The 72,089-nt window shown below is 38.7% G+C and overlaps 4 protein-coding genes across 5 annotated transcripts; 1 reads left to right on the forward strand and 3 right to left on the reverse strand.

Annotated features, from left to right (window-relative positions):
* Positions 1-2,404: 2,404 nt before the first annotated feature.
* Positions 2,405-5,960, reverse strand: LOC121974896 (rac-like GTP-binding protein 3). 2 transcript variants are annotated; one of them, XM_042526180.1, is made up of 8 exons: positions 5,608-5,960; positions 5,404-5,491; positions 5,217-5,326; positions 5,075-5,138; positions 3,894-3,958; positions 3,727-3,792; positions 3,426-3,529; positions 2,405-2,819 (listed from the first exon to the last, which is right to left on the reverse strand). In XM_042526180.1, exons 1-8 carry the CDS (start codon positions 5,710-5,712, stop codon positions 2,777-2,779), a joined length of 645 nt encoding a protein of 214 aa, XP_042382114.1. In that variant the 5' UTR covers positions 5,713-5,960; the 3' UTR covers positions 2,405-2,776. The 2 variants fall into 2 exon arrangements, with proteins under 2 accessions (XP_042382114.1, XP_042382109.1); XM_042526175.1 differs by having other exon boundaries at positions 2,405-2,816; positions 5,608-5,857.
* Positions 5,961-9,804: 3,844 nt separating this feature from the next.
* Positions 9,805-14,505, reverse strand: LOC121974909 (RING-H2 finger protein ATL46-like). Its single transcript, XM_042526192.1, has 2 exons — positions 13,219-14,505; positions 9,805-10,001 (listed from the first exon to the last, which is right to left on the reverse strand). The coding sequence occupies exon 1, from the start codon at positions 14,298-14,300 to the stop codon at positions 13,251-13,253; it is 1,050 nt and encodes a 349-aa protein (XP_042382126.1). The 5' UTR covers positions 14,301-14,505; the 3' UTR covers positions 9,805-10,001; positions 13,219-13,250.
* Positions 14,506-18,427: 3,922 nt separating this feature from the next.
* On the forward strand, positions 18,428-24,743 carry LOC121974916 (probable acyl-activating enzyme 17, peroxisomal). The gene is made up of 14 exons (XM_042526205.1): positions 18,428-18,728; positions 19,022-19,151; positions 19,258-19,508; positions 19,606-19,810; positions 20,477-20,517; positions 20,603-20,728; positions 21,249-21,322; positions 21,543-21,763; positions 23,024-23,118; positions 23,198-23,414; positions 23,716-23,841; positions 23,969-24,067; positions 24,147-24,362; positions 24,448-24,743. Exons 1-14 carry the CDS (start codon positions 18,481-18,483, stop codon positions 24,547-24,549), a joined length of 2,151 nt encoding a protein of 716 aa, XP_042382139.1. The 5' UTR covers positions 18,428-18,480; the 3' UTR covers positions 24,550-24,743.
* Positions 24,744-26,590: 1,847 nt separating this feature from the next.
* LOC121989476 (protein RGF1 INDUCIBLE TRANSCRIPTION FACTOR 1-like) lies at positions 26,591-28,153 on the reverse strand. Its single transcript, XM_042543593.1, has 4 exons — positions 27,878-28,153; positions 27,599-27,808; positions 27,284-27,499; positions 26,591-27,194 (listed from the first exon to the last, which is right to left on the reverse strand). Exons 1-4 carry the CDS (start codon positions 27,878-27,880, stop codon positions 26,910-26,912), a joined length of 714 nt encoding a protein of 237 aa, XP_042399527.1. The 5' UTR covers positions 27,881-28,153; the 3' UTR covers positions 26,591-26,909.
* Between the last annotated feature and the right edge of the window lie 43,936 nt (positions 28,154-72,089).

A 72,089-nucleotide genomic window follows, 5' to 3' on the forward strand; every position in this document is an offset into this window, starting at 1 on the left:
ACCAATTTTCCTAGCAGAGTAGAGCATCCGACCCGCTAGTCTTCCTGGCCTAGTCGAGCCAACCAATCTTCCTAATAGAGCAGAACATTCAACCTGCCAATCTTCCGGCCTGGTCGAGTCAACCAGTCTTCCTAGCAAAGTTGGTCAAGCCGACTAGTCTTCTTGGTCGAGTCGACTAGTCTTCCTAGCCGAGTATAGCAGAGCATACCACTAGGCCTATCCCTTTTGTCTCATTTACTAAGACCTATACAGAGGTCGCATGATACTCTGATATCTTTATCTGGACAGGACCCTCTGACACTTAAACAAGGGTATCATGGCCTTCTGACACCTTTTGTCTTGACATGACCCTCCTATAAAAAGTCTTGCCCCGTAAGCCAAAGGGAGGAGGGAGGGGGCTCCTTGCTACATACACTTATCTTTGTTATGCTCTGCACTGTTCATCTTCTTATTCTTAGCATCATCGGAAACTGACTTAAGCGTTAGAGTGGACGACCGGGGTAGCTCGGTCTCCATTCTAACCACTTCTTTGCTCTTTCACTCTCCTCAAGCTCTTCCGGCGACGGGGGACAGCTCACCCACCTCCTCCTGATTTCTATCTCAAAGTCCTTCCGCCGTCAACATCCTTGTCCTCTCATCGACTCGTCTGTCTACTTGGTTCCCCTGGCTCCGCGCTGTCCTCCGGCCCTGTGTCGTCCTCCATCTCTGTACCACCCTTCGACTTTATGTCATCGCCTCCGGCTCCGTTCCACCCTCCGGCTCTACACCATTGTCTCTAGCTCTGTGCCATCCTCTGGCTCTGTGCCACCCTCCGGCTCCATGCCATCGCCTCCTGCTCTGTGCCGCTTCCAATCCGTTCTTGCGGACCTGATATACTTTACATTCAGTCATTTCATTACAGTATTATTTATTTTCTTCATTTCTATCACCGGAGGTTGACTTAAACGTCGGAGGACCGGATTGGGATAGCCCCCAATCTATTTTCTAACAACCTTACAAGCCCCATTGATCGAAGACTTTCGGACACCTTCGATCCTTCCCGTTTTTAGAGGTCTAACGACTTAATCAATATAGAACACAACTCATCATCCCTTTTCCCTCAGGGTCATGATGACTCGGTCAATATTCTAGTCATATTATCGACTTTCTATTTGGCTCAGTTTCCGGACGAGATCCATATACGTTGTTTATGATCTTAGTTTAATTAATTGAAGCAGTGTTTTTTTTTTTTCTTTTCTTTGTTTTATGAGTCCTATAAGTATAATTTTACCTGCCTGTTATGATCGTCATGATGTTTTCTTCTTGTGTATTATTTCATGAGATGAGATCATCCTGATCACTATGCCACTATGATTGACTAAATTAATGAAATAAGAAAATAAGTAAAATGATTCATTTTACTCTTGACATAATTGATAGGTTTCATCTGAGATCCGCTTCTTTGACTCGGTCGTCAATGCACCTAGCTTTGTAGACATAGTTTAGTTCATTGGACGTGCTTGTTGAATCGGAGCTACTCATGTAGATTGAGTCAGTTGACTCGACACAATATTTTTACATTCAATATCAGCCCAGTTAATTCATCCAATTTGCCTTCAAATTCAGCTGATGGATCAGGACAGTCTACCCACTTACTTGGCCTGTACATCCACTTCAACTAGTCTGGTTTAACAATCAAACTCATCCAGTCTACTTGGTCCTTTCAATCCAAAAAGTTAGCTCTATTACCACTTTACCTTATCTAACTCAACCGTCTCAGATGGTCCATTTAGCTTAGTGATCTAATTAGCCCTTCCAAGTCAGTCAACATTCCAACTTAGTTGGTTTGATTAACCCATCAAACCCAGCTTCAGTGGATCTCTAAAGCACTTTACCAATAGTTGAATATATCTGATCCTCTAGACTATCCAGTCTATCTCCACAAAAGAAGACATCTATAGGAGCAAAAATGATATCGCTCCCGCAACAAGACATCGATCCTTAGGACCAGTCTTATCCACCCCATCTCGCAATTCATTTGATTTAAGCTCGACTATTATCTGGGCTAGCGGGATCCATGGGATTCTGGTTCATTGAAGTTACCTCCAACTGTAATCTAGGCTAGCGAGATCCATCGAATTTTGAGTCATTTGAGTGCAATTCAAATTCAAGCGTTGACAAGATAATGAAGTGTCAGATTCAGTGGATCTTTTGACTCATTAGCGTGCACTCCAAATATGCGTTGCCAAGAGTGTGTAGTGAGAAAAAGATATTCATTTGGTAATTCACATTTTCAAAAGGCAGATTCTTAAAATTTCACCACTTGATTCAAGATCTCCAGATCAAGAATATTAAAATATGTTGAACTTTAACAATGAGCACATGTTTCTCATAAATAGTTATTATAGATATACCAGCACCAAAATAATCACAACAATCACATTTCTAGCACGCTTATAGCATGATTTCATTTGGTTTAAACAAATTATCGTTGACACAATAAATTTTGCCTTTACAAACTCAAATTCACTCCTACTACAGCAACTCATTGACACAAACATGTTATTTCAGGTTAAACTTGAAGTTTAAACCAATTATCATTGCAAGGAAGCCTTAATTACAACAAAAGCCAATCCTATAAGTAGAAAAAACATCTACAAACCTTCAAAGTTAACATGCCCATTTTCTAAGATTGAGCAGTTTGCATAGTTCTGTCAAACTTGATCTGATGCATTCTCAAACTTCAGCTCAGGATACAAGCATGAGGGAAAGATTTTATTAACCACTGAGAGTGCTTTCACTTGAAGCATACAAGTTTCCTACCGCATAAAACGTTCCTGCTGTGGCAATAGTAAGTTTATTCTTCAATGCAAAGGAGTAAAGTTATGAGGATGATAACTTATGAGAAAAATATGAATTCGCATAATCCTTGCAAAACCATGGAACCACATGATGCGTCACAAGTGAATTTAAACTTATCGTGTGACAAAATTTATGAGGATGGTAACTTATGAGAAAAATATGAATCCGCATAATCCTTGCAGAACCATGGAACCATATGATGAGTGCCAAGTGAATTTAAACTTATCGTGTAACAAAAAATAATGATTGATTTCTTTCCTAACCAACTTGAGCTTTTGGAATAAGTGTTAATCGATCAACTTTAGTATGGTATCATACAACTTTGTATTAAAGCAAGAGGTATTGGATTCAAGTGTTGCTTGTGAGATGATCACTTTCATATGTCAGATTTGAAACAGTCAAAATGAGGCATACCCAGCCACAGTGAAGGGGAGTTGTTAATCATATAAATATAAAGATTGATGTTTTTGTTGACCACTTTAGCTTTTATATGTGATTAATCAATCAAATATAACAAAATTAAACTTATTACTTATGCAAATACATGTTATACTGGCATGTTTGATTGAAAGGAAAATGCTTACATTAGAAAACACCTATGCCGTGGTTTTTTCTTCTTTTTGTCTTTCTTTCTGGTGGGAGGTTGAATAACTACTTTGATGGCAGCATCGAAAACTGCCTTGACATTCTGCACAAAGGGGAAAAGAAAAGTTAAGGCGATAATGATTTTGAAAACAAACTAAGAACAAAAATGAAAAATCTATAAATCAGAAACCGAAGAAAAGGTGAAAATCCAGGGTATAATTTTTCATCTTTCATAGTGTATTCTGCGGTTAGCAAGTTTTATAGGTTTTATAGATGCATGCAATGATACAAGCAAAATACCTGCTGAGTTTTTGAACTGCATTCTATGTAATATGCAGCCCCAATCTGCTTACGGAGTTCCTCTCCCTAACATCAAGAATCATTGCAAAGAATATATATATATATATATATTGACAAATAGAGAATAGCACAAAGGCTAGTCCAGCACAGCACAAGTGGAAAAGTACCTGTGCAGTAGTAACAGGCACCATACCAGGATGATCTGTCAAATAGTACTTATCTTCACGAAGATCTATAGATAGAGAAATGAATAGCATTAGTGTTGATGGTGAAACAAGCCAACAAAGTTGAAAATTGACTCTATGATGAAGGAAATAACAACTTTATTTCAGTAAAACTATTATTGGCATTACGGAGTGTCTTTTCTTTTTTTGGTCAAAGTTTCATTGTTTATTGATTATTTACTTCAAGACAAGCAAAAACGTCAAATTGTAATGCTCGTCACTTTTATTACTTATTGAGCATTTTTTTTGTTAGGTCCCCCAGACCTGCTACAGCCAGCACTTCCAGGACTAGAAAAGTAGTGCCAAAATTTAGAGCATCAACATTGGGACCAATTTGTTTATAGGAGTTGAAGTCCTTTGTCTCCATCTATTTATTCTTAGCCTTTGTTGTCCATACTTCATTTACCTAATGGACAGACTCCGAGCACTAATCTTTAATTAACCATTACTCTTATACCCGTTTTCAGTATCTGCTCACAGCAGACAGCAATAACTCCAATTTTCTCGGTGTGGATTGCTCAGACAGATAAAAGATACGAATCCTCAGATTTAACTACAGTTTGGCATCTTTTGATTCTACAAGGTGCTAAGATAATCAAGGCAACTTTATGCCTTTCTTCATTCATGGGAAAATGGTTTTTTAAATCTTTCAATTTGGTACCATGGTTAGTTTTGTCAAAGATTTTAGGATAGTTTGCATCAGCATTCTCCAGAACCCCAAAGGATCTGCTCACCACTGATCCATACCTAATTTTACCCTACTTAGATGCAAACCATGCAATAATGTTTTCGTTAGAGATTTTAAGCATTGTTTATAAAACAAAACTATGATTTAGAACTCCTTGCAGAGAAGCAGCGGCAAAAGATATCACAATCTGGTGTGTTCTTCCTTTTCAGCCAAAAGAGAGAGAAAGAGATGGAAGGATTTCAGTAATATTCAGTTCATTTACTAATAGAAGAGAAGCTCCACAAATGATGGAAGATCTATAGTTCACATAAAGCGAGGTTCAATGGCATTTCATAATCCATATCTGAAGATTGAAGGGGCAGAAAATCGTATTTTACAGGTAGCAAGAATTAAGACAATTGTACTAAACTGATCATTGTTCTTGTGGTTAACTTACCCAACTTAGTGCCTACCAAGACCACAGGGACTCCAGGCGCATAATGATTAAGTTCAGGTATCCACTGAAACCGTTAGCAAGAAGAATATTAGATCAAGATAAAGAACACTGAGACTGATTGCAAGTGCTTAGCCCTCATCACCTTCTTCATAACATTTTCATAGCTCGCCCGACTCACCAAGGAGAAAGCGAGCACAAAGACATCCGCCCCTCGATAGCTCAACGGCCTCAATCTGTTGTAATCCTCTTGGCCTGTTAAAAATTCACTCAAATACTCAGGACTTTCACATCCCAAAATCAAAAGAGAGGACGAGATAGAAAAATCTCACCAGCAGTATCCCAAAGCCCTAAATTAACGGTAATTCCTTCCACGACCACGTTAGCGCTGAAGTTATCGAACACCGTCGGTATATAATCCTTCACCGAAAAAAGCAAGATCAAGAAAAAAAAACTCGATAAAAAAGTAGAAAAAGGAAAAAGGAAAAAAAAAAGGCAAACCCTAAAAATTGCAACGAAGAAGAAGGGAGACTAACAGTTGGGAACTTGTTGCTGGTGTAGCAGATGAGCATGCAGGTCTTCCCAACTGCTCCATCCCCGACCGTCACACACTTGATGAATCTCGAAGCTGTCGACGCCATGAGCCTGGCAGGAAACCGAGCAAGAGGGGAAGAGAGAGAGAGAGAGAAGGGGAGAAAAGAGAGGAAAGCTGGTTGCTTTTGGGAGCAGAGCAGATGCAGATGCAGATCACATGAGGCTAATTGGCCAAAAAAACCGCAGCTTTTGGTGGTTTGCGGGCAATTGGGGCTGTTCCTATGGCAGGATGCGGTGCCCCTGCGAGACTGATAGAGATGGTGAAGAGCGTGTTGGTTGCTTGCGGGAGGTGCTATAAAATAAATCCAAAGCGGTGGTTGTTAACTAAATAAGAGGAGGTAGGGTTTTATTTATTTATTTTTTTAAAAAAAAAAATCTTCGGGCTGCAAATAAATTCACACATGTAAATATATAATATTTTTAATATATTCATTAATTTAAACTAACTTTTTTAGATTAATAGTAAATCTTTAAAATTAATATTAATTGCCCTCTAAGGCGAGTGTTGATGTATTCATTTTCTTTTACTTCCTCTCCAAATGACTGTAGGGCATTCACAATGGTTACAACTCTCGAAAAATTATTTCGTTGTCATATTTATACCACATATAAAATCCTACATATCTTTTCATTATAAAAAAAAAAAAATCAACAACTCTTTTTAGACATAGTACATTTTTCATTATATATATTTCTTATCTCTTTTTCATATTTACATTTTATATTATTAAATTTTTATAAAATTTAAATACATAAATTATTAATATGAAATAACATTAATAATAAAAAATACATAAATATTATAGTACATCAAATAAAAGACATAATTTTAATAATATATAAAAATAAATTTAAACACATCTAATTCAACTATTTTTTTTTTATGTAAATGAAGTTGTTCTGGTGTCATCTAACTAATACCCTTAATAAATTTCATAATCCTTACAAAAGATCTCGACTTTGTCAATAAATTTTGAGGACTTTAGAAATTTTAAAAATTTGAAGGATATTATGAAACATATGAATTTTTAAAAATTTGGAGGGTATTATGTATAAGAAAAAAAATGAAGATATTGGACATTTGGAGGAATACGAGTGTTTTGAAAAGATGTATTTTCTTCCATATTTGAAAATTTCAAAAGATTTATAAATAAAATATTAAAATTTGAAAAATAAAAAAAATAGAGAGTAAAGATAACAATAAAATGAATGAAAAAAAATAAAATCGATGATATATTTATAGACTTTCTTAAAAAAATTAAAAAAATAAATTTAACCATTATTCAATGTCAGACAATGACTAATTTTTATTAGCCATTGTCTATTTTTTAATAAATATTAAAAATATATTTTAATATAAAAAATTAAAGAAACGACTCCGTATTCAATTGAAATTGGAAAAGCTCTCTCCCATAGAGCTTTTTACTCACAATGGGGCCTCCAGGGCTATGGTGCATCGGTAGGACATCTAAGTGTCACCCAAGTATTCATGGTTCGAGCCCTTGCTATAACGAATTTATAAGAATTTTTTCTCCAAATAAAACACACAACTAAAGAATGTTGGGCTTCTGGGTTGCTCGTTGCGAGCACTTCCAATTTGCTCTAATGATCGATGAGGATCGGATCAATCATCCCAAGCTCAACGTTACCAATCTAATTAATCATTTTTTTTACTCACAACGGGAGCGCTGAACATTGTGAATGCCCTTATCATTTCTAGAGAAATCTGCACACTTACTCCAGCGGTATGAGTTGATAGGTATTAGGTAAGGAGTAAGGTCTCTATGCCTATTATAACAATCTTAGGGGGCGTTTGGTTCATTTATAGGAATAGGAATCGGAATGGGAATCATTGTATTGTGGAATGGAAATGGGTATGAGCATTCATATCACTCTTAAAAGCAATGTTTGGTTAGTTGCATATTTTCTATCGGAATAAATCAAAATTTCCTTTTTTACCCTTAAAGGAAAATAAGAGAAAAAATTATATATGAGAGAAAGATGAATGTGAGAGAAAACTATGATGAAAGAGAATGATGAGAGAGAAAGTATGATGAGAGAGAAAAGTGTGATGATAATGAATGAAGAGAGAGAAAGTGTGATGAAAAAAATGAGAAAAGAGAGTGTGATAGGAGAGAGCATGATGAGAGAAGATAAGAGAGAAAATATGATGTGAGAGAAAGTATGATGAGTGAGGATGAAGAGAGAGAAAATGTAATGAGAAAAAAATGAGGAGAGAGAGTGTGATGAGAGAGATTGAGGAGAGAGAAAGTACGGTGAGAAAGAAAGTAAGATGAGAGAGAAAGTGTTATGAGAAAAAAAGAGAACAGTGAGTGTGATGGGAGAGATTGAGGAGAGAGAAAGTATGATGAGAGAGAAAGTGTGTTGAGGAAAAAAAGGAGAGAGTGTGACAAGAGAGATTGAGGAGAGAGAAAATGTGATGAGAGTGAAAGTGTGATAAGAAAAAAAAGAGAAAAGAGAGTGTGATGGGAGAGATTGAGGAGTGAGAAAGTATGATGAGAGAGAAAGTATGATGAGAAAAAAAGAAGGAAGAGAGTGTGATGGAAGAGATTGAGGAGAGAGAAAGTATGATGAGAAAAAAAGAAGGAAGAGAGTGTGATGGAAGAGATTGAGGAGAGAGAAAGTATGATGAGAGAGAAAGTGTAATGAGAAAAAAAGAGTGTGATAGGAGAGATTAAGGAGAGAGAAAGTGTGTGATAAAATGACGAGAGAGAAAATATAATGAGAGAGAAAATATGGTGAGAGAGAACAAGGAGAGAGAAGTGATACGAAAGAAAAAATAAATAAATATATTTTGATATTTGATATTAAGGGAGAAAATTTTAATTTTAGGTCTAGGGTATTTTTGGAATAAGGGAATATTTTGATTGATGAAAATGGGGTAATGGCTCATTGAAGGGGAGGTACATGGGAATGAGCTATTACCCAATTTCAAGGATTCATTCCCTTATTTGTATTCCTATTCCCATAATCCAAACATTAACAATGACAATCAATGATTCTCATTCTCATTCCCCACTCCTATTCCCCTAAACCAAACGGCCCCTTAGTTTTTAAATCATATATTAAGGAAATGTGAGAGAGTGTAATTCCTTTGACTTGGAAACTGTTAGTTAATATTAATAATAATAATAATAATAATAATAATAATAATAATAATAATAATAATAATGTAAGAACTTGAGCTTTCATGTCTTTTTCATCTTCTATTCCAATAAAATCCCATTCTTCTTCTCTCTGCTTTTTTCGTGATGGCTTCTCCTCCTCCATTTTCAAATCGGAATCCGTTAAAACAGCTGGTTTAATTTTATTTTTATTCAGCTTATTATTAATAATTTTTTTTAATACAAATAGAAAGAATAATTTTTAAAAAATCTTCAAAAACTTAAATTAAGTTTTATACTGAATAAAACAATTTTCTAAAAAATTCCCTTGGAGTCGATCAAATTTTCTTTTTCTATTTAAATAAAAATCAAGAATTAAATAGAGATTAATTATTTACTCTTCCATGTGAAATTAAAGTAAATGATGTTAGGAACACAGACCATTAGGAGATTCATCAACACTTCAACATGTGGCAGAGTTAAAGAAGCTTTGTGTGAGAACTCTTTGATTTTTGGCACTCTCCTCTCTTATCCTCTCCTCCCCGTAAAGAAATCCTTAGAATTTGGGAGAGAATTGGGTTCATGAACATAACACTTGAGTTTGAAGGCAGAGTTACTAAATTTCTTTATACTTAACCGCAATCATCAACTTTAGCATAAAAGACCAACTTTTAAGCATTAATGGCTTGGAAGATAAGATAACTAATTCGAAAAAAAAGATTAAGGAATCATTGAAGACTTGGAGAAAGCTTAAAGAGCAAGGAAAATGAACTGGAAAAGTTTAAAGTTGGAGATATAAAATGGAAAAGGAGTGTATTAAATAGACTGAAATGACAAGAACAGAGAATTAATAACAATTTGAATTTTACCCTGAAACAACCTGTCAAATCTGAAGCAGCAACAGCCAACAGGTTTTAATTCTCACATCCTGATGGTCCTTTAGTGGTAAAGTGCACAACATTTGAGAGACCAAACTATGTTTCAAGAACTGGACTCAAATTGGGCGAGTACCAGCTTAGGTATGTGAACCACCAGTTTAACTGAGCCTTACTCAGAATAAGCTTACCAATATGTTGAGACGAATATAGGAGCAAAAGCACAGTCATCAAGTGGTTAAGTTAACACCATAGTTGCAACAAAGAACTTGCGTCAGACACCACTTGCTAGATTCCACCATTTCAAAATCATGCTTGTAGTTTCAAATCTAATGCCTAAGATGCAAAATAGGATCCATGAAAAGCCTATCTGATAAAGTTTTGTCTCCTTTGATAGAATAGTATGAAAATAAAAAAGTAAACAGATTCAGCGTAGGCTATGTATATAAAGAGTTATATAATATGAGAGAAGTATACTAAAGACAAACCTATCTTTCCAACACCAGATGAAAATCCTCTCGCCTACTGCTCTCAAACACCAAAATCTTCTTGAAAAGAAAACTTTTCTCTATAAGCCTCTTAGAGACTCTAAATGCATCCCCACAATGAAATCCAAGGATCGTTGGTAAGAAATTCACAACCATCATAAAACTTCAACTGCCAGAATGTTAATCATGAAAAACTAGTGATAAAAACACAAGTTAAGCTTTATTTGATCAACCGGGCAAGACTGGGTCAATTAAGCCTTAAAGCATCTTTATCAGAGTATATAAGTTCTATAGCATAGATTTTCTTTTGAACTTTAATCCCTACTTTATTTCGTAATTCCATATGCTAAAATGTTATCAATGAGTTGCTAACCCAAAAAAAGATAGAGTTATTTCCCAATTAATAGATTAGGCCACAGTGTTCAATGAGGTGCATTTGAGGTTGGAAATGGACTTGATGCGACATATGTTGCCTTCATCTTAAATGAGATCGAGTCCCACAACATAGTTACAGAAAAATAAAATCTATGTTGGGTGGCCTCCATTAAATCTCAACTAAATTGTCAGTGTCAGTGAATGACAATGCTCAAAGTGCAAAACCATCAATTAATTCTCTGCTACAAGCAATACCTTGAAGTTTCCACTACAAGAAAAGACTGAAGGATATCTATCTGTTCATTATGACTTCTTCCTTGGTTTTTATTTAGTTTCATGGCTTAGTGCTATATCTGCTAAATAGAATTATCTACGTCCTTCCTTAAACTCAAAGTCGCCTGATAGAAGTAGGGCATATGTTGCAATTTAATGAATGTGTTGCTAGCATGAGATTCAAGAAAGATATCTGTCAATTGTTAGTTTGAAAGAACAGATTTTAACTGAAGTGCTTCTCGAAGTACATGATGCAAAACAAGTGACAATGTATTTCAATATGTTTGGTGTTTGTTGAAAATATTATTATGAACGATTTATATAGCATTTTGTTGTCATTATATTTGGTGTAGGTTGTGACACATCGAGATTAGCAAGCAATCATCGAATTCATAGAAGTTTTGTAGTATTTTCAGGAATACGATCCTGTACTTTTATACTGGGAGAAAGTGAAGGGATCCTTAACTTTTATACTGGGAGAAAGTGAAGGGATCCTTAACTTTTATACTGGGAGAAAGTGAAGGGATCCTTAACTTTTATACTGGGAGAAAGTGAAGGCAACATGCGTAAGATCATGTAAGGGCAACCACGACCAGCAGACACCAAACAGTGGATGGCAGCGACAAAGGTGATTGCTTGTTGATGGAGAGTTCTCGGGAACCATGTACAACATCTCTGGTGATCAAAATCCAATGAGGCACAAACAGCATCTTCATTGGGTCTGGTGCTTTGGATGAGAGGCAACAAACACCAAGTTTGTCAGGACACTACCAACAAACAGAGGATCTAGAACAGCTCAGAACAGGTCAACAAGAAGAGGGAGTGTACGTACAAGTTGATGTTGTTGATTAGTCTCGTGGTAGGAGAAGGCATCACTTGATTTGGTCCTCGTGTGTACATGGAAGTGGGAGCAGAATGCAGTGTTGCCCTACCCACTTAAATGGAAGAAGAAAACTGAGTTCATGATTCCCGTGTCATCAGTAACAAACGGAGAGGACAGAGGAAAGAGAGATAGTGGTGCTATCTCTGCAGAAATAGGAGTTGGTGTATTTGAACCCTGGGGCTATGAGGGTCTGCTTTGAATGGTGATCAAAGTGCTTATAGACCTAGTTTTGATGAGACTATCATGATAGATGAACATGAATAGCATCCGAATGTTATATTTACATTATGCCTATACCAATTGTATTTATGAATTTCCTGTTACAAGAATACTACATGCATTCCAATTAAAACAATCTTTATTGGCAATATTTATTCAAGTTAAGCTAGTGAAACCATGCTTTTGCTCATCAAAAAGATAGAAATACGATTTAGAACTAAACTAAACATAAAGAACCAAACTAAACATGCTCATAAAATGATTGCTCTTTGTTGTGTATGCATGCACTACATAGGATTTAGAACTAAACTAAACATTCTCATCAAATGATTGTTCTTTGTTGTTTATGCATGCACTACATAGGATTTGGAACTAAACTAAACATGAAGAACCAAACTAAACATTCTCATCTAATGATTGTTCTTAGGTGTGCATGCATGCACTACTAGCTCGGATGCCAACTACAATACTTTGGTTCATCTGGACTGTAGTGGAATTTTTTTAAAAAAACTGAATCCTCACATGTCTCACGAAGCTTAAGAAATTTCCTGTAATAAAGTACTTATGGCAAATATTGCTGCAGTGTTCAATAGGTTTTCTGCTACCGTATAGGAATTTTGTAAATAGAAGACAAAATCTGTGGAACGCCAAAGCCCCAACCCCCAAGAAACTACTATATATATTTGGGACAAACAAAAAGGGCTGATGATGAATACAACGTTGATGCAGAAATCTTGTATGCAAAAAATAACTGAAGTGTAATAGTGTCATGCTCGATGATGAAACTGTAGATATAATGTGACCTTTTTCCGCACCACGGAGCTAAGTGCATTTACTGTTGCTTTTAGTGACTTGATGGGACCTTAAGGGTTAATGGAGACTACACCAGACAAAACAAATAACCACGAAATAAAGTGCTGCAGTGGCAATACCTATCTGATGAGGTGCCGTCATTCACAGAATCCACTGAAATGGATTCCTCATCATCCTATGCACGAATTGCGACAACAGAGGAAATATGGAGGTGGCTTAGTGGTTTTTTTTTATCAAAGAACTACTAGATCTCTCTATCTATCAAAGATCTTTGTAATATCCAAGCAGTTAGAAGCTAAAAGGTTGACAAAAGATGACATGAACTCACAAAATGAACTTGGAAGAACTAGAAGCTCAAGACAAGTAGGCAATTGATGTCGGTTTTTTGCCATTCAAGGAAAGTTCAAGTGTTAAGCTTAAATGAATCAGATGGGCATTCCAAATAACAAATTAAAGAAGAAACCGTCACTAAAGGATGAGATTAATCGCATTATAGACTTACAGCGAAATTTTCATACAACTTCCACTGTTGATTCAGTCCATGGCAAAAAAACCCTCTAAAGATGCAGCATCTGACCAAACTGGTAACTTGCCCTTCTTATCGGACCACTGCCAAATCTTTGACACAGAAAAGCTCTCATCCTTGCTTCCCAATCCCAACCTCCTCCCCTCATTAGTAGCAAGAACCACTTGGAGATTGGAATCAGCAAGCACATACTGGTAGTAGCCCATGGAGAAGCACCTCCTTGCATCCAAATTGCTAATACTAGTTTCCCCTATATGTTTTCTAGAATTACTGCCAACTTCAATATCACTACCATCGCTGAGATTGCTAACATTGTCATCGTTGCTTAAGTTCTTGAACTTCCCAAGCCTCACAGGGAGCATTCTCTTCTCTGAGCCAATCTCCTCTTCCGACTCTCTAGAGTCGTCAAGATCAAACATTGGGTTCGCGACGCTGAGCCCTTGGGAGAATATTGCCCCCCGGCAGAGCGGGCAAGTGGAGTTGGAGAGCAGCCATGTGTCAATGCAGGTGAGGTGGAAGGCGTGGCCGCAGATCGGCAAAAGCCGGAGCTTGTGGTCGGCTTCGAACTCGCAGAGGCAGACGGCGCAGTCGAAGGGCTCCTTGGAGCCGAGGATCTCCCGGTAGAGGAAGAGAGGCAGCGTGTCGATGAAGGTCTGGTCGAGGCCGGAGTCATGGAGGCGGAAAAGCTGGCGCAGCTGTCTCTGGAGCGAGCCGGAGCCGACCGGGTGGAGGTGGGGGGAGGCGGACGCGGTGGTGACGGAAGCAGAAGAGGAGAAAAGGGGCTTTTTGATGAAGCACCTGAGGAGGACATGGACGACGCCCGATACCAGCAAGATAAGAGCGACGACGATGACGGTGAAGAGGACGGCGGGGCTTATCCGGCCGCCAGTGGAGGATGCTGTTGCAGTGAATGGCGGCTGGGGCTGAAATGGGAGTGAGTCCTTGCTCGAGATGCTAAGATGAATAGTAGACTGAGATGATCGGCCATCGCCGGCCATGATCTGGGACAGGAAGGCGCAAATTTGGGGCAACCATCTCTCTCCTTGAGCGCAACTCATTGATGAGAAAACAAAAGACGATCGATAGTGGAAGATGAAATCCCAAGGCAGTTAGGAATTGGATGGATCTCTGTGTTCTAACGCGATCGGAGATTGTCGCAAGTGAAGTGGATCAATTTGAGTGTGGATTGGATGCTACCGGCTTCCGCTTTGCGGTCTGCCTTTTTATTGGGGTTGGAACGATCGATACAAAAAGGACGGGGATGAGTTAATAAGATTCGATATTGATTACAAATATCTAACAAGGGTTCAAATTGATCAGTTATTGTTCATCTTTTATGTTGAGCATGGCTCCAGGGAGCAGAATGTCAGGCACAGGACGAGCCCAAGTATAATTAAGGGTAAAAAAATTCAGTAAAATCAAATTGATTAAATTTTAAAATTTAATTCGATTAATTAGATTTTTAATTTTTTATAAAATTTAGTTCAGAAATTCAGTTTGATTTTAATTTTAAAATTCATAATTCGATTAAATTGAATAAATCAAATAAAGATATTAATTTAATTATTTTTTAATTTAAAATATAATAAATTAAATAAAATATGTAATTAATTTAGATTTAAAATTTTAATTAATTCAGTTAAAAATTAAATTAATTGATATTCAATCGATTGGATTGATTTGAAAAAAAAATTAATTGGTTTGATTTTTAATTTATTCAATTGATTCGATTTTAGTCAAATATTTAGCCGCTGGCTATTCATGCCTTATCGTTTAATAATCATAACAAATTTAATATAATAAACATACTAATGTTATACGGTTCGTAATCTAATCTTTATCTACTCTTACCTTCGAGAAGGGGAAGCTGCGGTTGGCATACCTACCTATGCATAATGCCTCCTTCCTTTCCATGTTATTATGACTTCCTCTACATCTTTCAGGCAAAAATTTAAAAGTGCTTTTTTTTTTTTTAACGAATTGGCATCCTTCTTGATTTATTAAAGAAAAGGCACCCATCTTGTAAAATATAAAATAACAGTTTATTTTCATTATTCTTGATTTTTTTTTTTACTAAAATTGATGCATTATAATAACTATGAACTCATAGTAGTTATGAATATCATAATTGTTACAATGTAATTACTACAATATAAAATATTTTTGTAAGACAAATTATTCAGAGACTCTCAACAAGATTTAAACAATAATTTTTGAACCTGAAATCAACCGTTACAAATTCCGCACTATTAATATCTGAACGAGTTTTGATTTGATATATGATATATAGATTTTATACAATATTAATGTTAAACCTTAAATTTTGAGAGGATATAATTTCTTACTCGAATTAAATCACGGGACGCATAATATAGTAAATTAAATATTTCTGAACGAGCTTCAATTTTAATATATTATGCATTTCATAGTTTAGTTTGAATAAAAAGTTATGGTCTTTCAAAATTTAAAATTAATATTCACATTTTAGTAGCTATGAAATCATAACTGCTACAATATGAATGTTAAATCGTAAACTTTGAGATATTGTAACTTTTAACTTGGCTTGAACTACATGACACACAATATCAAATCAAATCTCGTTTAGATATGTATAACTTTTTATGAGGTGGAACACGTAATGGCAAGGTTTCGGGTTCAAAAATATAGTTTAAATTCTTTTGGAGACTCCGAACAATTTTAATTTTCTTTTTTTCCCATATTATATCAAATATGGAATCGCGTAGCTGTTGCAACTCAGTTGTAGTAGTTATGAGCAAGTTTGTAGTTGTTATAATGGGTCGATTTAGATAAAAAATAATAATAGAGAGATAATAATGAAAGTAAATTATTATTTTATAGTAAAAGATAATTACGATGGTAAAAGATATTTGCTCGCCCCAGCAACTTTGCTAATTCATCCTCATGCCAACACAATAGATAAATACGAAAGAAGAAAAATATGGAAGACTAATAACCTTTGTAATTAAAAAACGTAGAGATCCGATAATTAGTCAGGATTTGACCCAGACCCAGTAATGAAAGGTAATTATGAGGTGGAGTAGCCTTGTGATAATAAACGAGAGAATGGTGCCCTTTGATAATTCTTAAAAAAAAAATACGCTTTAGATTTTGCCTATTTCGTGGGATATTTGTTTATTTTTATCCAACATCGATTTTACATTTCCTGATCCAATGTCAGAGTTACAAAATTATCTATATATTTTATCCATTTATATTCATTATCACTACTAATATATTACTATTTTTTTTATTTTTTTTCTTTTAAAATTCAGATATTTAAGTGCTGATTTTATTACCTTGCAAATTTAATTATATTACCTTTAACTAAACATAGTCTGAATGTCACTGACTTAGTACTATAAAAATTTCCGACTATCTAAATAAATTAAATAAATTTTTTTTATTAACCATCCGGATAAATCCGATAAACATCCCAATAGAAGATCAATATTATTACGTGATTTAAATAATACAGGCATATAGTATATTCAGCCAGAGATTACAACCTTTATTATTGGAGTTCGTCTCATTTATTTTTACCGTCGCATTGTACTTCTATGGCACAATTATTACTATACTATTATATGTAATAAATTGTTCTCCACAACCTATTTTCCGTACTGCAGCATTTATTTTCCTCAATAATTTTTTTTATTAATTCAGAGATTAATATCGAGGACAGTGGTCTTTTTCCTAGTTTGTCCATCGGTAGCTGAAAATTTATGGTAAAATCTGCTTTTGCCCCAATTGTATTTAAATCGTCATATTTTACAAAACCACCAAATGTCTTACATGAACAGAGCCATTATCTTTCTATACCGATTAACTACAGTCTCTTAATTTATATCTTTATAAATCATCATACAACCGATTATATAAGGCTACTGGATGATAGATTTCACTATTACCATGTACATAATCAGTATTCAATAATAATTATCTCTTCAGGTGTTGTCTCATCAGACTTTAGGTTATGGAAAAATTGACAGGTAAATCATCCTTACTATCCCTCTACGTAATCGTATATGAGATTTTCATCTCATATGATTCCTTGTTCAATTCTTTCAAAATAATTAGATTCTTTTCTTCATTCGAGAATCTCCTCCTTTATTTCACCCTCTATCAAAGAATAACTAAGATCAATTCAATCATATTTTCATGTTCCAATCGAACATTTTCCTTTTACGATTAAAGAAAAAGGAAAGATTATTCCTTTTACCAAACATATACGGATCAAATCACGGTCTTATAATCTTATAATAAAATAAGAATAAAAAATCTTTCTCGATCAATCCCTTTGCTCCTTATTTTTCAAAAATCAAAAAAGATCCTTTTCGAATTTGAATTGGTTCATTTAGAATCTGGACTCTTCTATCTTCTACTTAATTTTTTAAATATCTATTTTTTTTTTTTTTACTGAGCATGTCTCCTCCTCATATCTTACCACCTACACTAATGGTTAGTAACCATCTATAATTTTTCTTTTTGTGTTAACGTAGGAATGGATTGACGAGAGTATTGAGACGAACGAATTATCTGGTGCCACATTATTCAACAATAATTAAATCATATTCCACGGATTGATATAGTTTATATGTATGCCAGCTATTCCGATAGGTCAATAAACTTTAAGGTGTACAAAATATGTTGGATTTTAATCAGGAAACAAAGCTACTGCTCATTTTTTTTATTTTCCATTTATAATGATGTCATAAAAATTACTTATTATATATATTTATAAAAATTCATAGAGTGTATTAAAGTATAAATGTTTTTATTCTTCCTTTGTAATGTTATTTTTAAAATTTTAATCAATGGCAGTTTAGTAGCCGATGCTCTGATTCATTTTTTTTTTTTTTTAATCAAAAGAGACCCTATTTAGTTATTTATTTATTAGTTGGGTGGATTAAATCTTATCGTCTATTAAATAGGTAGAATTCAACCAATCCAACTAGTGAATAAGTAGAGAATTATGACTTAAAGATCCTGTACCAGAGGATCCTGCCCTCTTTAAGAGTGTATTATTGTCATAGAAATTCATTTAAAACTATATAAATCTAACTTAGTTATAATTAAATCCATTCATATACTTTCTCCTCAAAAGCACAGGGGGTGCTTTTGAAATAAGGTAAGGCTTAAGAGCTAAAATGAAAAATTCCCTTTTTACACCCGAGACAGGTGTGGCGGGTAGGAGCCTCCATTAGTCCATTGGCGGGCATGGAGGTAGCCGACGTCACGGCGGAGGAGATCGAAGCCACTGGGGTTCCTCCGGTCGTGGCGCAGAGGCTCCATGCCGCCCTACGGCGGATTCTCTCGGAGCGAGGGACCTCCGGTCCGGAGGCTTGGGACGCCATCTCGAAGCAACTGTTAAGCCCTAGACTCCCTTTCCCCCTTCATCAGATGTTGTACTACGGGTGCTACAGGGGATTTCGTCCCGACCCCCCTCCAGCTTGGCTTCCCGACAAGTAATTTCTTCATCTTTTTGCAGTTGGATTGGATCGCGCGATTTTGTTTGGGTTTGTGTTGGATAATTCGTGTTTTTTGATCAATTAAAGTTTGTTAGTTTTCCGACAATTTTGTTAGTTTCCATGGATAATTCGTATTTGGAAGTTCGATTTCTGAACCTTCATTAAAATAGAAATTAGTGAGCACGATAGTCTCGCTAGTGACAAAAGATGACGTCTTCCGAAATATAGAATTGATCTTTTCGTTGTACCATCGTTGTCCCGTGGATGAATTTGAAACGACCCTAAACCAGAGAGAACGCTGCCGCCACAAATATAGGCAGGGTTTTGCAGAAGCGTGGGAAAGAGTTACTTGGAGACAAATACAAAGATCCAGCATCAAGCTTTCCTGATTTGCAGGCATTTTCAGTGGCTAACCCAGAGGTATACCTGGACAAAATTTGGAAATCGTACTATGCGTTGTTAGCTTGTTAATGGATTTTAAATTTGACTTGAATTGGCTTCTTTGATATGTTGTTCGGATTAGTAGGCTTACTGGAAGATGGTTTTTGAAGAGATGGATATTTCATTTCCGGTGCCTCCATCTTGCATTCTACGCTGTACTAATTTATATCCTGGAGGGCAATGGTTGCCAGGGGCTTATTTAAACTCTGCCAGTTTATGCTTGAGTTTGAATGGTAATAGAAACCTTGATGATGTTGCAATTATATGGAGAGATGAAGGATATGATGCTTTACCTGTAAATACCATGACATTCAAGGAACTACGGACTAAAGTCTGGTATAATTTATTTTATATTGTTTCTTGTATTTAGTTAATCTTAGATGAACAGCCAGTTACAATTGTTGTAATTTCATTTGTTTCTTTGATTTTTCAGGTTGGTTTCTAATGCACTTGATACACTGGGTTTACCCAAAGGATCTGCTGTTGCAATAGACATGCCAATGACTGTGACTTCTATTGTCATCTACCTAGCTATTGTATTAGCAGGTTATGTGGTGGTGTCTATAGCGGATAGCTTTGTCCCCAAGGAAATAGTGACAAGGCTCAACATAGCAAATGCAAAAGCAATTTTCACCCAGGTTATTTTTCCTGCTAGCAAGCTTTTCTCGAGCAGAGACACTAATATCATGTTTGGTTTTACTGCACTCGTTGATAAAGGTTGAATGTTGATTGAAACATGAAGTATTTATTGCTAAAGAGATACTAAGAGACAAAGATGCATAAATAGGGTGTAAACGAGATCAACTGAGCTTAGCTGTCTTTAAGATTGCTTATTTACTTGTCGAGCTTGGTTATTAAAAATCTTATCAAGCTTGAGCCGAGCTTGAGCCGAGCTTGAGCTTTTTATCGAGTTCAACTAAGAGTGTCATTGTCCTCTTACAAATTAGGTTAAACCTTTATCCAATACAAGAAACTTATATTAATTTCTTATTTTTAGTATATTATGAATAATTTAACATTATAAAAATTTATAAATTACTATATTTTTATGTACTTGAATAAAAAAAAGAAATAAATTTATAATTAAATTTTAAATAAATTAGTCAATAAGTTTTATTAATAAATTGTTCAAGCTCGATTATTTTATATGTTCCATTACTATTGAGTGAACATAAATGAGCTTTATCTAGCCGAACACTAATCTTACAGCCCTATGCATAATATCAAACTTTCATCATAATCAGGAAAACTTCATACTAACATTCAAATTTTTGTCCTATTCAAATGGTTAACTTTGATTGCAGGATTATATCCTTCGAGGTGAAAAGAAACTACCTCTGTACAGGTGATGTACATAATATCCCTTGGAGTGTTATTGTAAGCATTTGATAGATTCTAGTTTCTAATTGCATAACTTTTGGTTTTTATAGTAAAGTTGTGGAAGCTCATGCTCCTTTAGCAATCGTCGTTTCAGCAAGAGTTTCTACCACAATAACAGGATTACGCGCAGATGATATTTCTTGGCATAATTTTTTGGAAAGAGTAAAACATACCAAGTATGCACCTGTATTCATGCTTCTTTTCTTTTAAAAAAAACTTTGTTTAAATGATTAAACTGTGTTTTCGACGAGAACATTGATCTTACCATACCCATATAGGTAGGAGAGTCATGCATTAAGCTGACCTTTGCTTTAACCTGTGAACTGTTAGGATGATGCACCCAGCAAGATTGGTCTTCGTTATTGATGGATAAATAAGTGAGCAAGTTGATGATTGCTGCTTTATATATATTTCTAAGGGTGATTAACGAATTTTAAATAAGAAAAATAGATTATAAGTTAAGCTACATAATAATGAAACACACTAGTGTTTATTGAGTGTTATTCCTTACATCGTTGACTAGTGAATTTGGTACCATAAAGTTTTTGTATACCAAAAATAGTTAGTGAAATTCTATTTTCTTTTATAGATGCCAAATATGTGCTTAAATTGACATTTGAATCAATGAATTATTGAGTTTTTAATTTCTCTAAATTATCATCTGTATCTATGTTTTTCTTTCTTCTGCAAATGCAGAGACATTCCTTATGAACCAGTGGATAAACCTATTGAGGCCTTTATGAACGTCCTCTTCTCTTCTGGAACTACAGGTAATAGTCTTGATTGTATAGATCTTAACCCTCAACTGCATTTGTCTTAAAATTTCCCGGCGTCCGAGTCACAACTCACAGAACCCTGTTAGATCACTGCTCTAGGAAACATGCACATCATATTTGAACTTGATAATTTCTTTTTCATAGGCATACGTATCGCTAAACAGGTATCTGATTCTGGAGTTTTGAGTATTGTTTGCTTTACTCCTTTTGCAAGGGGAGCCAAAGGCAATTCCATGGACACATGCAACCCCTCTAAAGGCTGCTTCTGATGCATGGTCAATTTTGGACATACGTAAAGGTGATGTTGTTGCATGGCCTACTAATCTTGGTTGGATGATGGGTCCATGGCTTGTTTATGCCTCTTTAATAAATGGAGCTTCTATGGCTTTATACCATGGCATTCCTCTTGGATCTGGATTCACAAAATTTGTACAGGTTATATAGCTTCACTTTATTTATTTATTTTGCGCTAGCAGATTTTAAAAGGATGGATCTTTTTCTTTTTTTTAGTTGTATGTATGCTATGTTAATACAGTAAGAGTTGATACACCTATTTGAAACTATATTGGGGCAAAATGGTGATGTTACTTTTCTGAAACATGCATCTTTTATTGTCACATGCATAGTCATGTGCCTGCATTTGAAATGCAACAGCAAAAGATCTTTGAGAACTAAGAAGTGACTCAGAAAACGACTCTTGTGTTAGACATGCTTGTCTTTCTAGAGCTCTAACAATGGTTGCCTTTTTTAACATAGAAATTGGATTATAGAACAATTTATTCCACTTTTTCTACTTGTTTACCCTGCAGCAACTCACTTCAGGATAACATCTATGGTGATTTTCTCAACACCTTTTGAAGAATCATGAGAATTAATTCTTTGAGTTGTTTATGGTTTAGATTTGAAATAAGGATTTATTTCATGGTCCATCACGTGGGAAAGAGAAAATTGATTCATGGCTCCTTGATTATAGGGCAAGACACCAAAACCACCCCCCCCTAGTTTTGACGTTTTACTTCTTTTTTTTTAAAAAAAAATCAAAGCACGCTTAAAAAACTTTTCGAAGCACCCTCATGTCAGTCTCTCCTCCTAAGCCACAGTGTGTTGGATATTTCTTTACTCTCTTACCTTCTCAGTTTGTTCTACTTAATTATAACTTCATTCCCACTCAAGTAAAATAAACATGAAATATATTAATTAATTTATAAAATAAAAAAAATTTGTAAAAGATAACAAATAAACTATGTCGGGAAGATTAAGATTTTCTTACCAAAAAATATTGATAGGAGTCTCATGTCTACATGTCATTGAAACGTTGCATTTATTTATTTTTGTTGTTTATTTTATGAATGGATCAAAATGTGGCTTAGAAGATTATTTGGTATCATCTAAACCACTAATAAAAATTCTCCAGACACCATGAAAATAGATACGGTTTGTTATACAAATTTAATAACAGCTGTAGGCTGGTTTTGAGAAGCATGCTTCTGGAGTTTCATATTGGTAATTCATGACGTTGATGTTGCTCATTACTAGGAAAATACTTAAAACATGAAATAATTTCAGTGAATGGCTATGTTTGTAGTCTTCAATTTATTTTGTTGTCTCTCAGTGGCTTACTCCAAGGTCTGTGGAGCTTCAAGCAATTTATTCCAGAACAAAAATCGTCAATTAACAGTTTTTGAATCAATGCAGGATGCCAAGGTAACAATGCTTGGTGTTGTTCCAAGTATTGTGCGCGCATGGAAAGATAAAAATTGCACCACCGGCCTTGACTGGTCAAGCATTCGGTAGATAAACTTTGGAAGCTTGATATTCTGGCATGTTTTTGACCCTGAAACTAATGATGTATATATTTCCCATGCATAGTTGCTTTAGCTCGACTGGTGAGGCATCTAGTGTGGATGACTACCTTTGGCTTATGGGCAGAGCTCACTACAAGCCAGTTATTGAATGTTGTGGTGGCACAGAGATCGGAAGTGCATTTGTTTCAGGGACCCTATTGCAGCCGCAAGCATTAGCTGCATTTAGTACATCAGCTCCAGGATGCAAAATCTATATCCTTGATGGCGACGGGAATCCACTTGTCAGTATTTCTTTTTTGAACTTGGCTAATTTTGTTTGGCTGCGCTTAGAAGTTAGAATTGTCAGTAAAGAAACCCATGTAATCAGTGGAAAAGATCAGTTAACAATAAGGAATTTAGACCATACTTTTATTTAGTAGTGCATAGCTTCTCATTGGTCATAGCAACCACATTTTGTTTATGGTTGGTGCATAATAAAGCTTCATATTATCAGGGATATTATTCTTATTTTTTGGCAATTCACTTCAGAAGATATATATTTATCTACCTGGTGAAAGCTAGTTTTTTTGCCATCTATCACAGCCGGACAATGTAGCTGGGATAGGCGAGGTCGCCCTTGATCCAACAATGTTTGGGGCATCAACTACTTTACTGAATGCTGATCATTATGATGTCTACTTTAAGGGCATGCCAATTTACAATGGAAAAGTAAGTCATTTTGATTTCACTACACTTTCTAGTCTTTGTGAAGCAAGTAAGCTTGATCAGGAACCACTTTTCTACATATGATATCATTTTCTCGAGTTAACAAGCTTAATCAAGCTGGAACATGCAGCAACTTCGAAGACATGGGGATATATTTATGCATACTCCTGGAGGATACTATCGGCCATATGGCCGTGCAGATGATGTGATGAACCTAGGCGGTATCAAGGTGCACATTGAGAGCAAAATAATTTCATCCTTCTGAGCAAATATGTTCTAATCAATTGTCAAATCTGCTATTTACTCAGGTGAGTTCTGTCGAGATTGAACAGGTATGTAACAGTGTCAACGACACCATCCTCGAGACTGCTGCAATCGGTGTTCCACCGTCTTCTGGTGGGCCTGAGCAATTATTCATGGCTGTTGTCTTTAAAGATCAATATCAGTTGGAAGAAGAAGATCTGGACAAGTTGAAGCTGGCCTTCAACTCCGCACTGCAAAAGAAACTGAATCCTTTATTTAAGGTTCTTGTTTGTTCATCTCCTGTCACATTCCTAAAGATACCATCATACTATTGTGATGCCTTCTTGCTTGTTGCTCCTGTAAAAGGTTTCATTCATCGTGCCGATGGCTTCTCTGCCACGAACTGCTTCGAACAAGGTTATGCGAAGAATTCTGCGAGAGCAGTTGTCGCAACAATCCAAGATCTGATGTGCTTTGGTGGTCTCTTATAAAGATGTAATTTCATCCTCATAAATGCCTTGGTTCGCATTAGACTTGAGAACTTTTTTCTTTTTGAAGGATTTGTCACATAATCCTTATAAATAAATGTCTTCCTTCAGGATCACCTGAACTTTACTTTTGACAAACAATGGAAAGTCTTGTGGATGATTATTTACCTCTCACATAGTTCATATCATCTTCATAAGAAATATATGCATATATAGGATATTTGTTTCTTCTTTCAGCAAAGGTTCTAGTATGATGGCAGCCCTCCCTTGGGGCAAGACCAAAGTTCATTGGAAAGCTATCATGACAAAGATAAAATCTTAATCAATAGGTCTTTACATATAAAATTCATATTCATCAATTAAGTCCACTATTAAATATAAATTAGATCATTGTATTAAACATAAATCTTTAAAAGTAATGATACGCAAGGAAAAAAATTTTAGAAAAAAGTTCAAGAATAGACACATAAGTTAATGACTCATTATTTTTACTTTTGTGGTCCATCATTTTATATGTCTATTCCTGAAATTTTTTTCTCAACATATTATTTTTCAATCTTTAAATATAATACTTAACATCTTAACTTGTAAGCGCACCTAATAGAATAGAGAAACAAATCTTAACTCATATCAAATGGGTGAGAAATTCTACTGATCGATTGGATAAAATACAACAGAAGGATTGGTTTAATACAACAAAGGAAGAGAAACCAATCGATGTCTGGTGCTCGGTTGTGATTTGGGATTTGGAGTTGCGGGCTTTATATTTGAAATGGACAGCTTAAATGGCTTAGTATTTTCATAGCCAATTAAGAAGCCCAATGAAATCACATTCCATACTATTGCAGCTCAACACCAACTGTTACCAGCCAGTGGGACAATCATATTCCATACTAGTCTACATGTTGGAGAAGGAGAGGCAATCCAATGTAGAGAAGGGCCTATGGACTTTGTCTAAGATTAGTTCCAATTGGATCTTGCAACTTGAAGAAAAGTGTTAGGGACATTGTCCTTTTTGTTTAAAAAAAAAAATAAAAGATGCACGACTTCTTCAGAATTGACTGAATACCTATCTGTATCATGAACTTTAAGATTTAATCTACAATTTACGAAGTACAATCCAGCTACTTACTGCATGCTTCTTATTCTCATCTCCCCTGAATGTTGTTATGTTCCATCCGCACCATCTTCTTTATTCAGTAATCCATAATTTCCATCCTTTCTCTCTCCTACTTTCCTTCTCTTTTCCTTCCCCTTCAGCTGCTTTCCATGCAAGTAAAACATTTTCCAGCAAGAGATTAAATGACCATAATAACAGATAACTGATCCCTTTTAGCTAATTAATTAATGTGGATTTGGTTTATATTACATAGACAAGGATATGCAGATAATTACATAAGAATGTTGTGCCAAGCTCCCTTAAAGATCGATCGATCTCATTCCACACTCCGTCAGGTTGTATATGAGTATGCATCATTCATTCACTTACTTTACTTTTAATTATACAACTAATTCAAAGCTAATTAAGCTAATGATCTTGGTAGAAAGGCATGCAAGTGAATTACTGCCAAACTTAACAGGGATCAGTCACTTCCATTGCATCGATGAAATTCATGCTTCCATATATAGTCCTCTCGTCCGCAAGTTAGTATAAATAGAACACAATAATTAATTAAGAAATAAAATCATTTTTCTGTCTGCATATCATCAACATCTCAAATTCCATGATAATTAATAAGATATGTCACCAAAGTTTCACCAAATAGAACACTAAAGCTTATATCAGTTTATTTAATAATAATTAATCATAATCATCAAAACCAACCAAATTAAATGCGTTGCACTGCGTGGCCTTGGCATTGCATGTGTACCTAATCGACACAGCTCATTGCCTCAAGTACAAAAGGCATGCTGAATTATTAGATTAATGATACCTAAAGCTTCTCCTTTTTGACAGTACGATTGGAAGCACCATAGGACAACGTAAAAAATCACCACCAACAGCAACAGCAACAGCAACAGAAGAAAAAAATATATTTTCTTTTGAAGCACCCAAAAAACAAAAAACTTACTCACATTAATCACCCTTGCACCACTGTATGTACAATATTGTACATTATAAAACTATCAAAGGCTCTGACAAAATTATGTACAATATAAAGGAAAGAAATCAATACTTTTTTCTTCCCTTCCTGTGCTAAACTGATAATGATATGGAGCATATGATCTTTCTACATTATTCACAGTGTGTTCATCATTTTTTCTATATAATTTGATGATTTACTATGAACAATATGATAATTATAGGTAACTATGAATCTGAACCTCGGCCGGAGCTTCTCAGAAAGGAGCTCGATGCGGCACGCCCTTCCGCGGGGAGGTGCGGTAGCTGACGACGATAGGAGGCGTCCCCGGTGAAATGCTGCTGCTTTCGTTGCCGGAGTGGGTGGCGGCGGTGGCCGGGATTTGGATGAAGCTCCGGCCGAACGGCGGCGCCGTCTTCCGCAACTTGCGAGGCGTCAATGGCTCGTCGGAATATTCTGAATCGAGCATCAGCGACGATTCGCGTCCTGATTTGGGGCGGAGTACGAAGCTGAGCTCCGGGTCCGTTCCCATCCCTTCCAGCTGATAGGAATTAATCACAGAGAAGATATTAGATAATTTAATTAATCGATTAAATTATTCTGACGGAAAATTTGATGGAAAGGTGAAACCTTGCAGCCGATGGAGCAGAATCTGAAGGAATCCAAAAGGCTCCGGCAGCAGATTTCGCAGGTGTTGGTGACGCCCTTCCCCTGCCTCAGCTGCGGCCTCTCGTTGAGGAACACGATCTTGGCGCTGTTGATGATGTAAGTCTGGATGCAGGAGATGTCGATGAACTTGGACACCTCCGACACTCGGATCACATTGTGGTACGACGACCTCCGAATCTAAACAAATTCGCAACACGAATCGAATTGTTCAATCAGACTCAGTCGATCGATGAAAAAGAGAGCGTTTGTTTGTGATCGAGAAGAATAATTAACAACCTGAACGACGTGGTGATCCTTGTGTTCGGGGAGGCAATAGGAGCAGAGAGCCTGGCCGGTGCACTCCAGGCAGTACAAGTTGCACTCGTTCTTATTGGATTCGCCATGGACGGCGCAGGGAACGAAGAAGCTGGTCTTCAGCAGCGGCCTCAGCCATAGCGGCGGACCCATCTCCCTGTTCCCTCCGGCTGCTGAAAACATCGGGCTCACCTGGAGGAATCGCAATCCATCAATCAAATCCCTAAATCGCATAGGAAAGGATGTATTCGCGGCCTTTACCATCACTTCCAGATCCTCGCTCGCTCGCTCGCCGCTTAAAAATACGATCTTTGGAGTCGCTGAAACAGGGGATCGAGTTCCAACACGACGGCGACTTAATTTATCGCCGACCGAAAAGTCGAATCCTGGCGCCGTGAATCGGGACTTGGATGTCGTCGAAAGATCCTACTTTGCATCAAAATAGCAACGGGAATCGCCGCGCAAGCGAGGGGAAAAGGGGGTTGACGAAGGAAGAAAGGAGACGAAGTGGGAAGTTCTAGAGAAGAGAAAGGAACAGAATACTTATCTCTATATGGCGGTTTTGCCGAAATGTGACGACCAAATTTCTCAAAATAAAAACAAAAAACAAAAAACAAATGGACGATATTTAATCATACAGACTATTTCTTTGTGAATCGTTAGATTAAATGGAATTGCTCATTTGTGCATATTTATTTATCTTTTCACATGAGAAGAGAGAGACAGAATGCACTGCACCACTTGCCGTGAATTAATCAATGTTCAGAGATAAGATGAAAGCGAAGCATATGCAATGACAGTTGACTGAGACTGCCATTTTGGCTGAAGAAAGATTTGTTTTTTATTCATTTTTCAGGAGAAAATGATCGATTAAGAATGCTCTGTTTAATTTTATTGCTTCATGAATACAAATAGCTAAATGATTACTATTCAATGGCGTAGTTGATCGACTAGGAACGAAACAGTTCGTCTCATATATTATTAAAATATGATTAAACTATCATGATTCTTTTCTTTTTTTTTTTTTAAAAAAAATTAAAACAGAGTTTGGGTGGAGGAAGGAAAAGAGAGCAATCGATAATTGACGGTGATTCTAATTTTAGTTTTGTTAAGGTGTGGGTTTCATGGTTGAGCATTCGGTCGTTGTACTTGGAGATGTAGCTATCAGCTGGAGGATAGGAAGAATTGACACATCGAAAGTTTGGGTCTTATAGTTTATGAAGGTCCCAATTGTTGAATTTTAATATACAAACAAAAAATATACGCACAAATGGAACATGCAATTGTTTTGATTTCATGGAAACGAAAGAAGCCTGGATTCATTATTGGAAGAAAATGCTGAAGCAATTAAGGAGACGAAAGAGTAATAACTGGATGCTGAAATTGCAGCAAGATATATATATATATATATATATATATACCCTCTTTAGGATGTCTCCAAGTGTGGAACATTAATTAGACATCCAGCGGAGTTTGTTTATTGTAGTAGTAGAGGCTCTGTAATTAGAATCAGAGGATTCTTTCTCCAGTATTTGAATGAGTTCCAGCAAGTCTATGGAACAGTGTTTATCGCTAATTCATGTATTGTAATGATCCAAGAAGTGAATTGATATAGCCAATAAAATAGGCTCTAAAATTAAGGTTGAAGACTGTTGATTTAATATCCCTAGGTCAAGATTAATCTGGTTGATTAAGTTTGGATTGACTCCTTGAGTCTTGATATTTGAGTTTCAATATTTGACAATACATGGAGATTGCAGATGTAATCGTCCGTTTGGGGAGATTGTTGATACAATTCCCTTCTGGTCAAGGTTGACCAGTTAGATATGAAGAGGAGTCAAGTAGGTCAAAGGGTTGACTGAATACTTGACTGAGAAAATCCTAACTGAAAGTTGGGCAGTGGAAAAATCCTAGTGAGTGAAGCTAGATGAAAGTCTCGGTGAGTGAAACCAGGTGAAAGTTTCGGTGAGTGAAGCCGGGAAGTGGGAAAATCCTGGTAAATGAAGCCAGGTGAAAACCCTAGTGAGTGGAGCTAGGTGAAAGTCCTGGTGAGTGAAGCCAGACAGATGGGAAGTCCTAGTGAGTGAAGCTAGATAGATGGAAAATCCTGCTGAGTGAAGCCAGGTGAAAACCCTAGTGAGTGAAGCTAGGTGAAAGTCCTGGTCAGTGAAACTAAGCAGATGGAAAATCCTGGTGAGTGAAGCCAGGTGAAAACCCTAATGAGTGAAGCCAGGTGAAAACCCTAGTGAGTGAAGCTAGGCAGATGGGAAGTCCTAGTGAGTGAAGCTAGGCAGATGGAAAGACCTGGTGAGTGAAGCCAGGCAGATGGAAAGTCCTAGTGAGTGAAGCTAGGCAGATGGAAAGACTTGGTGAGTGAAGCCAGACACGTGGAAATCCAGGTGAGTCAACGTTGACTGGACACTTGGTGTTTGGAAGTCCAAGTAGGTCAAAGGATTGACGAGATATTTGACAAAATGAAATCCAGATGGATCAAGGATGACCGGACATCTGGTGGAAGGAAGTTCAAGTGGGTCATGGAGGACTTGACACTTGGCACAAGGAGAAAAGTCCAAGTGGGTCAAAGGGATTAACCGAACACTTGGTGAAGGAGTCCTAGCAGGTCAAGGTTGACCGGATGCTAGGTATGATGTTCCAACAGGTCATGGTTGACCGGATGTTGGAATTGGAGACTTTGGACTTGGTTTAAGCAAGTCAAAGGGAGATTAATCGATCAACTGATCGATTGAACAGGGGTTCAATCGATCAGCCGATCGATTGGGGCTGTGCTGTTACAAGCAGTGGCCTAATTGATCGACCGATCGATTGAGAGCTTATATCGCACGCACAGAAGCGTTCCCAATCGATCAGTCGATCGATTGGGCACCTCCAATCGATTGACCGATCGATTGGGGGATTCGAAATCACGCACAGAAGCTGAATCGATCGGGTGATTGATTCAGGCGATTTCCAGAGAGCATAGATGTTAGGACCAAAAGTAGCTAAAGGGGGGGGGGTGAATAGCTCGTCGCTCGGCGTGGCTTGTTTCTTCAAGGATATGCAGCGGAAAATAACAGAAACAAACACACAACGCTAACAATGTTGGTTTACTTGGTATCCACCTCACAAGAGGTGACTAATCCAAGGATCCACACCACGCACGCACCCTCCACTATGAAAACACTCCTTTTCGGTAACTACCGAGGGCGGAGAAGCCCTACAAGACTCTCAGTACAAGAAGAAAGGAAAGGGAAACAAAATACAAGCGCAAAGCTTACAATGAGTACAGAAAACCCTAACCCTAGCTTCTCTTCTTGCCTTTGATCCGCCTCTTGACTTGGAAAGCTTCCAAGATCCTTCAAGAACTGGCGATCTGATCTTTTAGAGCGCAGTGGAGAAGTTGGCGAAAGATCTGGAGTGAATCGGAGAAGTGATACCGAAGGAATCGTGCGCCTGCGGCCTTTATCGACGCCAACGGTCAGATCCCGATCGATTCGAATGTTCCCAATCGATCGGGGAGGCTTTGGATCGATTCACGGATCGATCCAGAGCGCCTAAGCGCTGGATCGATCCATGGATCGATCCGAGCTCTGATAGTGCTAGTACTGGGACATCTGATCGATCCACGGATCGATCCGGAGGCTCGCTAAGAAAGGCTTGGATCGATCCACCGATCGATTCAGATCTGGATCGATCCATCGATCGATCCGATTTGATTTTTGCCCAAAATCAAGTCCCAAGCCTACCAAACCAACACCGGTCAACCTTGACCCGTTGGTACATCATGCCTAGCATCGGTCACTCCTTTGACCTGCTAGGACTTCCCACCAGTGTCGGTCAATCCTTTGACCCACTTGGACTTTTCTAGTCGTGCCAAGTATCAGGTCACTCCCTTGACCTACTTGGACTTCCACGATGTCGGTCAACCTTGACCCATCTGGATTTCCTCATGCCAAGTATCCAGTCAATCCTTTGACCTACTTGGACTTCCCAACACCAGATGTCCGATCATCCTTGATCCATCTGAATTTTCCCTTGCCTGGCTTCACTCACCAGGACTTTCACCTAGTTTCACTCACTAGGGTTTTCCATCTGCCTAGCTTCACTCACTAGGACTTTCCATCTGCCTAGCTTCACTCACTAGGACTTTCCATCTGCCTAGCTTCACTCACTAGGACTTCCCAGTCAAGTATCCGGTCACTCCCTTGACCTACTTTACTCTTCTTCAATCAATATCTTATTGTCAAACATCTAAACCCAAACCAAGACTCAGCTTGGTTAACCAGGTCAACCTTGACCTGAGGGATATTGCACCAACAATCTCCCCCTTTTTGATGTTTGACAATACCACAATAACACTTACAATACCACATGTAAGTTAAGCTAATCCCATAGCCTCATTCTTCATGCCACTAGGTAATGAACACATAAGTTAGACTCTTCATTCTCCCCCTAAGAGGGCAAAACTCCCTCTAGGTAATGAAAGCCTAACTTACTCCTATTCACAAGTCCTTTCATTCTCCCCCTATTGGCACACATCAAACCCCCTATTGATAAAACACATCAACCCATCTTTGGGCACACATCAACCCATGCCCCAATTTTGGGTATACATCAACAAATCCATTTGTTGACAACTCTCCCCCTGAAGAGTTGCTCATCGTTGTTCACAACATCACTCGTTGTGATCAACACGACAATGAAGGTCTCATACCCTTCATTTTTCCTTAATTTCTCCCTCAATGTAGACAAATACCCAACCTTGAGCATTTTCTAACGACTTGAGTTTCCACTTGAAATAATGAGGATATCCACTCCCCATTTCAAGTTCAAAAGCTCGTCCATGAGCATTTTCTTTAAAGAAGGTTAACCACCTTCCAAGGTTCATGAAAAATAATTTTCATGCCTTTAAAGAGTCCCTCCCCCTAAAGACATGGTGGTAACTTCTGTCATTGCACCAACAATGACTTGGAATCCCTAAACCTTTAGGAAACCCAGATTTAGAAGTTTTGAGGTTCAAATGTTCAAAATTTGAAACAAACCTCAACCTAAACTTCAATAAAGTCTTCCTTAACCATTCCATCCTTGTTTTCAACACGAAAACACCCTTTTTATGTATACAAATGTATTTTAAGGGTTTGGAATGGTCACATAGACTCAACATGGTTCAAAGATACTGAAATCAGGCCTTCCCAGCCAAAATCAGCAACTTGGATCGATTGGAGTTGGGTTCCAATCGATTGAACCTGTCTGAATCGATCCACTGATCGATTCAGGCCTTGTGGATCGATCGGCTGATCGATCCAGCGAGCTACTGCTCGCGAGAGTTGCCTTATGAATCGATCCGATAGTTGCTGAAATTCCATTTCAGTCAACTTCAGAAACCCCTAGAAAATTCTACAAAAATCCAAAAATTATGAAATTTCGTGTAGACATTATTTAGGGTATCTACAATCAAGGAAAAATAATTTTCTATGAAAATACATCATATTTTCAAAGATTGACACAAACTTGAAAACTTGCAAAAACTTTAGCGTTTTCTTCAAGTTTATGTCTAACTATTCAATGGTGATTACTATCAAAAGATAGCCTTCACCAAAGTTTTCCAAAAACATTTTAAAAACATTTTCAAAACCAATATCCCATCATGTTCCTTGGGCATAATGCACATGACTTGTACATTAGCTTTCCCAATGATGGGAAAACACATAACTATGTGTTTTGATGAACTTAAAAACTCAAATGAATGCACTAAATCAACATCTTGAGCTTTGTTCATCATCCTAACATCTCACTTGTATCTAATGTGCACTAAAGCACATACAAGTCACCTTATAGTCTTTGTGAGATGTAGATTTTGGTTTTGCCCTAATCTAGGGATCATGCATATCTATCTAGGCATTTCAAAGATATTAGACATCCACCTAGGATGTCACTTGTTAATAAGTGTTGTTAAATGCCATTTATCCTTAATTACAAGGAATTAAACTAATGCATGATAATGTTATGGCATACATCAAAATAAAATAACTTTCAAAAGAAAGATTCCTATAACTACATGATGTATGAATGTCATGACATGGTATTTTTGGATTTTGCATAATAAAACATGAATGCAAAAATAGACATGATGTCATGGCATATGATAGGCAAACAATCATGGCAAGATTTAGCCTAACTAAAATATACCTAGATTAACTATCTAAGTATCCTTGAAATCTTAGTTAAACTTACAACTAAAACCTAGATTGCCCTAAAGTGCTTCATGAAAATGCCAAAGCCTAAATTGGCATTTCTACTTCCCTTGATTAATTTATGCCAATTGAAATTAAGCATATTCCTCAAATGTTGGCATATTTCATTTTTCCACAAGAGTAGCACAGTTAAATTTAGGGCCGGATTGCCTTAAATTTCCTAAGAGCATACCAAAATCCCAACTTGGTAGTTCTTATGAATTTCCCAATATGTGCCATTTAAGATTAAAATCAATTCTTCCACCATTAGGCACATTTTACTCTTTCAAGGAGTAAATAATAATTTCATTTCATTTTCAAATGTTAACAAAAACCTTGAAAATGCTCCTTGAGTGTCAATTTCCTCAAAGTTGGGTTAACTACCCTTCTAATCGGAGTTGACACTCTCTAACCCATCTATGGGGTAGAGAAGATGCTCCTAGGAACCCAACACCTATTGGTGCTCCTTGGATGCTCTAGGTATTCACTAGGGATAACTTCCCTAGATACCTTCCTAGTGACCTTGTTTGGCTTCTTGGAGGCCTTGGTCACACTTTCTAGGTCAACTCTAGGGATAGCCTCCCTTGTGACCTTGTTTGTGACTTTCTTAGACTTCTTAGAAGCCTTAGTCACATTTATTGCAAAAATACTCTTAGGGATGACTTCCCTAGTATTTTTGGCTTGATCACTAGACCTAGGGTTTGTTCCATAAGTATATGGAACTCTATGGTAAGAGGGCACATCCTTCTTAGCCTTCGGTTTGTATCCCAACCCTCTATGGCCATTGGATGGCTTTTGTACCCCTAAACCTAGGTTATGCTCTTTTTGCCCTAATAGGATATTTTCCATCCTTTTTAGGGTCTTTTCCATTTTATCAAGTCTTGACCTCAAGACTTGATTTTCCATCACTAAGTCCTTAGTTTTTGTTTTTCCATTAAGTTCATGAGCATTTTTGTTTCTAGGCTTGTAGCTACAATCCTTAGAGTTCTTGCCTAGACTTTTACCTACATTCCTAGCCTTAGGTGTAGTAGTTTTGGCATGTAGGGCCACATGCTTTTCCTTAAAGCCCTCATGCTTCCTATTCTTATGGTAAATTGCATTAAAATGATAAAAATTAGAACTATCATGCTTTTTACCATAATGTAAAGGAGTAGGCTCAATAAATGTTACATTCTTCTTTACCTTGGAGGCTCCCCCTTGACTAATGCCTCCTTGAGCCTTGACCATCTTCTTCCCCTTGAGGCATTGACTCCGGTAATGCCCCTTTTGATTGCAAGAGAAGCATATGATATGCTCCTTGCTCTTCTTTGTTCCGGGAATGGTCTCCTCGGGCTTCTCCTTGCCCTTTTGCGTCACTTGACCCTTCTTCTTGGCCAAGTTGGGACACTTGCTCTTGTAGTGCCCACTTTCCCTACACTCAAAACATATTATATGATTTTTATTTTTAATTGAAACATTTATACCTTCTTGTGTAGGGATGGCACTTGCTCCTCCATTTGCTATTTCTTGAATTTCGGAGGTGGCACCATCTTCTTCTTCTTCACTTGACCCGGATGTAGAAGCTTCTCCTTCTTCTTGATCCGGCGTCACCAAGGATTGCTCCCCCTCAATCCTAGAGGTGGAGGCTTCATCATCTTGAACATGAAACAAGGAGTATGCTCCCTCCTTGTTCCCTTCGTTGCATTCCCTTGAGGATGAAGCTTCTTGGATTTCCTCTTCTTCGGAGGTTGAGCATCTCTCAACCTCGGAGTCCTCCTCTTGGTCTTGCTCCAAAGAGTCACCCTCTCTGGATTCTTCATGATCTTGTACAGTGGAGGGGATCTCTTCATGAAGCTTGTCCAATTTGCTCCATAATTCCTTTGCATCTTCAAATTCTCCAATTTTGCAAAGGATGGTGCTTGGCAATAAATTGACCAAAAGCTTGGTCACTTTGTCATTAGCCTCGCACCTTTGGACTTGCTCTTGGCTCCACTTGCTCCTCTTGAGAACTTTGCCCTTTGAATTTCTTGGAGCCTTGAAGCCTTCCATTAGAGCAAACCATTGCTCTATCTCCATCATAAGAAAATTTTCGATTCTTGATTTCCAAGAATCGAAACTCGTAGAAGTGTATGGTGGAGCCACCCTTGTGTCAAATCCAAGCCCATCTTGGAATTGCATCTTGAAGTTGAGCTTGATAAAGTCTTGAACTTGGAGACTTCGCTCCACCTTCTTCACCTCTAGCTTTTCTTGTTATGCTTGACCCTTCCGGCGATGATTCCGGTGAAGAGCGCTTGCTCGATACCATAGATGTTAGGACCAAAAGTAGCTAAAGGGGGGGGGGGGGTGAATAGCTCGTCGCTCGGCGTGGCTTGTTTCTTCAAGGATATGCAGCGGAAAATAACAGAAACAAACACACAACGCTAACAATGTTGGTTTACTTGGTGTCCACCTCACAAGAGGTGACTAATCCAAGGATCCACACCACGCACGCACCCTCCACTATGAAAACACTCCTATTACCGAGGGCGGAGAAGCCCTACAAGACTCTCAGTACAAGAAGAAAGGAAAGGGAAACAAAATACAAGCGCAAAGCTTACAATGAGTACAGAAAACCCTAACCCTAGCTTCTCTTCTTGCCTTTGATCCGCCTCTTGACTTGGAAAGCTTCCAAGATCCTTCAAGAACTGGCGATCTGATCTTTTAGAGCGCAGTGGAGAAGTTGGCGAAAGATCTGGAGTGAATCGGAGAAGTGATACCGAAGGAATCGTGCGCCTGCGGCCTTTATCGACGCCAACGGTCGGATCCCGATCGATTCGAATGTTCCCAATCGATCGGGGAGGCTTTGGATCGATCCAGAGCGCCTCTGTGCTCTGGGAAAAACGCCTGGATCGATCCATGGATCGATCCAGCGCTTATCGCGCGAAGCAGCCGCGTTCCAATCGATCCACTGATCGATTGGGACATCTGGATCGATCCACGGATCGATCCAGAGGCTCTCTGTTCGCTAGGAAAGGCTTGGATCGATCCACTGATCGATTCAGATCCTGGATCGATCCACTGATCGATCCAGTACTTGGTTTTTGCCCAAAACCAAGTCCCAAGCCTACCAAACCAACACCCGGTCAACCTTGACCCGTTGGTACATCATGCCTAGCATCTGGTCACTCCTTTGACCTGCTAGGACTTCCCACCAAGTGTCTGGTCAATCCCTTTGACCCACTTGGACTTTTCTAGTCGTGCCAAGTATCCGGTCACTCCCTTGACCTACTTGGACTTCCACCTGCTAGGACCTTTCTTTCATGCCAAGTATCCAGTCAATCCTTTGACCTACTTGGACTTCCCAACACCAGATGTCCGATCATCCTTGATCCATCTGAATTTTCCCTTGCCTGGCTTCACTCACTAGGGTTTTCCATCTGCCTAGCTTCACTCACTAGGACTTTCCATCTGCCTAGCTTCACTCACTAGGACTTTCCATCTGCCTAGCTTCACTCACTAGGACTTCCCAGTCAAGTATCCGGTCACTCCCTTGACCTACTTGACTCTTCTTCAATCAATATCTTATTGTCAAACATCTAAACTCAAACCAAGACTCAGCTTGGTCAACCAGGTCAACCTTGACCTGAGGGATGTTGCACCAATAATAGAGACATTCTGAATTGATCGACCGATCGATTCAAAGCCTCCCCAATCGATTGAGAGACATTCAATCGATTGGGATCCGATCGTTGCGCAGGTTATAGCCGTTAGCGAGCGTTTTCCTCCGCAGACTTTCGACTCCACTTTCAACGATTCTCTCCGAGCTCTCACCGCCAGTTCTTGAAGGTTCTTGGAGGCAAGTGCTAGTGCACTTTCAAGGTTTAAGAGGTAACAACAAGCAACAAGTAAGCAAGAAGAATGAGCTTTTTCTTTGTATCTTTGTACTTTCTTCTTGCGTGTGTTGTGTTATTGTTGTGTGGGTTTGTACGAGGCTTCTCCGCCTCCCTCTCTGAGCAGATTTCTGGTCTTTAAGAGGCCGAGGTCTCAAACGGGTCAGTGCTCTATAGCCGATCGGACTCCTCGTCCATGCGGATTAGGCCCGATCAGACATTATAAAAGATTCGACCAATCCATCACCAAAAGCGTATTAATGACACATCAGTCCAACATCTCAACAATCCTTTTGACATTTTATGCAAGCGTTATTAGAAAATAAAGAAATATCCCCTATACACACTATACGGAGGAAGCTTCTACTTTACAATACACAAAAATGATGGGTTTATTTTAGGAAAGGTGTCAGAATGTCAGAATAGTCAATTTTTTTGAAAATGCATTGATATTTGTGCATAGGAAAAAATTAGCACTATATAAGAAATCTCATCCTAAAGGTGTAGGTACGCCTACGCACACACATGCATCCATATTTTATTGTTATACTGTTCATCTTCTTCTTTATTTCACTCCGCGATTGTTCTAATTTGAGCGTCGGAGTACTTGTGCTAGGGATCCCTCCCTAGTTCAGTGACTAACGCTTTCTTCTCTCAGTTCTTATTTTTGCTACGTAGGTTCATCCACATCATCAAAGTTTTCATTACCTCGCAGTCAACATCACAGCCACATAACATGTGCATCATTTTTTTTCACTTTCAGACATGATTATGAATGTTGAACACTTTCAGTAAGTATCCTAATTATTTCCGTCAATAAAGGAAAATATGGATCCGTTGATTTCTGTTGGTTTTAATATCCTCTCTATAGCTTCCTCCATCCTTATTTCATTCTTTGTCCGAGTACTTTCTAGCAGAGTCTTGCTGATTTGTATACCATTCTAAATGTTTAATGATTGACAACTCAGGTATGGTAGATATTCCATCGGAGAAGTAAACGATGACTCTTTTTCCTTGCAAGAATCATAACTTTATTAATACTGTGGGTAACTCCCACGTAGAATCATGTAGAACCAAAAGGTCAAGCTTGACATGAAAGTCAAGATCTAAAAATTGATCAACCCAAATGAAGTGTTGATCTAATCAGATAACCCTGATTTTAAAGGCCAGTATAAATAGACATGTAATGTAAAGTTGTAAGATAAATCATTTTTAATACAAGTATTAATATTACAACTCCTCTTCTTTTCTTAGAAAGTTATTTGAGAGTCCACCATCTTTCAACAGATCTAATCCAGACCGCTAATTGTGGTGCGAGCAGCTGAGATTAAATCTCATTTGATAGAATTATTACCTTATGCAAAGAAAAATTATGACAAATAGAGTTTATGTGCCTCACAATCATGCATGCTTTAATCCCTATCAAAAGCCTCTAGGGCTATAGTGAGCGGAAAAGCGTCCAGTTATCATCCAGATATTTATGATTCGATTTCTAACTATGACATATTTGTAAGGATTTTTTCTCCAAATTAAAAGAGGAGGAGGGGACGAAACTATAGATGCTGGACTTTTAAACTGCCTACCATGAGTCTTCTCTAATTTACTATAGTAATCGATAAAAAAATTTTATGAGGTCAAATTGATGGCCCGTTCGATGTTACTTAGTTCATTATTTTTTTAATCCTGTCAATATTGACATATGCAGCCAAGGCCATCTCTCACCATTGGTCCTATTCATAGAATTTCAAAATGTAGCATGCTCTCTCAGAAACTAGGATCCAAGTTGAGAGAGAGAGAATTGCCATGGCGGCTGAGGCTCTAAATTCTGGCAAGGAAGGACATGGAATTGGATGTTTCAAGTAGAGGTTCAATAGAGAGAGAATAGACATAGTGGCAGAGCGTCTAAATTCTGGGACAGTGATTTGGATGTTTCAAATAGAGGATCAATAGAGAGAGAACTGCCATGGCTACTGTGGCACTAAATTCTTGCGAGGAATGACATGGAATTGAATTGGTTGTTTCAAGCAGAGGTTCAATAGCCTAGTAGCACTGAGGGTGGAGCAAGCTTTAGAGTGGCAACCAAAATTGAAAGATATTGGTAGATCCATGTTTTTTTTTTCCCATTTTTGAATGATAAATGATCTCGTTTGCAATATGTAAAAGCTAAATTATTAGTGAGCTAACTTCAAAGTTGATCGTAAGAAGACCTCAAAGGAGAATCACCTGCAAGATCACAAGGTGGAGGAGGAAGGAGAGTTAGTAAGCAAGTGAGGGGTTCCCTAGCGCAGTCACTCCAATACTCAAATCAGTGAAATAGAGAAAAATGTGGAAGATGGACAATAGAAGAATATGAGATGCATGCGAAGCAAAAGACACATCTACACCTGTGAGGGCGGGAACCTTTATAATACCTTTCTAATCCCCACATTAATGAAATGTCATATTAGGTTAAGGAAAATGTCTCAACATTGTATTTTTGTTGTATTACATAGTCCCATCGTACAAACACTACTCATATCCCGTATATGCATAAAGATAATGTCCCATGTGCTTTTGACAACTCTATGTGCAACATTAATGATGGAATGAGCTCATAAGTCGAATGACTCATTGGGCTTGTTGGGCCTGACCCAAATAGTGGGATAATAGGTTGGTAAAAGGGGGTCCAATATTTGATCATGGGTTGTTGGGTTTGCTTATATACATGTCTATCTTATAGGGAGTTGAAGGGTGCTAAGTCGCTAGGGTCAAGAGGATCTGATCTGAAGGACATTGGGGATCAGAGCCCCGTGAGTCAGATATCTGATCGACACAATGTAAGAGAGCAAAGGCAATGAGTTGAATCAGGATGAAACAACCAATAAATTTTCAATGACTTGTTATACATTAAACTAAGATAGTAAGCAAGTTTTATGTAGTGGTTGAAAAAAAATCAAATTCCCATATGAGTATGCCTTGAATATGGCTCGATGCGTGGATATGAATAGGTTAAAGATGTTTGGAATAAAAATTCATGATTATCATGTATTCATGCAAAGACTTATTCTAATAGCATTATATGACTTCTTTTCTTAAAATGTTTGGTAAGCACTTACAGAATTGAGTCTATTTTTCAGAGATTGGACAATAAGGTGTATTATGATGGATTCGGCTAAAAATAGACATTCCTCTCATACTATGTAAGCTTGAGCATATTTTTCCACCCAATTGTTTTATTCAATGGAATATCTACCAGTTTACTTACCTTACGAGGTAGTATGGATAAATGTATCTATCTGAACAATTTTTGAGGAAAATAAAAGTAATGTTGGTAACAAAACAAGAGTTGAAAGGTCAATATATAATGCTTGTTTGGTTGAAGAAGCATCGTCTTTCTGCTCATATTATTTTGTTGATAATTTGGAAATCAAACATTGCAAATGTCATCGAAATTCTGATGATACTGAGCCAATAGATGCAGAGATTCGTTCTATTTTCAAGTTTCCTAGTAAGTCAATGGGTGCATATATTTCTAGATGGTTAACTCAACAAGAATATCATATTGTAAGAACATACATACTTCTAAACTGTAATGAGGTCAAAACTTACATAAAGTGAGTTGACTTCTCTAATCAAACAATTATCCCATTATGTTTGTTTGTTATCCCAATTATTTTAAAATTATCTTCCATGACAACTTGTATGCACAACAACTACAATTATAAAATTCATCAATGGGTGCAGGTGGGATAATTGAAAAGTTAAAGACAAAATTTATATTATGGTTTTAATCTATGTAAGTTAGAGAATAATTTAAATTTTATACATCCGTATCAAATTTCCATTTAATTTATATCATTACTTTTATAGGTGAACGATCATATAATATCAAATGTGTAAGATTTCGAGATAATCAATCTTGCATTTGGACCTTTCCGTAAGATAATAATGTACTCTAGTTACTATGTTAATGACTTCAAATTCCACGTGGCATAACAAGATTCATGCAGACTAACCTTTTATGCTAGTGTTTGAGTAAATGATATATCAATAACAATAATTCTGAATGATTCTACCTGAGAACGTCGATGGTCAACTCATCGGTGATTGTATGCTAAGGTTGGCTATCATGTTTGTTGGGACCGAAAATGTAGCTAGAGGGGGGGGGGGGGGGGGGGAATAGCTCGGCGTGATCTCGTGCTTGTCGTTGCTCTCTTCTTGGGATGATGTATAGCGAAAATATAAGAAACAAACACACAACGCTAACTCTAGGGATTTACTTAGTATCCACCTCAAGAAGAAGTGACTAATCCAAGGATCCACACACTCACGCACCCTCCACTATGAAATCACTCCTTTACGGTAACTACCGAAGGTGGAGAAGCCTTACAACACTCTCAATACAACAAGAAATAAAAAGAAGCAAATACAAGGAAAAAGCTTACAAGATTTACACAAGAAACCCTAACCCTAGCTTCTTCTTGTTGTTGTAACTCGCCTCTTGACTTGGGCGTACCTCCAAAATCCTTCAAGAACTGGTGTGAGAGTGGAGAAGAAAGCTGTGGAGAAATCGCCTGTGCCGCTCGTGGAGTGGAATCAAAGAAGTGCTGAGAAAAACGCTCGCCAACGTCTTTATTTGCGCCAACGGTCGAATCCCAATCGATTGGATTGCTCCCAATAGATTGGGGAGGCTTTGGATCGATCGACCGATCGATCCAGAGTGCCTTTATGCTCTCGGGAATTGCCTGGATCAATCGGCCGATCGATCCAGGGCTTATCGCGCGAAATTACAGCTCCCAATCGATCGACTGATCGATTGGAGGCTCTGAATCGATCGGTCGATCGATCCAGAGCTATTCTGTGCGATTGTGAGCTTCTCCCAATCGATCCACTGATCGATTGGGAGGAGGCTTGTCGCGGGGACTCACCCAATCGATCAGCCGATCGATTGGGCATGAGCCAATCGATCGGCTGATCGATCCAGCTCATGGTTTTTGCCCAAAACCAAGTCCAAGATCCCCTAACCCAACATCCGGTCAACCATGACCTGTTGATACATCATGCCTAGCATCCGATCACCCTTGACCTGCTAGGACTCTCTCACCAAGTGTTCGGTCAATTCCTTTGACCCACTTGGAATTTTCTCCTCGTGCCAAGTATCTGGTCAATCCATTTGACCTACTTGGACTTATCTCCACTAGGTGTCCGATCAACCTTGATCCACTTGGATTTTCCTTGCTTGATTTCACTCACCAGGACTTCCCTTCTGCCTAGTTTCACTCACTAGGACTTCACATCTGCCTGGCTTCACTCACCAGGACTTTCTTTCTGCCTAGCTTCACTCACTAGGACTTCACATCTGTCTGACTTCACTCACTAGGACTTTTCTTCTGCCTAGCTTCACTCACTAGGATTTCTCATCTGCATGGCTTCACTTACCAGGACTTTCCTTCTGCCTAGCTTCACTCACTAGGACTTCACATCTGCCTGACTTCACTTACTAGAACTTTCCTTCTGCCTAGCTTCACTCACTAGGACTTCTCATCTGCCTGACTTCACTCACCAGGACTTTCCTTCTGCCTAGCTTCACTCACTAGGATTTCTCATCTGCCTGACTTCACTCACCAGAATTTTCCAGTCAAGTATTCAGTCAACCTTGACCTACTTGACTCACCTTCACATCTGAACTGGTCAACATTGACCAAAAAGGGAATTGAACCAACAATCTCTCCACATGAACAATTACACCTGCAATCTCCATGTATTGTCTCCATGTATTGTCAAACATCGAAACTCAAATATCAAGACTCAAGCTTGAACCAATTCAAGCTCAATCAACCAGGTCAACCTTGACCTAGGGAATATTGCACCAACAATATTGATCACCTAACCACGTGATCTTGCTAAACTTCTATGAGAGACCTGTGAAGGAAACATGCGAGAAGATGAGGTTAGAATGGCGACCAAGGGGTCCTTTAGCGCAGTCACTCTAATGCTCAAGTAAGTCTTTAAAGAAGAGATGGAAGATGCATTAAGCAATTAAGGTTTGATGCGTTTGTACGTGTACCTTTTCTCATGAGTTGACTACCTTTTATAGGGCTATAAATATCCACTATATTCTCCTCGTGTCTTTTGTTTCCTGTGATCATTGTTGGTGTAATATCCCCTGAGTTAAGGTTGACCAGGTTGACTAGACTTGAGTTGACTCAAGCTTGAGTCTTGATGTTTGGGTTTCGATGTTTGACAATACATAGAAATTGTGGATGCAATCGTCCGATTGGGGAGATTGTTGATACAATTTCTCTCTGGTCAAGATTGATCAGTTAGATGTGGAGAAGAGTCAAATAGATCAAAGGATTGACCGGATACTTGACTAGGAAAGTCTTAACTAGAGGTTAGCCAGTTGAAAGTCCTGGTGAGTGAAGCTAGGCAGTTGGAAAATCCTGGTGAGTGAAGCTAGGTGAAAATCCTAGTGAATGAAGCTAGGTGAAAGTCTTGGTGAGTGAAGCCGGGAAATGGGAAAGTCCTGGTGAGTGAAGCAAGGTGAAAGTCCTGGTGAGTGAAGTCATGCATGAGGAGAAAAGTCCAAGTAGGTCAAAGGATTGACCGGATACTTGGCACGAGGAAATCCAGATAGGTCAAGGTTGACCAGACATCTGGTGGAAGTCCAAGTGGGTAAAAGGATTGACCGAATACTTGACACGAGGAAATACAGATGGGTCAAGGTTGACCGGGCATCTGGTGGAAGTCCAAGTAGGTCAAAGGATTGACTGGATACTTGGCACGAGGAAATTCAGATGGGTCAAGGGTGATCGGGCATCTGGTGGAAGTCCAAGTGGGTCAAGATTGACCGGACACTTGGCACGAGGAGAAAAGTCCAAGTGGGTCAAAGGGATTGACCAGACACTTGGAGAAGGAGTCCTAGCAGGTCAAGGTTAACCGAATGCAAGACATGAGGTTCCAACAAGTCATGGTTGATCGGATGTTAGATTTGGGGACCCTAGACTTGGTTTAAACAAGTCAAGGGGAGGTCAATCGATCAACTGATCGATTGAATAGTGGTTCAATTGATCAGCCGATCGATTGACACTGTGCTGTGACAAACAACGGCCCAATCGATCGGTCGATCGATTGGGAGCCTTTGTCACAAACACAGAACGCTTCCCAATCGATCAGCCGATCGATTGAGCACCTTTAATCGATCGACTGATTGATTGGGGGCTAGGTTTTCTCGTGCGCTCGCGTGGAAGCCTGAATTGATCGGTCAATCGATTCAGGCGCTTTCCAGAAAGCACAGAAGAAGGCTGAATCGATCAGCCGATCGATTCAGCCTACCCAATCGATCAACCGATCGATTAGGAGGTGACCATTGCACAGAATAAAGCCGTTGGCGAGCGTCCTTCTCCACACATATCTTCCTCTCCACTTCTCACGATCACTCTCAGGTGTCGACGCCAGTTCTTGAAGCTTTCTTGGAGCAAAGTGTTACTGCACTTCCAAGGTCAAGAGGCATTCCACAAGGAGAAGAAGCAATCTAGGGTTTTGTAAATCTTGTAAGATTTGTATTATATAAGCTTACTTTTCTTTTCTTGTTGTATTGAGAGTTTGTGTAAGGCTTCTCCGCCTTTGATAGTTACCGTAAAGGAGTGTTTTCATAGTGGATGAGTGAGTGAGGGTCGGATCCTTGGATTAGTCACCTCTTCTTGAGGTGGATACCAAGTAAATCCCTGTGTTAGCGTTGTAAGTTTGTTTCTTATTCATTCTGCTGCACATCATGACCAAGAAGCAAGCAACGAGACACGCGATGAGCTATTCACCCCCTCTAGCACCAAAATGACCCTAACAAGTGGTATCAGAGCGAGGTCGCGCTTTACCGGAATCATCGTCGGAAGGGGCAAAAAGGCTAGAGGGTGAAGAAGTTGGAGCAAAATTTATCAAGTCAAAGAATTCAAAAACCTCAACTTCAAGATGGAATTTCGAGATGGACTCGGATTCAACACAAGGGTGCCTCCACCATTCAAAATGACGAGCTTTGACTCTTGGAAATCAAGAATTGAAATTTTCTTTATGATGGAGATAGAGCAATGGTTTGCTCTAATGGAAGGTTTTGAAGCTCCAACAAACTCAAAGGGAAAAATTCTCAAGAAGAGCAAATGGAGCCAAGAGCAAATTCAAAGGAGCGAGGCAAATGACAAGGTGACCAAGCAATTGATTAATTTATTGCCAAGCAATATTTTGGCTCAAATTGGAGAATTTAAAGATGTCAAAGAGCTATGGAGTAAATTGGCCAAGCTTCATGAAGAACCCTCCATTGTACTAATTCAAGACAAATCTAAAGAGGGCAACTCATTGGAGCAAGACAAAGAAAAAGATGTCTCCGACGTTGAGAGGTGCTCAACATCGGAAGAAGAAGAGGAAAGTCCATCCTCAAGTGGACACGAAGATAAAGGCAAAGGAGTGTACTCCTTATTTCATGTGCATGAGGATTCGGAAGTTGAGAGATCCTCAACATCGGAGGATGAAGAGGAAGAAGCCTCCACATCTAGGATTGAGGGGGAGCATGGACCATCATTGCCGGATCAAGAAGAAGCCTCTACACCCGGATCAAAAGAATCAAGTGCCTCCCCTACATGTGAAGGTATAAAGGTTTCAATTATTATTAATAAAAATCATATTATATGTTTTGAGTGTAGGAAAAAAGGGTACTATAAGAGCAAATGCCCAAAGTTGACCAAGAAAAAGAGTCAACCGACACTAAAGGGCAAGGAGAAGCCCAAGGCGACCACCCCCACAACAAAGAAGAGCAAGGAGCACATTGTGTGTTTTTTGTGTAATCAAAAAGGACATTATCGGAGCCAATGCCCAAAGGGGAAGAAGCCGGTCAAGCCTAAGGGAGAAAACACAAGTTAAGGGGAAGCTTCCAAAGTAAAATCCAAGGTATCATTTATTGAGCCTACCCCATTAAATCATGGTAAAAAGCATGCTAGTTCTAACCTATATCATTTTAATGCTATTTACCAAAACCATAGGAGGCATGATAGAATTAATGAAAATCATGTGGCTCTTCATATTAAGACTACCACATCTAGGGTTAGGAAGGTAGATAAAAATTTAGGTAATAACTTTAAGGATTTTAGTTATAGGCCTAAAAATAAAAATGCTCAAGGACAAAATGAAAAACCAAAATCTAGGGATATATGGAAAGAAAATCAAGTCTTAAGGTCAAGGCTTGATAAAATGGAAAATACCCTAAAAAGGATGGAAAATATCTTAAAAGGGCAAAATGAACATAACCTAGGTCTAGGAGTGCAAAAACCATCCAATGGCCATAGATGTTTGGGATACAAACCTAAGGCTAAGAAGGATGCAACTTCTTACCATAAGGTTCCATATAGCTATGGAACTAACTCTAAATCTAGGTGTCAATTCAAAGATATAAGGGAAGTTATTCCTAGGAGTATCTTTACAACTACAAATGTGACTAAGACTTCTAAGAAGTCTAAGAAAGTCACTAAGAATGTCATAAGGGAAGCAATCCCTAGAGTTGACCTAGAGGAGATGACCAAGGCTTCTAAGAAACCTAGGAAGGTAACTAGGGAGGTTATCCCTAGTGAGTATCTAGAGCATCCAAGGAGCTCTAATAAATTTTGGGTTCCTAGGAGCATTTTCTCTACCCCTTAGATGGGTTAGAGAGTGTCAACTCTAATTGGAAAGGTAGTTAATCCAACCTTGATGAAGTTGACACTCGGAAAGCACTTTCAAGGTTATTGTTAACCTTTGAAAATGAAGTGGATTATCATTTACTCTTTGGAAGAGTAAAATGTGCCAAAACTTGAGGAATTGGAATTCAATTTAAATTGGCACAATTGGGAAAAACATAAGAAATACCAAGTTGGGACTTGGGTATTTTTCTTAGGAAGTTAAAGGTCAATCTAGGCCTTAATTTAAAATAAGTACTCTTTGGAAGAGTAAAATGTGCCAAAAGAATTTTAGAAATATACTTAACTTTAAATTGGCACAATTAATCAAGAGGTAAAGAAATGCCAAGTTGGGTTTTGACATTTTCTTGAAGAAAAAGGTGAGCAATCTAGGATTTAAATTTTGAGTTAGCTAAGGATTAAGGATACTTAGATAGATAATCTAGGTACTTTATTTAAGCTAAATTACCATACTTTGTTTGCCCATCATATGTCATGCCATCATATTTTACATTCATGCTTTATTATGAAAAATACAAAAATACCATGTCATGTCATACATACATCATATAATTATAGCAAATTTTCTTTTGAAAATTATTCATTTTGATGTATGCCATAACTCATCATGCATTATTTTTAATTCCTTGTAATTAAGGACAAATGACATTTACTAACAAGTGACATCCTAGGTGGATGTTCATAAATTAAAATGCCTCATTAGATATGCATGATCCCTAATTTAGGTCAATACCAAACTTTACATCTCACAAAGAACTATAAGGTGACTTGTATGTGTTTTAGTACACATTAGATACAAGTGAGATGTTAGGATGATGAACAAAACTCAAGATGTTGATTTAGTGTATTCTTTGTGAGTTTTAGGTTCATCAAAATACATAGTTATGTGTTTTCCAATCATTGGGAAAGCTAATCTACAAGTCATGTGCATTGAGCCCAAAGAACATGGTTGGATATTGGTTTTGAAAATGATTTTAAATATAATTTGGAAAACCTTGGTGAAGACTATCTTTTGATAGTAATCATCATTGAAAAGTTAGATACAAACTTGAAAGAAACATTGAAGTTTTTACAAGTTTTCAAATTTGTGTCAATCCTTGAAAATAGAAAGTATTTCATAGAAAACTATTTTTCCATGATAGTATATACCCTAAGTAATGTCTACACGAGTTTTCATGATTTTTAGAAATTTGTAGAATTTTTAGGGCATTTCTGAAATTCAGCTGAAATTGGATTTCAGAATTTCAGAAACCCAATCAATCAACAAATTGATTGGGAAGCCTCAATTGATCAGCCGATTGATTGAGCTACATTTCTTCGAGAGCAGAGCTTCGCTGGATCGATCAGCCGATCGATTCAATCTGTCTGGATTGATCAGTGGATCGATTCATAGGCAATTTCTGTGAACAGAAGCTCGTGAAATCAATTAGGCGATCGATTGAAATAGTTTCAATCGATTGAGACCCAACTTCAATCGATTGGGAATGCTTATTTTGGCTAGGAAAGCCTGATTTCAGTATTTTAAATCATTTTTTAGTCTAGGTAACCATTTCTAACCCCTTGACACACATTTGCATACATTTAGGGAGAGTTTTCATGATGAAAACGCGAATGGATTAGTTAAGGGAGACTAAGTAGAAGTTTAGGTTGAGATTTGGTTTTAATATTGAATTTTTTAACCTCAAAACTTCTAAATTTGGGTTTCTTAAAGGTTCAAAAAGGAGGAGATTGTTTGTATAATATCCCCTGGGTCAAGGTTGACAAGGTTGACTAAACTTGAGTTGGCTCAAGCCTGAGTCTTGATGTTTGAGTTTCGATGTTTGACAATACATGGAGATTGTGGATGCAATCGTCCGATTGAGGAGATTATTGATACAATTCTCCTCTGGTCAAGGTTGATCGGTTAGATGTGGAGAAGAGTCAAGTAGGTCAAAGGGTTGACCAGATACTTGACTGGAAAAGTCCTAACTGGAGGTTAGGTAGTTGAAAGTCCTGGTGAGTGAAGCCAGGCAGTTGGGAAATCCTGGTGAGTGAAGTCAGGTGAAAATCCTAGTGAGTGAAGCTAGGTGAAAGTCCCGGTGAGTGATGCCGGGCAGTAGAAAAATCCTGGTGAGTGAAGCCAGGTGAAAGTCCTGGTGAGTGAAGGCAGGCAAGAGGAGAAAAGTCCAAGTAGGTCAAAGAATTGACCGGATACTTCGCACGAGGAAATCCAGATGGGTCAAGTTAGGTCGAACATCTGGTGGAAGTCCAAGTAGGTCAAAGAATTGATCGGATACTTGGCACGATGAAATCTAGATGGATCAAGGTTGATAGGACATCTGGTGGATGTCCAAGTAGGTCAAAGCATTGACCAGATACTTGGCACGAGGAAATCCAGATGAGTTAAGGGTGACCGGATATCTGGTGGAAGTCAAAGTGGGTTAAGGTTGACCGGGCACTTGGCACGAGGAGAAAAGTCCAAGTGGATTAAAGAGATTGACCGGACACTTAGAGAAGGAGTCCTAGTAGGTTAAGATTGACTGGATGCAAGACATGAGGTTCCAACAGGTCACGGTTGATCGGATGTTGGATTTGGGGACCCTAGACTTGGTTTAGGCAAGTCAAGGGGAGGCCAATCGATCAACCGATCGATTGAACAGTGGTTTAATCAATCAGCCGATCGATTGGCACTGTGCCGCGACAAGCAATGGCCCAATCGATCGGTCGATCGATTGGGAGTCTTTGTCACAAGCACAGAACGCTTCCCAATCGATCAGCTGATCGATTGAGCACCTTCAATCGATTGGCCGATTGATTGGGGGCTAGTTTTCTCGCGCGATCGCGAGGAAGCCTGAATCGATCGATTCATGCGCTTTCTAGAAAGCATAGAAGAAAGCTGAATCGATCAGCCAATCAATTCAGCCTTCCCAATCGATCAACCGATCGATTGGGAGGCGACCGTTGCACAGAATAAAGTCGTTGGCGAGCGTCCTTCTCCACACATATCTTCCTCTCCACTTCTCACGATCACTCTCAGATATCCACGCCAATTCTTGAAGCTTTCTTGGAGCAAAGTGTTGCTGCACTTCCAAGGTCAAGAGGCGTTACACAAGGAGAAGAAGCAAGCTAGGGTTTTGTAAATCTTGTAAGATTTGTATTGTATAAGCTTGTTTTTCTTTTCTTGTTGTATTGAGAGTTTGTGTAAGGCTTCTCCGCCTTCGGTAGTTTCTGTAAAGGATTGTTTTCATAGTGGATGAGTGAGTGAGGGCCGAATCCTTGGATTAGTCACCTCTTCTTGAGGTGGATACCAAATAAATTCCTTGTGTTAGCGTTGTAAATTTGTTTCTTATTCATTCCGCTGCACATCATCACCAAGAAGCAAGCAACAAGACGCGCGACGAGCTATTCCCCCCCCCCCCCCCCCTCTCTAACACCAAAACGACCCTAACAATCATTACCACATTTTTGAAAATAAATGATCATGACTACCCATTTATTTCAGAGTGAATAACTATGTTTTCCACCTTCCTCGCGATAATGGTTGTGTTATCCATGTCTTCTAAATAACAATTTGTCACTTTAATTCTTGATAGCTAAGGATGTTTTGATTTGGCCGGGGGTGTTCAAAACCCAAGTCAGGAGTTAGGAGTTTTTGGGACTAGAGTACTCTTGTTGTTCACTTTTGATTGCCACATTGGCAAGATTATTGACTTCTTTAGCCACGTGGCCTCTCCTGATTATCCCCATATCATTGAGTTTGATTATTATGGGAGATTTGAAGAAATTATAGAGATTGAATATCCTGTCTTACCCATAAGAAAGTGTGTTCAAATGTTCTTGGTATGATTTAACTCCAAGAATAAGCTAAGTATCAGAATATGTTTAAGCTACAATTTAGTTGAGGTTAATATAAACAAAAGTTTTAACAAGTATGAACCTTTCATTTTCACAGTATAAGCGAGTCAGATTTTCTATCTTGAATATCCGACGAAGAGAAGAAGAGCCAATGAATAGTTAATAGTTTGTCAAATGAAATCTCGCTCGACCATAGAAATATTGAACTCCATCACAATCCAAAACCATGATGCATTTCAAAATGAAGAAGTGCAGATACATTCAGTAGATTCCCAGATTCAATTAACATCTTAATTACTTGTAGATGTTAATGTACCTTATGAGGAGATAGATGATTGAGAGATGTTCAGCAGTAAGGAGCTTACTGAACTAACATATTCTAGTGAGGATGACCTACAAAGTATTGATATTAATGTTTCAAATTCATAAATCTCACTAGTTATACTTTATAAGTAATGTTAAACTAAATTTTTGTTTAGATCTAAATCTTACTAGTTTTAACATATAAGTCATTATTGTTCTGATTTGATTATTATTATTATGAATGTGTATATGTTATAATATAATCGTCAAGATATAGACATGCCATATACGGTAGCTGCATCCGGTGGGCAGACTATGTTGCAGACTGTTGGGGGTTAGAAAGTATCAACATTAATAATAATTTTCATTGAATTTATTTTTTTGTAATATATTCTTAATATTTTAATTTTTATGGAGTTTTACCCTAGATGGTCATTGGGTAGTGACATACATAACGTCGAAATTTAAAAAATGATTGAACTCTGCTGGTACTACATGAAGATGTGTAGATCAGGAGATGAGCCAATTTTATTATGGTGAATTTTTTGTAAGTAATTTTAATTATCAAGAATTTTATTTTTTATACTAATTTGTGAATTTATTGTGGTAGAAAAGATATACCTAAAAGCCAGGCATGAGGCAACATTTTATGTAACATGGAACACAACTTGTGCCAAATTATATATAAATATACTATCCAAAGTAAGACAAAAGGGAATAAAGTCATCCTATGCACTAGAGCATATTTGGGATGCATGACGAGCCATCTGGGTTGTAGACAAATGATAGAAAAATTCAACGACAACTTGAGCCAACAGAAACACAAAGTTGGCTCGTCCTAGTATCGGATCCACAAAGTATATTGTGTAAGTATCCCAGGTAGTTTTGATGTGGTCAACCAAGTTCAGTTAGGTCTTGTTGTATTTAATCCTTGTGTCTAAGTATGCATGAGCTTAGGAACACATGAAGTCAAGCGGAAGATGCAGCTAGCGAGAAGGATGACACGGGAAAGGAGCCGACGGGCTCAGTGCATCCGAAGGACGATGTGCTGTGGAAGAGTACACCGATGGACAAGAAGGACGTGTGTGATGTTCGAGGGACAAGAAGCCGGAGAGGAAGCCTGCTCGAGGAGAAGGTCAGAAAATGAGTTCGGGTGAGCCTTATTCCGGATGGCCGAAATCATCCAAGCGAATGGAGCAGCGGAAGAGCCAAAGGAGAAGTTTGAAGCTCGGTAGCAGCTGCTAAAGGCATCTTTCGGGAGGAAGGCACCTTTAAACCTCTATGGAAGACACCTTCAACCCCTTGAAGGCGCCTTCAAACAATGATTGTTTGCGAAGATAAACTTTATCTTCGCACGGATAAGATTTGCCACACTGGAGGCGCCTTCCAACCTCAAATAAGTTTTTTTTAGGGGCTATAAAAAGACCACTGGATCTAGTAAAAATACAACAACTGAACTACAAGTCTTGTATTCACTTCCTAGCCATTCTGTGAGCTATAAACGTCTGTAAGAGGCTACTTAGCCTTCAACAAAGGAGTTTTTCTAGTGGAGCTTTCTTCAATGCCTTAGATTAACAATCACCTAGGTTGTAACCAAGTAAATAAATTATCCTCTTACTTTTTGTTAAATTTAATTATTCTGTTTAGTATACTTGTGTTACTAACTGGAGTTGAAAGAACGAGAAAGATTCGCTTTATTTTTAACAGGCAATTCACCCCCTCTTGCCGACCCAACTTGATCCATCATATTGTTGGATTGATCGTCGAGCATGCCTTAGACTTAGTGAGTTTATAATTAATAAATTTATATAAGAATTATGTGATTATCAATGAATTCTAATATTTTAATTTAATTACATTTTTTAATATTTAAGAAAATGAGCTACAAGGACCTCCTACTTGTTTGGAGATATTTACCTAGACACACAAGTCAAAGGATGACACATTTATCGATCATCGATCATTGACATTAGATGTAAGACTATAAATTTGAATATAGGAATGACAATGGGGCGGGGCGGGGCGGGGACAGATTTGCTATCCCCATCTCCACGCCCAAATTTTATCCCCATCCCAATCCTCACCCCCATCTAATTTAGGAATCCCCATTCCAGAACCCACAGGGATTAAATCCTCGCCGCCATCACCGCATTGACTTGGCAAAAATAAAATTTTAATTTCAACATATTTTATAAAAATATTAATACAAAACTCTAATGCACATTTAATAACATTAATAGTCTATGGTTTAATAAATAGAAAAGATGAAACTCCATCATTATCATCACCACCATTGAAGTACTTTCTTCTCCATTATGTCGCCTCACCCCATCCATCAACTCTATAGATATATCATAATATCAAAAAATCATATCCCCCATACCTTGACCACTTACACTAATAGCTAGTAGTCGCCCATGATTTATCCTCCGTGTTGACCTAGGGATGAGTTGGTAGGGGCACTAGGAGCGAGCGAATCACCTTTGCCGCATAATATCAAAAAAATCATATTATACTTATCCAAATAATCCCCACATTAACAAGAACATGTAAAGTAAAAAATTGATTTATTTTAAGATAATCCTATGTTACGAGATATTAATATTGTGTGAAAGCAAAATACGCAAACTCTATTGCCTAAATAAATAAATGAAAACACACGACCTATTCTTATTTGCCACATTGAATCGATTTCATATTGCTTTTTCCAAGTGCATTTGTTTTGGTCATGCTCCTTTTTTTCTTTTCAATTTTTTTCATATCTAATTTACCCACTTCTATATTTCTAAATCCTAACCATTTCTAGGATATGACATCTCTTAAGTAATTTTAAGGGAATGAACTAGGTCAGATAGAAATAGAAGTATTAATTTAAGAAATTATTTGAGAAATTAGCACAAACAAAAATTTGAAATATGGCTCACCAGTTACTCACCGATGGGAGCAATTGTTAAAATATTAAATTACGATGGAAGCTGAGCAGAGATGCGACTGAAGGTGGCGGATACCAACAAGCAAGAGACATTGGGAGATGCAGATTACCGATAGGGACAGGAGATGACAAACAAGAGATGTAGAGTCCCGAGATTGATGGCATATGAGGATGTGTAAACCTACGATGGACTAGATGGGCACAGGCAAAGATCGAAGGGAGCGACACCGGCCGAGATTGATGCAAGGGAAGGCTGAAGATTGAAGGGAGCAATGTTGGGCTGGTACCGACGGAAATCGATGTGAGCGAAGGCTAAAAATCGAAGGGAGTGTCGCCGTTGGAGATTTATGCGATCATGCGATTTGATCAAGGATGTATAGGGTCTGGATTTATTATTATTATTATTATTATTATTATTATTATTATTATTATTATTATTATTAGGGCAGGTTCAGGGATGGGGATGCTATTCCCATACATGCCCTGATTTAAATGTGGGGATTTAAAAAAATCCCTGAACCTGAATCTATACCCGAAACAACTCCATAAACTCGCCCCCATTTGGGGTTTTTCCCACGGGGCCTCGAACCCGTGGAAAAAATTTCCATCCCTACTTGAATATGTTTAAGTATAACAATGATTAGCTTTTTTTTTTTAATAAATATCTGATATGAATTTTTTTTTTTTTAATAAAAATAGGAAGAAATGACTACTAGGGTTGCATAGGCGTCTCATCCAAGTACAGAGGGGGGGGGGGGGGAGATGTAGACTTTATCCATCGACTAGATAAATGAGATTTATTATGATGTAATCGGTGGAAGGAAAAAGACCTCCACCCTCTCCGGTCATGGGCGAGAGTCGTAAATGATCTAGTGATGGCCAGGGGTCGTCACAGCAAATTATCTAGCAGATCCGAATCATTTACTAGAGTAGATAAAAAACTAAGATTTGAAAAATCAACTCTAGACATTGGAGAGAGAATTTCAAGAGGAGAGACAATCCCGAATAAGATATGAGGAAATTGGACAAGAAATGCAGGAATTCATGACTCGGATGAGTCAAACGTCACATTATTTTGACTTTGAGGCCCTGAGGACCGTATTGATCAGTAACTGACTCAGAGGTGTGTTGACCTTTTATTTTTTTTTATTTATCACTTATGAAACATGCAAAATATATCTATTAATTTTCATATTAGATGCATCTCTAATTGTATTATATCTTTTTAGGAATATTGTAGATCTATTCTATACACTACCATCAACCGATATCGAAACTAGCATTTAGGTGTGTAAAATAATTTTCTATCCAAACTATTCATATTATTAAATTCAATATATTAGTCATAATTCTAATGATGTATCATTAGTTTTTTCCCCTTATTTTATTAATAACCTTTTGTATTATATTTTCAGTAGGATTGAATATTACTAGCTAGTTTTGGAGTGGATTGTCTTCGTTAGGAGGTGCTGTATTTCGGATTATTAAATTCAAATGTATTATATTTTATTAAATTCAAATGTATTATATTTTATTTGAGATGTCTGTATATTCATTTTTGTTTTATTGTTAGATTAATTCGATACTTGCTTCGATTGAGTTTGATACTTTCTATTTTTGTGAATGTATCATTTTGTTGAATTCTAGTTTTCTGAATGTTATAATGTGTTTGTTTGTGAATGCCAATGTTATGTTTGTGAATGTGTTATGTTGATTGTGAAAATTTGTAATGTGTTTGTGAATGTGTTAAAATACAAAAATAGGTAGCCGCTGTTGAAAATTTTGATAATTAGCAACGGAATATTAAAATTCGATCACTATTTTGCAATAGAAATTTAAGATTTTGTCACTATGTTTATATATGAAATTTAAAAAATTATGATAATTAGCGACGAATATTTGATATTTCATCTCTAACTAGCGACGGAATATAAAAATTACATTGCTAAATAGCAACGAAATTTTAAATTGCGTTGCTACATAGTGATGAAATTTTAAATCCTGTCACTATTTTTGTGTATGAAATTTAAATATGTATGATAATTAGCGATGGATATTTATTTATTCAGCTATCTCTAATTAGCCACGGTATTTAATTATTCCATCTCTAATTAAAGACAATAATTATTACTTCGTCGCTAAGTTTGCTATGTTATAACGACGCTGATATGGGTTATGATGGAGCGGCCTAGTAAATGAAGTAGAGGTCATGGTTAAAAAAGATAGGAGGGGTACATAGCTGTGTGAATGTATGAGTAATAGGATGATGAATGACCAAATAAAAGACTTTTTACACGTGCTCGGTCAGGCAAGGCCTGACCGAGCATAAAAGTATTTAGCCTTATAGAAACTTTTAGTATATTACTGACCGATTGAAGGTCGAGCGGATACCGGTATGCATATATGCGCCCGACTGAGCATAGCCCGACCGAGCGTAAAGGTACTTAATCTTATATATAACTTTTAGTATATTACCGGTCGATTGAAGGCCGAGCAGACACCCGTATGCGTATATGAGCCCGGCCGGGCATAACCCGACCGAGCGTAAAGGTATTTAGCATTATGAGAGTTCTTAGTATATTATCGGCCGAGTGAAGGCTGAGCAAGCACCCATGTGCTTACACGTGCTCGGTCAGACAAAGCCTGACCGAGCGTATAGGCACTTAGCCTTATATATAGTTTTTAATATATTACCGGCTGACTAAAGGCCAGGCGAGTACTATTGTACGTATATGCACTCGACCGGGCAAAACCCGATCGAGTGTAAAGGTACTTAACCATATATATAACTTTTAGTATATTACTGGTCGATTGAAGGCTAAGTGGACACCCGTATGCGTATATGCGCCCAGCTGAGCATAGCCCGACCGAGCATAAAGGTATTTTGCCTTATAGAAACTTTTAGTATATTACCGGTCGATTGAAGGCCGAGCGAACACCCGTATTCGTATATGCGCCCGGCCGGGCATAGCCCGATCGAGCGTAAATGTATTTAGCCTTATGGGAGTTTTTAGTATATTACCGATCGAGTGAAGGCCGAGCAAGCACCCATGTGCTTACATGCGCTCAGTCAGGCAAAGCCTGACCGACCGTATAGGCACTTAGCCTTATATATTGTTTTTAATATATTACCGACCGACTAAAAGCTGAGCGAGTACTATTGTACGTAACCTTATATATAACTTTTAGTATATTACCGATCAATTGAAGGCCGAGCGGACATCCGCATGCGTATATACTCTCGGCCGAGCATAGCTCGATCGAGCATAAGGTACTTAACCTTATATATATATATATATATATAGCAGTAGTGTGAGTATGTTCGGCCGGGCAAAACCTAACCGAGCGTAAGGGCGCTCAGCCTTATAAAGATCATAGACATTCTCAGCCGAAACATGCTCAAGAGAAGGTATTATCAAAGTATTCTTAATATATATATGACCGGCTTAAATGACCGATCGAGACATGCCTAACAGAAGTATATAAATATGACAGCCTGGTAAATTTGGCAAAAAATATCTTCTAGAAACTTCTTCAGTTATAGTGACATGTTCCTTTGCATATCTCATAAATATGAGTCATAAACGACAAAAGAGGTACATTTAGGGTACAAAAAAGATTCCTAAAAGGATATTGCACGAAGCTTAGAAGGCGACTTTATCTCCTAACAAACTCTAACAAACTGGGGACCACTTCATGACTATGGAGGTTCCATGAGGTAGTATAAAAAGGGGGATTCTCTCCATTGGCAAGGTAAGCAAGTCCTAGCATCCAAACTCTGTTTCAAAGTACTTCAGTTACTGTACTTCTTCTTCTTCTTCCACCTTTAAGAGAAGGGACTGACTTGAGTGTCGGAGGGCCTAGCCAGGGATCCCCACCCCGGTCTTAGGTCACTAACGCTTTGTTGGCTTGTCTTATTATGTGTAGGATCGTTGAGGAGCTCTTCGGGATCTTCAAGAGTTCATTTTCATCAGAAATTGCCATTCGTCGGAGCCAACGCACTACCTCGCAGATTTCAAACAGGATCAAATTGTTGGGGCAATTTTCCTAGGTCATGTTTGACCAGTTTGACTAAGCTTGAGTTGAGTCAAGCTTGAATCAGGATTTGAGTTTTAATGTTTGACAATATAAGGAGATTGCTGGAGCAATCATCCGATTATGGAGATGGTCAAAGGGTTGACCAAGTTGATGAGAATACAAGTCAAGTAGGTCAAGGTTGACAGGAGACTTGACCGGAAAAGTCCTAACTGGATATTAGGCATTTGAGAAAGTCTTGGTCAGGAGCCAGGCAGTTGGAAAGTCCAAGTGTGATCTTGGCAAAGGAGAAAGTCTTGGTAAGGAGCCAGGCAGTTGGAAAGTCCAAGTGTGATCTTGGCAAAGGAGAAAGTCCTGGCGAGGAGTCAGGCAATTGGAAAGTCCAAACATGTGGTCTTGGCAAGGTAAGTCCTGGTATGACTTGGCAAGGAAGACTCGACAACTAGGATGAGGCCGAAGGAAGCTCCTGAAGGCAAGGCGTGAAGGATGGGGAGATATCCGAGGGACGCAAGGCTGATAGAGGAGGCTAGAAGGCTAGTTCGAGGTTGGTCGGGTGTGGCCAAATGCTAGGCATGGAGACCCAACAGGTCACGGTTGACCGGAAGTTGTGTTTGGGACTTTGGACTTGAGTTTGAGTCAAGTTCAGAGTGTTCAATCGATCGGGTGATCGATTGAACAGGGTCCAAATCGATCGATCGATCGATTTGGACTGTTCTGCGATTGTGGGAAGGCCCAATCGATCGACCGATCGATTGAGATGTGAAATCGCAAGCACAGAGGCTTTCCCAATCGATCGGGCGATCGATTGAGAGCTGCCAATCGATCGGTCGATCGATTGGGTAGCAGAAGCTCTCACGCGGATGCGAGAGCACAGAAAGGTTCTGAATCGATCGGGTGATCGATTCAGGAAGTCCCAATCGATCGGTTGATCGATTGGGAAGTGACCGTTGTGCAGGATGCAGGTGATGAACGGCTGCGATGGAGCGGTGCTGATGTGGCAATCGATTGGGGATGAATTCAATCGATTGGGAGCACTGTTTAAAGCCTGGGCGGAGCATTTTCTCCGTAGATTTTTACGATCTTCTCCTGCGAGCTCACAGCGATTTTCACAGCAATTTCTCCAGATCTTCACAGCCAGTTCTTGAAGGCTCTTGGGTTGCATCCCCAAGGTTCAAGAGGCTACTACAAGCAACAAGTAAGCTAGAGGAAGAGTGTATTCATTTGTATTTGTCTTTCTTCTTCTTGTGGAAGTGTTGTGTTGTAATGTGATTTTGTACGAGGCTTCTCCGCCTCCGGCTGCGACCGAGAAGGAGGTTTTCATAGTGGAGGAGCGTGTCGTGTGTGGATCCTTGGATTAGTCACATCTTCTTGAGGTGGATACCAAGTAAATCTACTTGTTAGCATTGTGTGAGTCTTGTATTTTATTTCCGCTGCATATCATCATCAAGACGAAGCAAACCGACGCAAGCACGACGAAACGCTATTCACCCCCCTCTAGCGGGTACATCGGTCCCAACATAAATTTGGCGCCATTTGTGAGAACTATTCACCTGAATTTGAAGCTACGAAGATGGAGGAAGCTGGAAAACTTAACACTATTACTATATTGTAGGAGGATTTGGATCTGCTCATCTAGGCCAAAGTACAAAAGCTTTTTCAACAACATCAAGCCAATACTGGAGGTATGATGCCCATAGCTCCAAATCCTGCTATATCAATAATTGCTCATCCAAGGGAAAGAGGAGTGGAAGAAGCTGATCTGGTTCATTTATTCCCTGCTCCTCTCTCCCTAACTCGACGCCCTAGAGCATTCTTCCATACCCCTTTGGAACAAGGAGGTCGAAAGGAATTTCCCCAGGAATCCTCTGGAGAGACGCTGGTGCGTGATAAACGCAAAGGGAAGACAGTGGCTAGTGATAGTTCTCCGGAATGGATCGTCACTCCATTTTCTCAGTGAATGCTGAATGATCCGCTTTCAAAGCATTACCAAAATCTAAATATTGGAGAATATTCGAAAACAACTGATCCCGAGGACCATCTGTTAAAATTTGAAAACGCTGCTATGCTTCAATAATTCTCTGATGGCGTTAAGTGTCGAATGTTTCTTATTACATTTGGAGGAGCGACTCAAAGATGGTTCAAGTGATCACCGGATAATTCTATTTGGTGCTTTAAGGACTTTCGTAAGGTATTTCTACATCATTTTTCTAGCAATCGGAGGTATCATAAAACCCCTTGGAATCTCTTTTCAATCAAATAGGGGCCTAAAGAATCTATCAGAGTCTATATTAAAAGGTTCAACCAAGTGGCCATCGATGTCCCTATGGCCACCAGGAGATCTTGGTAAGCGCCTTTTCTCAGGGGCTTAACGATAATGATTTCTTTAAAGATTTAGTCAGGAACCCTTCTACTAATTTTGATATATTGATTGAGCGAGCTTCGGAGTTCATTAATATGGAGGAGGCTCAAGCTGCTTGGAGGAAGGATACTACCACTTCTACGTCGGTTCCTGCTGTAGTACATCCGGTGGGACCTACCCAACCTCCTAAAGGACCTTGAGCAGATCCGCATTATCGTCACTCAGAGCCTCGAACTTAAGCAGTACAACATGTGGAGGTTCCTCAACATTTCTCTCAAAGGTGGCGCATGTATCATCTATCAAATATTCACAGCACGGAAAATTGTTTTACTATGAAGAATCAACAGGCAGGTAACACTCGTTATCGTCGGCATTCCCCAGTTCCAAATCGCCGACGATATCCACGACAGAATAGTCCTCTGAAAATTGAATATCAGTCGAGCGGATCATAGGCAAGAATTTTACCCCTCCCGGTAGGACAAACTCAAGTGACGAATCAAGTACAACGAGAACAACCGTTTACTCGGCAAGAAGAAAATCACAATAATACTGCTTTGGGTAGTATAAATATGATAGCTGGAGGATCCACTGATGGTGATTCCAACCGGGTGAGAAAGTCGCACGCTCGGCCATTAGTAATTCATGCTGTCAGATGTAGTGCCGAGAAGGCGGCGGGGCCGGAAATCAGTTTTGAGCCCATAGATTTAGAAGGGGTAGAAGTGCCCCATGATGATGCTGTTGGTTGGTCCTAGGAAGATGGTACCAGTTCCACTGTACAAAAATTTTGTACAAGTGTTGAACCTTTCCTAAACAACCTATTGTGTTCCTTAGACGTTAAATTAGGAATTACAAACGGAACTTAACATTATTGATTCCAAATTTAACTTATCTGTTCTTAATGATTTAGATTTGAATCGCAAGCGAAACTTAACACTATTGATCTAAATCAACATATGTTATAAATTTAATTAAATATTAATTTCTAAAATTGGCTTCTAGGACTGCATGGCGAGGCACATGACCTTCTTGAGTATGGGAGCATCCACCACCGCCTAGACAAAGCCTTTTAAGGAAAGCTAATATTTAATTTCCTTATATAACTCTAGGTTTAACCAAAAGGAACAATCGAATCACAAATTTGAAAAATAAAAAAAACACAAACTCGAATTATAAATTCGAAAAACTAGAATCTAATGCCTCTTGTGTTTGGAATTCATACAAAGAAAAATAACTAGCATGATGCGGAAAACAATTACTAGTTATACCTTTTCTTTGTATGCTAATGACCTCGAGATCTTCTGTCGTATTCCTCACCTCGCCTTGGACGTCGTATGGGTGACGAACCTCCAAGATGAACACCACCCAAAGAGCTTCTCCTTCTTCTCTATGTTTCGGCCACCACCACCACCAAGGAGCAAAAGAGAGCAAAGGGAAAAGAGAGTGCCGACCACAAGAGAGAGCTCCAACAAGAGAATAAGAATTGATTAAACATGAAGCCTCCCCTCTTCTTCTTTTATATTACTTGCCCAAGGCAAATAAGGAAAGACTTTTTACAAAAATTAAAATCTTCCTCTTATTTTTTCTTTTCCTTTCTCTTGATTGATTCAATCATTGATTGAATCAATCATTGATTGGCCGTCCCCTTGCTTGGGCACCAAGCAAGGGTGGCCGACCCCTTAAAAGGAAGAAAATAATTATTGTAAAAATTTTATAAGCAAAGAAGGAAAGCTCTTATAAAATTTTACAAGCTCTTTTTTAATTTCCTAAAGTGGATGTTAAAAACGGAAAGTTTTTAAAATTAAAATCAAGTTTTAAAATTTAAAACTTCTCTTCTAAAATTTCCTTTTTTCACATGATTACAATAAAGGAAAGTTTTAAATTTAAAACTCTCTTTTTAAAAAACCATGAAGATGGTTAAATAAGGAAAGTTTTAAAAAATTTTAAAACTCTCTTTTAAACCATGTGACCTAATTCAAATAAGGAAAGTTTTAAATTTTAAAATATCTCTTTTAAAACTTATAGATATCTACAAAGAAAAGATTTTAAAAATTCAAAACACCCCTCATGATTTGAATTATGTGGTCGACACCCTTTAAATTAAAAGTGGTCGACCACCTTAAGGAGATTATGGCTGGCCCCTTTGCTTGGTCACCAAGCCATGGGCCGACCCCTTCTTGGACACGAAGATGGGATTTTCATGAGTGGATTTAAGGTTTCATTGAGGCTACTATAGAGACCTAGAGGATAAATTGGTTTTGTCCTTCCGACGAGCTTGAGTATCCCGTGTTCACCCTGAACACACAACTCAAGTTCATCAATAATAACTCATTCCACTAGAGAGTTATTATTGCACTACCGCACCAATTCCAAATTACATTATGGGCTTCTTCTTATTATGAGTGTGTTAGTCTCCCTATGTTTAAGATATCGAATGGCCATTAATTTAATTGAGTTACTGACAACTCACTTTAATTAATGTCTTAGTCCAAGAGTAGTACCACTCAACCTTATCATCATGTCGGACTAAGTCCACCTGTAGGGGTTAACATGACAATCCTTATGAGCTCCTCTTGGAGACATTCTCAACCTAGATAACTAGAACACAGTTTTCCTCTATAATTAACAACACACACTATAAGTAATATCATTTCCCAACTTATCGGGCCTATTGATTTATCGAACTAAATCTCACCCTTTGATAAGTTAAAGAAATAAATACTAAATATATATGCTTGTTATTATATTAGGATTAAGAGCACACACTTTCATAATAACTAAGGTCTAATTCTTTTATTAAGTCAGTATAAAAAGAACTTACCTAAAATGGTCCTACTCAATACACTTAGAGTGTACTAGTGTAATTTATTAGTCAAGATAAACTAATACCTAATTACACTACGACTATTCTAATGGTTTATTCCTTTCCATCTTAGTTATGAGCAACTGTTTATAATTTATAAAGAACTGATAACATGATCTTCTGTGTGTGACACCACACACTAAGTTTTTTACAATATAAATTAATTGAACAACTACACTTAATAAATAAATGTAGACATTTGACCAATGTGATTCTTTTATTTCAAAAATAAATGTTTACAAAAGCTAGGCTTTTAGTATACACTCTAACAATCTCCCACTTATACTAAAAGACTAAGCTGCCATATCTGCTGCCATACATCTGATTTCCATCCCCTCCACATGCCGATCAAAAGCTTTCGCCGGAAGGGCCTTAGTGAAAGGATCTGCCAGGTTATTTGCTGATGCAATCTTGGCGACGACAACTTCTCCTCGCTTGACGATGTCTCGTATCAGGTGGTACTTGCGCTCTATATGTTTACTTGTCATATGGGATCGTGGTTCCTTTGAGTTTGCAACTACACCGCTATTATCACAATAAATCATGATGATTTTAGGTAAATCAGGAATCACATCTAAGTCCATTAGGAAGTTCCTAAGCCATACAGCTTCTTTGGCTGCCTCAGAGGCTGCCACATACTCAGCTTCCATGGTTGAGTCTGATACGCATTTCTGCTTAACACTCCTCCATGCAATAGCTCCACCTCCTAAAGTAAACACATAGCCTAATGTAGACTTACTGTTGTCCCTATCTAATTGGAAGTCTGAATCCGTGTAACCCACAGGGAGCAAAATGTCTGCTTGGTAAACTAGCATATAATCTCTAGTCCTTCTCAGGTACTTCAATATATGCTTTACAACAGTCCAATGTCCTTGTCCAGGGTTACTCTGATATCTGCTAACCATGCCCACGGTAAAACATTGCATACATTAGGCTCCTCACAGTCGAAGTATAAGGAACTGCCTTCATGTCCTCTATCTCCTTTGATGTCTTCGGAGACATCTCTTTAGATAAAGCTACTCCATGCCTAAAAGGTAAGAAACCTTTCTTGGAGTTCTGCATGCTAAAACGAGCAAGGATTGTATCTATATATGAAGTTTGAGATAGGCACAACATCCTTTTCTTGCTATCCCTTATGACTTTGATCCCAAGAATGTGTGCACATTCTCCTAAGTCCTTCATATCGAATTGTTTAGACAACCATACCCTTACATCTGATAACACTTTGACATTATTGCCAATTAACAAAATGTCATCCACATATAGTACAAGAAATACCACCACGTTTCCGTAACACTTCTTGTATACACAAGACTCATCCGGACACTGAATAAATCCATATGACTAGATTATTTCGTTAAACCAGATGTTCCAAGATCTTGAAGCTTGCTTCAGTCCATAAATGGACCGATTCAGCTTGCACACTAGATGCTCTTTGCCTTTTTCAATGAACCCCTCTGGTTGCTTCATATGGATGTTTTCTTCAAGACTTCCGTTAAGGAAAGCTGTCTTGACATCCATTTGCCAAACCTCATAATCCATATGAGCAGCAATGGATAAGAGTATCCGGATAGACTTAAGCATGACTACCGGTGAAAAGGTCTCCTCATAATCAATTCCCTCTTTTTGAGTGTATCCTTTCGCAACAAGCCTTGCCTTGAAGGTTTCTACCTTCCCGTCTATCCCTCTTTTCCTTTTGTAGATCCACTTGCATCCAACGACTTTTACATCATCTTGGTTCTACAAGCTCCCAGACCTTATTAGAATACATAGATTCTATTTCAGAATTCATCACCTTTTGCCAAGATGATGCATCTATATCTTGGAGTGCTTCGTCATATGTCCGAGGATCAGGTTCATGTTTACTTGGGATCAAGTCCGAAGACTCTCCCAAAAATATGAATCTCTCAGGTTGCCTCAAAACCCTCCCACTACGACGAGGCACTGTCTGTGGTTGTGTATCATGTGTGACATGTGTTGCAGTTTCTTGTGATACTTCATCTTGTACTGTTGGTACTAAAGTAGACGTGTCTTCACTAATTTCTTTTAGAACAATTTTGCTACTGGGCTTGTGATCCATTATATAGTCTTCTTCTAAAAACTGGGCATTGGTGCTAACAATGACTTTCTAGTCTTTAGGACTATAAAATAAATCACCTTTCGTTCCTTTAGGATAACCTACAAACACGCGAACTTCTGTACGAGATTCTAACTTATCAGCATCTGGTTTCAACACATGTGCTGGACTACCCCAAATCAAAATATGTCTCAGACTAGGCTTTCGCCCATTCCACAATTCTGTGGGAGTAAAGGATACTAATTTAGAAGGTACCAAGTTCAGAATGTGCGTTTCCGTTTCCAGAGCATATCCCCAAAACGAATTTGGTAATTTTGAATAACTCATCATCGATCTAACCATCTCCATAAAAGTCCTATTCCTTCATTCTGTCACACCATTCTGTTGGGGTGTACCAGGTGCGGACAATTGGAATTGAATCCCTGCCTCTGATAAGTAATTCCTAAAGTCTCCTAAGAGGTATTCACCACCATGATCAGACCGTAGTGTCTTGATACTTTTACCAAGACGTTTCTCCACATCAGTCTTGTACTCTTTGAACTTATCAAAGCACTCAGACTTGCGGTGCATTAGGTAAATGTATCCATATCTCGAATAATCGTCTATAAAAGAGACAAAGTATTCGAAACTACCTCTTGCCTGGATAAACATAGGACCACACAAATCAGAATGAATCAGTTCTAACACATCTTTGGCTCTATACCCCTTGGCCTTAGAAGGTCTCTTGGTCATTTTACCTTCCAAGCCAGATTCACAGGTTGAAAAGTTTTCCAACTCTAATGAACCTAAGAGTCCATCGGCTATAAGACTTTGAATCCTACTTAAGTTAATATGACCAAGCCTTAGATGCCAAAGATATGTTTAGTTCATTTCCGAAGGTTCTTTTCTCTTTTTAGAGTTAGAGGATGTGTTATTAATTTCCATTTGTTACCTTTAGGGAGAAATTGGATTTAAATTATATAAATTGCCAACCAATGCACCAGAACAGATAATAACCCTATTTCTCTTTATAACCACATTGTTATTGAAAGAAATAGAATATCCATCTAAATACAGTTTAGAAACTGATATTAAATTCTTTCTAAAACTGGGTACATAAAGATAATTTCTTAAAATCAAACTTCTATGTGTATCAAAAGATAAGTAGACGTCTCCCACTGCAACAGCCGCCACCTTAGTAGCATTGCCCATGTAGACGGTTATCTCTCCTTCAAATAGTCGTCGGATTTCCTGGAATCCCTGCAAAGAGTTGCAGACATGATCAGTGGCTCCCGTATCTATACACTAGGTGCTGGTAGATAACACTGCTAAACATGTTTCAACTACTAGAGCATGAGATATACCATTATTGTTCTCTTTCCTACGAGGACAGTCCGCCTTCCAATGTCTTGACTGCTTGCAGATGAAGCACTTGCCCTTCGGCTTCTTCATTCCAGCTTTTTGTCCTGTGCCCTGAGGTTTATTCACCTTCTTTGCTGAGATAGCTTGTTTCTTCTTCTTCTTGCCTTTCGACTTAGAAGTAGAACCATTTTTAGCATTGTAAATCTGAGAATTCTGACGAAATAACCCTTCTGCTGCCTAAAGTTCTATCAGTAGTTCCGCTAATGAATACATCCTTTTATTCATATTATAGTTCAGGTGAAAATGCTCAAAACTTTTGGGTAGAGTTTGGAGAATGATATCGACCTGTGTTTCCCCATCGATTTCTCCTCCAAGGATTTATATTTTGTTCAAATAAGCCATCATCTTTAGGATATGATCCCTTACGGGAGTCCCCTCTATCATGGTGGCTGTCATTAACTTTCTCATAGCTTCTTGCCTAGCGGCTTGATCCTGGTGACCAAAGAGATCCTTGAGATTGTTCATTATATCATAAGCTGTTGGTAAATCCTGATGCTGATGTTGCAGTACATTTGTGTAACGACCCAACTCCTGGGTACTAGGCTGTGAGCCGGATCGCTACATTAACTACTGGAACTACTGTGCCGTACTGTGCGGAAAACTAGGTAAAATAAAATTTTCACTAACTGACTCTATTAATCTGATAACTGATGCACCCATGCTGTTATAAGGAAGGATTCAAGACCCTTTCCGGTTGGTGTACATGTGCTAAGGAGAATGCTTGACCTCCCATCTGAGCTAGGAACTCAAACTAACTTCCCAGCTAGCTGCTGATCGATCCACGGATCGATCAATCTTACTGCGATTCTGTGCCCTGCTGGATCGGTCTACGGAACGATCCAGCAGAGGCTGGATCGGTCTGGGCACCGATCAGTGTCTGATTTCACTCGAGAGTTCTGATTTCAGCACTTTGGCGTGCCAAAACATCACACAATAGTTCTAAAACAATGAAGATACATTCTAGCATATAAGTACTAATGTTCTAAACATGATAAGCTAACAAAACATAGTTACTAAGCTAGAACAATTAGTAACAAGACTAAGTATCAAACTAGACATGATAAGTGCTAAACTGAAATAAAAACGTATAGATCCCAAGGATCTTTATTCCAGACCCCTTGCACACACACACATCATCGTAGCATCGCCCTCCAGCCTCCGCTAATCCACTTTTCTTTTACCGGTATCTGCAGTATAAGAAAAGTAGTATCTGTAAGCCAATAAGCTTAGTAAGAAACCATCTACCTCACAAAAACATGCAACGATGCGATTATGTTTTTAAAACATGCAGTTTGAAACTAAACTGAGCATGCAAGCATGGCATGGCATGGTATCACACAAAGCATGGCATAACATATATACTGAACATGGCATATTTAAGCATGAAACTGAACTAGTCATACATATATCTAAATCTGTACACGAACTCAAATCATGTACAACTGAACTGAACGCTAAATTTGTGTTCTCATCAGTTTCAAATTTGAAAACTATACATAGTAGATGAAAATACTAAACATGTTGTTGGGCCCTCGCAAACTTACTGTGCATGCATCCCTACGAGACCCGGGATTGCAAGTTCAGTAAGGGTTACTAGGTTCTGAACCTAGGGACGACAGTGGGAGTCCAGCCCATGGATATCTGATCCAAGCATGAATAAAAGTAAAATCAATAATCTTTATTTTACTTTTGTCGCTCTAGGTTATCTCGAACCAGAGCTAGGTTATCGAACCTAGAGGCTACTGTGGAGCCTACCCAATGGATATCTGATCCATATAGCGAAACTGATAACCAACTGAATAAAAAAATGTTTCTAATATATTTTACATGTTGTTAGGACGCCTATTGGTGCATCCTTCGAACTGGGCATTCTAGCTTGGTGTGCGCTAAAAACACACCCTAAAACTGAGAACTGTAAAATTACTGAACTAACGCCAAAACTAACAAGCGAGAGCGATTATACTGCAGGTGAGGGGTTTCTTACCTCAATCGCAAGGTTTTCTTACGATTCTATTCGCTAGGTGTTTCCGAAAAACTGTCCGCTCGACGAACCGCTTCCGTCCTCGCGTTCCTCTCGCGGAGAAGGACCCTTTTTGGGTTGGAGTCGTCGCCGGGAGATGTTCCCTTGGCCCTTGGGGCTTGGTGTACCGTGCGTGAGGGAGAGGAGAAGGAGGAGTCGGCGTGAGGGCTAGGGTGAGGAATAGGACATGGTAAAACCAATATAAAATAACCCAAATCCCAACTTAAGTTTATATTTATATTAAGTGGTTCAATGAACCCAACTCTAATATAAATATATTTGGTTCTCCTTCCTTTCAGCACGGCCCTTACTAAACTTATCCGTAAACCATAGGTCTCGGTTCGATTCCCGCCTAAGCTATTTTACGGTTCCAATTATTTTGCTTCCGCTACTCGGAAAATTCCGGAAAAATATCTAAAAATTCCAGAAAATCATACTATATTTCTAAAACAAATTGGAATTTTTCGGCTTTACAATCCCCATACCTTATAAAAAGTTAGTCCCCGAACTTAAAACAATTCTGGGTACTTCTGTCCCATGCTGGCCTCTGTCTTTGTGGTTTTGCCAACTGACTTTGACTAATGGCACTTCCTTGTTCCGTAATTTCTTTCTTGCTCGGTCTATTATCCGAATAGGCCGATCATAGCCGAGATCATCACGACTGTACCATCCGGGGCTCAATCACGGTGGCGTCGAATATGCTTCTTCAGATGGAGACATGAAATCGTGGACGGCCGACATCTCCAGGGTAGCTCTAGCTCATATGCTACCTTTCCCACTCTCTTCGTGATAAGGTAGGGTCCCACATATCCGGGAGCTAGCTTGCCCTTCTTCCCAAAACGCATGACTCCTTCATGGGAGCTACTCGAGGAAAACTGTATCCCCAACCGAAAACTCTAGGGGTGCTGTATCAAGATAGCTCTTCCGACGGCCTCTGCCTCTATCCTCCGGCGAATCTGGCTATGGCTGTGGTATCTCGCTACTAGATCCGTCTCAAGCTCTAGCTCATTTCACCACTCATACCAAGCAGTTGGTGATCTTCACCTCCGCCCATAGAGTGCCTCATAAGGTGCCATGCCGATAGTGGCTCGATAATCTGTTGTATGCAAATCGCTGGACCGTATATTTGCACCAACCTCCTTGAAATCTAGGCACAAGCTCGAGCATATCTTTGAGTACCGATTCACTCGCTCCGTCGACCATCCGTCGAGGATGGAAGGTCTTTGAATTTTAACCGGGTGCCCATAGTCGATCGTACACACTTCCGAAGTGTGATGTAAACTCGTCTCTGCGATATAATGGTTAGGACCCATGCACCGACTATCTCCTTGAGATACAACCGAGCTAGTTGCTCCATGGAATAGGATATTCGATAGCTAAGAAGTGGGCTGATTTAGTCAACCTGTCGACTATTACCCAAATGGCATCAAAACCATTCGTGGTTCGGTAACCCCACTATGAAGTCCATAGAGATATCCTCCCACTTCCATTCGAACTGGATCGGTACCGCAAACTCCTCCGGTCGCCGATGTTCGCCTAACCCTTTGAGTTAGGCGATGTCTGGCGATATCTCGCTCATCCGTGCCACCAAAATCGTTTCTTTAGATCCCGATACATTTTGGTGGAACCGGATGCATCGCATAGGAGTCCTGTGAGCCTCGTCTAGAATCCTTCGTAGTTCCTCCCGATCCGAACACAAAGTCGCATCACCACGACACTACCCCACCGCGACACTCGAACTCTCCACTCGATTCGCTAACCCTTGCTTGATTTTCGAATAGGATTGATCTGCGGTCCGGATATCATCAAGCAAGGTAGATGCTAAGGACATTGTGGAAAGCCGCCCAACTATAATTTCGAGACTAAAAGTTGTAATCTCCTTCCTCGGGGGTGGTGCTAAAGATAATAAGGTAGCACTAGACTTCCTGCTGAGTGCGTCTATTAGCTTTCCCTGGATGGTAGAGGATATCTATGTCATAATCTTTGACCAGTTCTAACCATCGCATATTCAGATCCTTCCGAGTAAAGAAATACTGACTTTGATGATCTGTATACACTCGACTCTACAGATAATGTCTCCAAATCTTGAGAGCGAACACCAGCTGCAAGCTCAAGGTCGTGAGTAGGATAGTTCCTCTCATAATCCTTGAGTTGTCTGGAGGCATAGGCGATCACCTTGCCCTGCTGCATCAGTACTGCTCCTAATCCCAATTTAGAGGCGTCGCTGTAGATGTCGAAGTTGTCTGTGTTTTCTGGTATAGCTAAAATAGGAGCACTGGTCAATCTCCGTTTTAGTTCGCTGAAGCTGTTTTCGCAGTCCTCTGTCCACTGAAATTTCTTGTTCTTCCTGGTGAGAGCTGTCAGTGGGGAGGCTATCCTGGAGAAGTCCTCTACGAATTTCCTGTAGTAGCCTGCTAATCCCAGAAAGCTTCTGATTTCACTGACGTTCCTGGGTCTCTTCCAGTTACTTACCGCTTCTATCTTGCTGGGATCTACCATAACACCATCCTTGGAGATGATGTGACCTAGAAAGGCTACCTGGTCTAGCCAAAATTCACATTTCGTGAATTTGGCGTACAGCTGGTTCAGATGCTCTGCATGGTCCTCCCGAGTGCCGAATAGATAAGAATGTCATCGATGAACACGATGACAAACTTGTCTAAGTATTCTCTAAATACTGTTCATGAGGTCCATGAATGTAGTCATTTGTCACGCCGAAAGGCATGACTACGAACTCATAATGTCCGTATCTAGTCCTCAAAGTGTTTTAGGTATATCACCTTCCTTGACTTTAACCTGATGATATCCCGATCCGAGGTCGATTTTAGAGAACACCGTGGCTCCCTTTAACGGTCAAACAGGTCATCTATCCCGGG

The sequence above is a fragment of the Zingiber officinale genome, chromosome 1B (genome assembly GCF_018446385.1).
Source record: "Zingiber officinale cultivar Zhangliang chromosome 1B, Zo_v1.1, whole genome shotgun sequence".
NCBI classification, from domain to species: Eukaryota; Viridiplantae; Streptophyta; class Magnoliopsida; order Zingiberales; family Zingiberaceae; genus Zingiber; species Zingiber officinale.

Bases quoted from the DNA above. Each gene is read 5' to 3' on its own strand.
- LOC121974896 (XM_042526180.1), bottom strand. From the start codon at position 5,712: ATGGCGTCGACAGCTTCGAGATTCATCAAGTGTGTGACGGTCGGGGAT. The intron at 5,327-5,403 runs GTGAGATTTTTC...AATTTTTAACAG, and splicing joins AGGGCTTTGGGATACTGCTG to GCCAAGAGGATTACAACAGA. The intron at 3,530-3,726 runs GTATTTTGCTTG...CCCTTTGTGCAG, and splicing joins GCAGTTCAAAAACTCAGCAG to AATGTCAAGGCAGTTTTCGA.
- LOC121974909 (XM_042526192.1), bottom strand. From the start codon at position 14,300: ATGAGTTGCGCTCAAGGAGAGAGATGGTTGCCCCAAATTTGCGCCTTC.
- LOC121974916 (XM_042526205.1), top strand. From the start codon at position 18,481: ATGGAGGTAGCCGACGTCACGGCGGAGGAGATCGAAGCCACTGGGGTT. The intron at 20,518-20,602 runs GTGATGTACATA...TGGTTTTTATAG, and splicing joins AAGAAACTACCTCTGTACAG to TAAAGTTGTGGAAGCTCATG. The intron at 23,415-23,715 runs GTCAGTATTTCT...CATCTATCACAG, and splicing joins ATGGCGACGGGAATCCACTT to CCGGACAATGTAGCTGGGAT.
- LOC121989476 (XM_042543593.1), bottom strand. The intron at 27,500-27,598 runs GTTGTTAATTAT...GAATTTGTTTAG, and splicing joins AGGATCACCACGTCGTTCAG to ATTCGGAGGTCGTCGTACCA. The intron at 27,195-27,283 runs GTTTCACCTTTC...AATTCCTATCAG, and splicing joins TCTGCTCCATCGGCTGCAAG to CTGGAAGGGATGGGAACGGA.